The sequence below is a fragment of the Momordica charantia genome (assembly GCF_013281855.1).
Source record: "Momordica charantia cultivar OHB3-1 chromosome 6 unlocalized genomic scaffold, Mcharantia_2.0 BLBB01000006.1, whole genome shotgun sequence".
NCBI classification, from domain to species: domain Eukaryota; kingdom Viridiplantae; phylum Streptophyta; class Magnoliopsida; order Cucurbitales; family Cucurbitaceae; genus Momordica; species Momordica charantia.
This window is the reverse complement of record NW_028275164.1, coordinates 21,757,817-21,829,905: the sequence shown is the minus strand read 5'-3', so window position 1 is coordinate 21,829,905 and position 72,089 is coordinate 21,757,817. Positions and strand designations below refer to the sequence as shown.

The 72,089-nt window shown below is 37.4% G+C and overlaps 2 protein-coding genes and 1 long non-coding RNA gene across 3 annotated transcripts in view; 1 reads left to right on the top strand and 2 right to left on the bottom strand.

Annotated features, from left to right (window-relative positions):
• The window catches only part of LOC111022534 (putative serine/threonine-protein kinase At1g54610), a 14,437-nt gene extending 9,819 nt beyond the window's left edge, over positions 1 to 4,618 (bottom strand). The window contains exons 1-5 of the mRNA XM_022299699.2: positions 4,224 to 4,618; positions 3,683 to 4,116; positions 3,032 to 3,316; positions 2,604 to 2,921; positions 108 to 335 (exon numbers count right to left, since the gene is read on the bottom strand). Coding sequence (XP_022155391.1) covers positions 108 to 335; positions 2,604 to 2,921; positions 3,032 to 3,316; positions 3,683 to 4,048 — 1,197 coding nt within the window. The 5' untranslated portion in view covers positions 4,049 to 4,116; positions 4,224 to 4,618. The remainder of the gene's footprint in view (positions 1 to 107; positions 336 to 2,603; positions 2,922 to 3,031; positions 3,317 to 3,682; positions 4,117 to 4,223) is intronic.
• A 31,277-nt stretch (positions 4,619 to 35,895) lies between these two features.
• Positions 35,896 to 38,427, bottom strand: LOC111022546 (pentatricopeptide repeat-containing protein At2g03380, mitochondrial). The gene has a single exon (XM_022299709.2). It carries the CDS (start codon positions 38,255 to 38,257, stop codon positions 36,050 to 36,052), a length of 2,208 nt encoding a protein of 735 aa, XP_022155401.2. The 5' UTR covers positions 38,258 to 38,427; the 3' UTR covers positions 35,896 to 36,049.
• A 9,559-nt stretch (positions 38,428 to 47,986) lies between these two features.
• LOC148210940 (uncharacterized) lies at positions 47,987 to 65,390 on the top strand. The gene is made up of 3 exons (XR_015791758.1): positions 47,987 to 48,760; positions 48,904 to 49,038; positions 64,898 to 65,390. It is a non-coding gene; the product is annotated as an uncharacterized LOC148210940 (long non-coding RNA).
• Positions 65,391 to 72,089: the final 6,699 nt, after the last annotated feature.

Here is a 72,089-nt window from a genome sequence, read left to right as displayed (position 1 = left end):
AGAAAAATGAAAGAAGTGAAAGTCAAAACCAAGATGTATTCTGATAATTAATTGAGAAGTTCGTATCTTGTTAAAAAAAATAATAAAATAAAAAAAATTTAGCTGACCTCGCTATTTAATACATCTGTTGCCGTCTTTCGTTCTACTGGATCAATTGCAAGAAGCGTTTCTATAAGGGGTAGTGACGATGGCGGGAAATCTTTAAATGTCTCCCTTATACATCTTTTATAAGGATCTCTGGGCTTAAATAAGGTTGCATTTGGCAGTTTTGCTCTTTTCCAATATTCATCTGAAGGGGAACCACAAAGCTTATATATCTTGTGCAGTTGCTCTACCTGGGGTGGGCAAAAAGGAAATTAGCAGGCACAGCATGTGTAAGCAATATCTTATGTGTAACAGTAAACAGCAGAGGATGCTAGAAAGGTTTAGTTAAGCAAAGAAGAGAACAACCTATACTACAGTCTACAGGGTTCTTGAACCATTTCGAAACATTTAACTATGATGAAAATAGGTGATAAAAGTTCCATATTTGAAACATTTCATCTAAAAATTAAAATGCTAGTATAGTTAGTAGCCAAAGCTACGGATGCATGTATATGTCAACAAAATTCAACACTGTAAAGAAAAACACCTATAGTTGTAAAATTTGCAACTGAGACACTGAAAAGCTCGCACATATATAAAGGGACCTTATCAGTAAACCAAAGCCAATATGATGCTAGTAACAGTATCATATACCTTAAAAGAAAGCTACAAGCACAAAAAGAAGAAATCCTATCACCAAATCAAAGCCGATGATGATATTAATGGTATCATGCCATACACGATAAAGCAAGCTACAACAACTTTACCCAAAAAATACAAAGTAAAAATGAAGACTGGAGATAAAATGCCACATGAAAGGTATATTATTCATATTTTGCCCAATAGTAAATCGTGCTTTCCCATGAGATTCACACGGTGATGGCACTGACTCAACATCTTAGATTAATTGCAATATTGTAGGGTCACTGAGAGTCACAATTGCACTAAAGATAGTTATAACAATGGGTATGATTAATGAGTTATGGAAATCAACACATGCTTGCAACTCTTGGAAGTGAATGAAAATACTTTATCCAACTAGTTGCTACAGAGGTAGTAATTTAGTTGGGTTTCATCCTTTAGAAAAGCAGTAGTGTAAAAAGAATATTTCAATAAGTCATATCTTGACATTCAGACTGTGGCACTTCATTCTTTAGTTTCCGATTTATGCTAGTTTTGAACTTTTCAAACATTCATTTATCTAAAATTAACAGTGTGGAAGATGGGCTTCCATCATTACTCCTTTTCATGTACATGCTTGAACTTCATTACAATTACTTCAATTTGCATGGTGTCTCCCAAGAGGGTGGAAGATGGACTTTTAGAATTGATCTGAATTTTCAGGTTCGTGGTCAAGGAATAAAGCCAAAGTACTATGGATCAATGCGTGTAGGCCTCATTTTTGGCTCATTTTGGAAATAGAGGAATTCCATAGCCTTCTCAGATAAATTCGATTCTTTTCATAACTTTTGCAGTCGTGTACAATATACAGCCTCCAATTGGAGTGCTATTCACAAATATTTTTTGTAATACTCCCTCTTTTATTAGCAACTTATACTAGAGGCCTTTTGTTTGACTTATCCTCTTAGGCTGAATTTATACATATCTCTGTTTCTTTAATATATAAATTAGGGTGTTTGTCAAAAGAGAGTTGCTTAGATACTCTAGTCTTGTGATTCTTGAAATTTAGATAAAGCAAGATTGAGCTGCTAACATATTTTTATTTCGTGATTCTTGTAGTTTAGAGTGTCACAACAACAAAGAGATCATTGCATGATGCATCCTAAGAAAAAAACCATCAGACGACCAGGATGGAGTTTGTTTGAGGTCCGTAATAAGGACTGTGGAGCTATGTTGGAGGAAATACTTTTGTTCCCTCCTTTCCGTGAAAAAGGAGTTTTTAGTGGCAGGCCTGTTTCTTTGCTATCTTGTGGGGGATTTGGATTGAGAGAAGTAATAGAATCTTTAGATGGTGGAGAGAGATGGAGAGCCTATTTGGGATGTCATTAGATTTAATGACTTTTTATGGGGTCCATTTCAAAATTGTTTTGTAATTATCAGTTAGACTTTATTCTTTTGGATTGGAGACCCTCTATTTAGATAGAGTTCTTCCTTGCAGGCTAGTTTTATTTTCATTTGCCTGAATGAAAAGCTCGGTTTCTTATAAAAAAAAAAATATATATATATATATATATTATTCTTTACTACAAACACAAATTAATTACTAATACTTTCATTAATTTAAAACTACATAGTTCTAATTGCAATACAAAATATGGAACCTAGGTATCCTGAAAGTTATAAGATAAAACAAGAACATAATGAAATTCTTTGTACGTCCATGAAAAATAGAGCTTAGATATAGAAATTCTAGCCAATGAAGATTAGAACTCGAACATGTTACTATTCAGGAAATATCCACATGAATGCCAAACCAAATGTACTAGCAAATTTACTACACTTATTACATGCTGAAAATGTAGCACAACATGTGAAGCTAGACAAAGGTAAGCAATTACCTCTGTGCGGCCAGGCATAATAGGTCTCCCAGCTAATAACTCAGCCAATATACAGCCAGCACTCCAGAGGTCTACACCAACTCCATAATCAGTTGCTCCAAGAAGAAGTTCAGGAGGTCGATACCATAAGGTAACTACCCGACTAGTCATAGGGTGCTTGTGATTTGGATCAAAGAAAGAAGCCAACCCAAAGTCAGCAATCTTAAGCACTCCTCCACTATCAATGAGAAGATTAGATCCTTTAATGTCACGGTGAAGCACCCGACGGTTGTGACAGTGTTCCAGTCCAGATAGCAGTTGTTGCATGAAACATTTTACCTAAAATTGGCATGTGTTCACCATTCACCAAAAGTATTATTGTCCTGCTTATAACTTTTTGAAACAACTACATCGATGCTCAATTTGGATAAATGTAACTATAAGCTAACCTGAGATTCTGTAAATTTTATTGATGGATTTGCAGCAAGACCAGCTAGATCATGCTCCATGTACTCAAAAACCAGGTATAAACTACAAGACATCCGTGATGTAACCAACCCCTCCAACTTCACAACATTTTGATGATTTAATCTCCTAAGGATGAGAATCTCTCTAGCCATAAATTTAACACTTTCAGGTTCCAGATTGTCAAATCGAACCTTCTTCAGTGCAACAATTTTACCTGTAAGTATATCTTTAGCTTTATACACATTGCTATACGTTCCTTGTCCAATCTAACACCAAAAAAATTTACGTTAGAAGCATGTAATTAGAGGAGGAAAAACAAAAGAACAAAAGCAAGAATGCACTACGGGAGGAGTAGAAATCAGCCAACGCTGAGTTATGTAAGTGCATTCCACATGAAGTTGACCAAATTGCGATATAGATTCTACACTTACTTTCATTTCATCACACCAGGCCAAGTTGTACCTATTAAGAGTTTAATATAATAAAAGTAATCTCAATAGAAATAACATTTCAATTTTCATCCATTGAATAACAAAAGCTCCTACTATTCATCACGACACATGAAGATCCTATTTTAGAACAGTAAAATTCAAACTGCAACTGCACCTAATGTTACTTAATGGATAGCCCACCTTATCAATCTTTTCAAATGTATCAGCCTTTCGAGGAATCCAACCATTGAGAGCCTCCCCACAAACGGTCGTGAGCCAAGATGGCCACCCGGCAGCAACTTGCTCTCCCTGGGAATGGTTTGGCAAGTTACTCGGCCTCGGAACCTTCCTTGACTTTCTCCGCTCCCTGCGTGAGCGATCCTGCCCCCCATCAGCCTGCTGCTCCTCCTCCTTACTTTCCTCTACATTAGCATTTACATGCTCTACTTCTTTTTCCTGAACACCGTCGACCCGGACATGAGACTCGGTAATTTGATTCCTCTTCCCCTTATCTACAGGGGCCTCTACACTTCTTGAAGTTGCCTCACGGCTAATGAAACACCCCATTTCTCAATTCTAAACGTCATCTCCCACCATAGCAACCAATAGAAGCACTTCAATCACCGATTTTCTCACTACAAATCCAGCAAAATAGTAGGCATAAATTGCTAAGCAAATCAACAAATTGGAAAAAAAAAAAAAAAAAACCCAAAAGAAAGCGGCGTAAGATGATAGAGAATACCGAGTACAAGGAAGCAAGAAAATCCCATCAAAGAAAACGACCGATTGAAAGCAGAAGTAGGCAATTCAGAGCTCAAACGACGGGGAATTGGGGAGAATAGACTGGGGAGGGAGAACTGATCTGGAGGCAAAGAGCAGCCATGAGAGTGAAAGAGAGAGAAAATATGGGAATTAGGCGCAAATCTGAGTGGAGGTGGAGGAGAGAGAGTGGGAGAGAGAAAACTTGGAATTTTGGAGTGATGAATTAATCTGGGCTTTCTGTGGGTTCTTCAGTGCCTGTATGTCTGCGAGAAAGTGGAAAGAGCCAATGGGAATAGGGAAGATCTGCTTGGTGTTCAGAAAGTCAGCTTGAAATCCAAATCTGGAATTTCTCTCTCTACACCAAAATTGAGCTTGTTTAGATCCTTAATCCCTAAAATGGTGGGTATTGATTAATCTTAGCTGGTTTGGTATGCAATTATGATTCACTATAAATTTGTCACCATGAACTTAGCTCGATGCTTAATGTACCTCACTTATCTTCTTAGAAGTTCGTTCTCATCCTCACATTTCTTATACTAAAAAAATCTAATAAACTCATTATATTTTCAAGGTTTTAAATGTCGAGTTCTTAATTTAAAGAATGTCAATGTCGATCCATATTTTTGAAAAAGTTATAAAATTAAAAAATTCGTGAAAATTATTTAAATACGTTGCAATTAAGTATTTCTCCATTTATAAATAAATTTAAAATAATTAATATAAATATTATTGTTGTGAAATTGGAGGCAAGAGTAGGCACTTGAAGCAAACTAATAATAAAAAAAATAATATCGAAATAAAATAGTGAGAAAATATAGAAGTAGAATTATATTGCTCTTGAATTTTCTTCAATCCTATTACATATTTGATACTCCTTATGTACTGCCACACATTGGCTTTTATAGTCAATTTGGACTTGTACAACAAGCCGTGGTACTTACCAAACTTAAATTCTTGGGGAAGAAACTCTTGAGCTCGGGGAAGAAGTTTGGTTTGGTTTGATGAGTAAGAATGGGCATCTAAACTTAATATTATAATATATAATACTTCCCTTAGATGCCTATTATATGCTATATGTCTCGTTAAAACCTTACTACGAAAAAATCTAATGGGAAAAATCCTAGTGAAGGAAAAAGAGTACATATTTCATATAATTTTAATAAACCCAAAAGCATTACAATATATTTGCTCCCCCTAATGGAAAAACATTACTTAAGATCTCTGAGTCGCCGCATTCCAATGTCGTGCACCAATTTTTCAAATGTTGCAGTAGGTGAAACCTTTGTAAACGAGTCTGCCAGGTTATCTCTGGAGCAAATTTGATTTATGGTGATGTCATCATTTTCTTCCAAATCATGAGTACAGAAAAGTTTAGGTCAAATATGCTTTATTTTATCCCTTTAATATATCCTTCTTTGATTTGAGCTATACATGCTGTGTTGTGTTCGTATAGTATTGTTGAAAGATTTTTAGAAGACAAGCCACACGTTCCACGAATGTTCTGAGTCATTGATCTTAACGATACACATTCTCGACTAGCCTCATGAATTGCAAGAATTTCAGCACGATTTGGAGAGGTGGCTGTTATGGTATGTTTCACTAATCGTCATGATATAGCAGTTTCTCCACATGTGAATAAATAACCTGTTTGAGATCTAGCTTTGTGTGTGTCAGATAAATATCCAGCAACTGCATAACCAACTAGATCACAATTTGATTTGTTAGAATAAAACAAGCTCATATCAATTGTTCCTCGAAGATAACAGAATATATGCTTAATTCAATTCCAATGTCTTATTGTTGGTGAAGAACTATATCTAGCTAATAAGTTTACTAAAAATGCTATATCTGATCTTGTATTATTAACAAGATACATAAGTGCACCAATTGCAATAAAATATGGTACTTCAGGACCAACAATTTCTTCATTATCTTCTCGATGTTGAAATATCTCCTTCTTCACATCAAGTAAACGAACTTCCATCGGAATGTTCAATGGATGTGATTTGTCCAAATAAAACTTTCTTAAAACTTTTCCAGTATAGATTGATTAATGAACAAATATCTCATCTACTAAATGCTCAATTTGCAAGCCAAGGCAAAATTTTGTTTTTCTGTGATCTTTCATCTCAAATTCTTTCTTAAGATATTCTATTGCCTTTGAAAGTTCTTCATGACTTCCAATTATATTCAAGTCATCAACATATACAGTTATAATAGGAAATCCTGACTGTGATTTCTTTATAAAAACACAATGACAAATTTGATTATTTGATATCGTCCATCTTTCAACAAATACCCACTCAGACAATTGTACCACATTCATCCTAATTCTTTTAATCCATATAATGATCTTTGTAACTTTATTGAATACAGTTCTCTAGAACTTTGATTATACGTTTCAAGTACCTTAAATCCTTTAGGGAATTTCATATAAATATCATTATCAAGATATCCATATAAATATGTTGTTACTAATCCATAAGATACATGTCCAAATTTTCATACACAGTCAGACCAATTAAATATCTTAGTGTAATTGCATCCACCACTGGAGAATGTGTCTTCTCATAATCAATATCAGGTCTTTACGAGAAACCTTGTGTAATCAGTTTTGCCTTATATCTTGTGACCTTATTGTTTTCATTTCTTTTTCTTACAAATACCCATTTATATCCTACAGGCTAAATGCCTCCTGGTGTTCGGACTACTGGTCCAAAGACTTGACGTTTTGAAAGTGGGTTTAATTCTACCTAGATTGCTTCTTTTAACTTAAGCCAATCTTTTCTTTGTCGACATTCTTCGACAGGTTTTGGTTCAAAATCCTCATTTTCATATACAATGTCAAGAGTAACATTATAAGCAAAATGTTGTTAATAACTACATTAGCTCGGTTCCATATTTTTCCTGTAATGACATAGTTTATTGAGATCTTATTATTATCCTCAGATACTTTGATCTTTCTCAATATCTTTATGAGTATTCATGTTTAGGATTTTTTCTGGAATATCCACATATGTATCATTCTCAATTAAGTCATTTCGATTATTGACTACTTTTCTTTCTTTAGAATTTTTATCTTTGGAACTCATTGGTCTACCACACTTTTGGCGTGTCGCAGACTCATTAGTTATAACAACTTGCTGTGTTGGGATATCAATTTTCGATGGAGCATTTGCAGTTGGTATATATGACTTGGTCACTTTCTTAGCATCTATAAATGCATCCGGTAATTGATTTGCTATATTTTGCAAATGAATTTTCTTCTAAACTTCAAGTTCACATTGATCTGTATGGGGATCTAAATGAGACAATAATGATACATTCCATGTAATTTCTTTTTCCAACTTCTTAATTCCTCCCCCCTAGTGTTGGAAAGTTTGTCTCATTAAAATGACAATCAGCAAATTGTGCAGTAAATACATCACCTGTCAAGGATCCAAGATATTTAATAATTGATGGGGAATCAAATTCAACGTATATTCCTAGCCTCCTCTGAGGACGTTGTGGTGGAGCAATTGGAGCATATATTGCACATCCAAAAATTCTCAGATGAGAAATATCTGGCTCTTGGCCATAAGCTAATTGTAACGAGGAATATTTATGATAGGTTGTTGGCCTAATGCATGCAAGAAATAACATAAACCTATACAGATGTAGGAAGCTTTGCTCTCATAAGTAATGGTCTAGCAATTCACTGCAATCGCTTTATAAATGATTTTGCTAAACCATTTTGTGTATGAATATGAGTCACAGGATGGTCAACACTTATATCAATTGCCATGCAATAATTATTAAATGATTGGACTGTAAATTCACCAGTTTTATCAAGACGAATGCTTTTAATTTTATAATTAGGGAACTATGCTCTTAACTTAATTATCTAAGCAAGCAATCTTGCAAATGCAAGATTTCAACTTGATAATAAGTACACATGTGACCATCTACTAGATGCGTCAATTAACACCATAAAATATCTAAATAGTTTACTTGATGGATTAATAGGTCCACATATATCACGCTGAATTCTTTCTAAAAATGCAGGTGATTCAGTCCCCCACTTTAACCAGTGATGGTCTAATGATTAATTTGCCTTCAGAGCAAGCAACACATGATAATTCATTAGATTGAAGAATCTGAAGAATCTTCTAGTTCTTCATGGATATCCATGTAAATTCTCAATAATTCTTTAAATCATTATAGATCTAGGATGACCCAACCGGTCATGTCAAATAATAAATATATCTGGATTCATGAACGTCGGGTTCATTGTTGCATGTGTTTCAATTACTCGTATATAAGTATAATATAATCTAGAAGATAAATCAGACAGCTTTTCCAATTTACGTTTCTCATGTGAGACATTAGATATCATATAGAGATATTATATATTATTCTTGTTATCAGTCTTAATATGATAACCATTGTGACGTATATCTTTAAAACTCAGTAGATTTCTCTTTGATTTACTAGAGAACAATGCATTTCAATTGCAAATTTGTTCCTCTAGGCAAAATAATATTTGCTTTTCCAAAACTTTCAATCAAGCTCGCAGAACCTGATATTGTATTGATTTTTGCTTCCAGCATTATCAATTTGGAAAAAATATTTTCTACTTTTCAATATTGTGTGCGTAGTTGTACTATCTGCTAGACATATATCTTCATTGCTCATTTTTTAGTCATCCAACATATGAAACTGTACATGGTTCTTCATTAAACAAAATAATTACGATAAGAAAATGAAAAAAAAAAAAAACTTGAAATACACAAAATTTGACACATAAACTAGAATATTACATTTAGTTGTAGAAAAATGAAGCAATGATGGTGAATTGATAACCAAATTATAGAAAGAAAATCAAAGTTTTAAATTATTTCAATTCGTCCTACGCCACAATTCTTGGCACAATTGTTCCTTTAAAATACCCTCAAACATATGGAAAAATTATTGCTCTCATCCTACATGTTCCACCATACCGGATGAATAAACTCATTTAGCTGTCTATCCTAATCCAACGGTAAATAAACAACAATTAGTAAACATGAGCAATGAGTTGAAATGGGACATTCTCTCATTCTCGATATGAATAATTCTCGGTGCAATCACAATATGCTCTTGCTCTCAGAAATATAACGATTTCTCTCTCGATAAAAACTCAATACCAGCATCGATACTTTTCTCGATATTGACATGGTAAGTGATATTGTGGCGCACTACACCTTCACTTATATTACCACCCTCAGAAAAATAGGACAAAAACAAAAACAACATACATCCCTAATGTTAAATATTTATATTGTTGGATGTTATGCTAGAACGACCATTGAATGTAATGATGTCATACTACGTAATTAATCAAAGTCGAGTTGTATGAAGATAGACACAACACATTATTGGACGAGAAAAAATACTTTAATTGCTACACCAACCACGCCTGGGGGATGTTCAAACTTTCTTTACCTTCAAAAAGATTAGAGACTCGTGCAAGCACACACAGTCACAAGTAATACTCGGAAGTAATCCACAGTCGAATCCTCAAGGACTTGTTGCTTTTCAAAATCAAGTAATGTCGTGAAATTGTTCAAATATGCAATTGTGATTTATGACGAAAAATGTGATAAAATGTTGTTGTTTGGGGTTTTAACTATCAAGCAATTTAGTAAAACTCAACATCTTTGCTTTCTACCTAGTTTTGATGTAAAACATGGAACATACACGATGTTGGGAAAATGCACCAGGCGCAATCCTAGCTTTTCTTGGGAAACTGAGTTCTACTCTTTCACTACCGCTTTTGGTTACTGCAGAGGCTAAGGTAACCTACTATCATATGTCTATCTGTGATTATAATCCTAGAGAATAATTATCAACTCATATGGCCTATGTCTAGGACCATATTTTATGCGCTTATGTCTAAGTCACATCCCATATTGGTTTCCTATTATTTTACCTAACTCACCCTTATCAGGGTTGGGCTTTAGTGTATAAATCAAGTTCCCGCTGGCCAAATGGAAAAAAGACGTAAAGAGAAATTTTTAGAAACCAACCCAAAAAGTGCTAGGCGCAATTGTGGGCAAATCCCGAGCGTGTTGAAAATCAAATCATTTTGACTAAGACATTCCACAAAGAGGTTGATAACTAATTTAGAACATTTTTAAAGGAAAGAAAATGCACGAAAACATAAAGGAAGTATTTTTCATTGAATTTAAACGAATAAACGAGCTGTACAATGAGTTTTAGCTTGATCCTCTTCTATCTCGAGTGTGACGGGAGTGTAAACTCGCTAAAGAACTTAAGAAGAACAAAATAAATGCAGAACAAAAGATAGAACTTGAATTAAAAGCAATACGGTAAGCAAAAGTATGAAACTACAAGGAAATAACAACTAAAATATAAATCTAAAGCCTAAGAACGAGTTCTTCAACAAAGGAGAAAGTAAATGAAGCTGAAAACGAGCTTGGAATGGATGATTTGCTGCTGGAGGGATGACTATCTTATATAAGCCCTTGAAGTTGTTGAACTTCCCACCATTTTAGGTGGACATCAGTTGAGATACACCTAACAACTTCAATTTGACTTAGACTCACGATTATACTTTGATTCAAATACATGGAAAATGTCCTCCTTGCCCCTCATTAATCAAAACGCACGTTTTGCCCAAGTTGTCCTCCAAAATTGCACCAGACGCAATTCCTGCAAAACAGAAAACTGTTATTTTCTTTCAACTTTGACTGCATTTTTCTCATAATTTTCCCAAAGTACCATAGTTTGACTTTTATGCAGAAATGTTCTATGCATGTTCTACTTTAAGAATATGTAATTTTTTTTTTTGATAAATAATGATGGAAAAAGGGTCAGAATCATGATCAAACAAAGCTACCGACACATGTTTCTGGAGTAAAAAGTCAACCCTAATAGGGGAGAGATTAAATAGGATACCAAAGTTTCTTGCAATGAATGAATAAATGAGTGAGTGAATTTGCATTATGAGAAAGAAGGGTTGTGTTGATTTTACTATATTAGTTTATTGCCTGTAAGTATAATTATTCCTTATTATTTATTGGTTTAAATTGATTTGATTAATTGGGAATAGTCGGCTTGGAAGGAAGAAATAATAATTAGTTGTCAAGGATGAAGTCTAGTCAATTGGTGAGAAGTTATTATTTGCAATTGACATACACATGCTCGTTCTTTTGCTTTCACTAATAGAAGTATGTCACTCTATGACACTGTACATTTACATGAAACAAAAAACCAAAAAAATAGACGAATGCCAAGAACAAGACTACTAAAAAATATTTTTATTTTTCATTAGCCCATAGTTAGCTGATAAATTGCTTCCTATATAATGTGATTTTACAAGTTACCAAAAATTTAGAATATTTACAAGCAAAAATACCACAATCATTGCTATTGGTATGCTTATTGTCACTTGATGGACGAAAGATAGGCCATGAAATCTTCTTAAGATCATTTGGTCTTGACTAATAAACTCCGGACGTATATAAGAGAGATGGTATGGTGTGACTAGACGAATTCAGTAATTATTTGAAAATAAAGCGCCAGTGCATGATTAAAATTGGTTTCAACAAGAAAAATAAGGTCATATCCACAGAGATTGTCATTATCACTTCAAAATACACTCAAGAATACCAAAGTACAAAACTATAGCAATAATTATGATTTAACTAAAAGTAACGACTAACAAATCTGCAAATAAAAATAACTAGAAATAAAATGCTGAAAATGAACGATAGAAGGACAAACTGTGCGTTCGCAAGGAAATGTAGTAGTAAGAGGGGAACGGGGAAGGTTTGTTGTTCTTTTGCTCTCAACACCCAATGCTCTAGTATTGACGTCACGCCGTAGCTCAAACCAACGTGGTTTCCTTCTGAAAAACCTAGATTATGATTTCCACAACTTTAGTTGTTGAATTAATCAGTAAGAATAGTTTCTAAGTAATGTCAGGTGAACTTATTCCTAGGCATTCTCACTCTAACTAAAACTGTAGATCAAACATCAAATAAAGTGAAACATGTATCTCATACATTATTCAATCATACAAAAGCAAGTAATTCAAGAATGGTGGCCAACGTTCCAGAAAATAAGAAAGACAATACAAACTCTATTTGATAGCAAGAACATCAATACTATAGCATCAAATGTTAATGGTAAAAGAGAACAACCTCCCCCAAAATGGGTTTAGCTATTAATGGATGTGAAAAACAAAATAATAAAGGAATAATTACAGCTCATTTCAATAAAGTTCAGAGCACAACGAGATATAATCATTTAGCTTCTTCTAAAAACCAATGAGTTTCCCGTTGTCTTCATATGTCACCTTAAAAAAATTCGGGTACTCTTCTCCCTTTTTAATGATTTCGTGGTCTTTTCCACCCTTGGGATTGATTCCCCTTGGGGATTGATGATGTGGCCTCCTTCATCTTGACGCTTTTATAGCTCCCCTAAAAATTAGGGTAAAAATTGCTAAAACGCGCAAGGTATGGACAACAGTAAAAATTCAGTGGAAAATGAGTTATTGCTACTGTGTCTGTGAAATCAATGCTCCAGCATCGCATGTCCTAGCACAGCTACCCAACTTAGCTGCTCTACTCATGATGTTCCAACAATACCTACACGAAAGATAGAAAACAGCCAAAACTAAGCAAAATCTTTTAAGTTCATCATAAAACATACCTCAACAGATGATTTATCATATTTCTTATTTTACTCCTAAGTTAGCACACCATTATGGCTTCGACCTCACAAATATGCTCAATTAAGCCTAAATCTTTATTCAAATAACTCTCTTTTGAGGAGTTATCATTCATCGATTATTTGGTCAATGAGGATGAATGATGGTAAAGGGTCTTACACCAAGATCTCACCTAAATTCATATGGATGGCCATGAGAACGCAATGTTCTATGAGGTAAAATACGTCGTACATGTAATCAACTTCAACCCATGTAGGTTTGCCTTCTTCACCAAGATCTCACCTAAATTCATATGGATGGCCATGAGAACGCAATGTTCTATGAGGTAAAATACGTCGTACATGTAATCAACTTCAACCCATGTAGGTTTGCCTTCTTCTGCCAACCCTACCATGCAATCAATTAACTCATTTTGTGTTTCCCATGCCGTTAAGGTTTCACTGAGAATCTTAGACTTAATTTTGTTATATATATTGTGACAACGATTTTAATGCAGCTTTATATAGATGTGCATATTACTATGAAAACATAGTGACACAGAGGTAGAGAAGTTGATGTGTGAGGGTGGGGGAGAGGATCATTTGTTAATGTACCAATTGATAGGAGTCTATAACAATAAATTTGTGAATGCACAAGTACGGACGTCTGCCTAACTTCTTCATAAGGAAGAACATAACCGCATTAGTTATCTACCATAATCATACATATTACGTAAGATAGTGCAATTGCAATAGAAGTTCAAAGCTTGAATAATAGGTAATATAGATGGTAGAACTTACATTGTCATTGACTTGTGTTGTAATGTCCAGCAGGGTGCGAAAAAATTTCCACAATAACCCCTGAAATTATAACTATAGAATCCCAAAATAAAACTAAAATAACTCTCTTAATTAAGGAGAGTTATAAGACTCTGATCACCTAACTCATTCTTCTTGAGTTTCTATACTCTAATTAACTTTGTTTGTTTCCTACATTGATGGCAAATTTTGTTTAGTTTATTACTAATCTTTCTAAAGCATTAGCAAACCGCTCAACAAACAAATTCATATATCTATGTAAAATTTTGAACATATAAAAGAGCATTAAGTGCGGGCGATTCATGAATTCTACACAAGAATTCGTAAATATCTTTGTCTTACAAATATGATCTTTGACTAAACATTCAAGGTCTTATTCAACTCTCATCTTTCGATCTCAGATTAAATCTAAAATCATGAAATTGGTGATCAAGCAACTACACATTGCATTAAGTTTAGAATGTTAACTCAACAACAAAAAAGTAGTAAATAAAAATTACATAAAATAAAAAAGTTCATAATTTCAGCTACATCGTACCCTATAAATGAAATTTAACACAAAGCTAAACTAAAATCTAAAAAGCACTCATCAAAACCATAAAAAAAAAGAATAAAAGAAGAGGATGCTCCCTTTAGAGAATGTGTCTTTAGTTGCAGCCTTCATGAATCTTTTCCTTCTCCTCCTAAAAATATAAAAATATGATCTAAAATATGATTTTATAGACCTGGATATCGCCATAATGCCTATGTGTTAAAACCGGCTGTGTTTTGAAATCATCGCTTCAGATTTAGAGCGTCTATATGTGTCGGTTTTGGGAACCATGATCACGCCTTTATTGTTCTCGAACGGTACCTCTTTGTAGATCTTCGAACTTAGTCACTTGGAGGTCAAATTTGTCCTCAAAGTACAAAATCCTAAGCCTCACACTGAAAACATCTTTCATTTATTCTTTCTTCATACTTTAGTCCAATAATGAGGTCAAACTTCTTTCGATAGAACGAGACCCTATTCTCATATAGATTTACATTAATCACGTTTGTCTCCTGTACTTAACATCCCTTAGTATTAGATGGTATATCAATGACACATTAAATATTAGATGCACGCATCTAGGATGTGGCCAAAACATGTTTTCTTAAACATAATAAGTTGACGAATGGTGAGCTTCTTCCTAATAAACTAGTTACTATATTTCCTATGTTGGACAAAAAAGTTCTCTGCACAGAGTAGTACTTAGAGGGAAATCTTTGGTACCATTTCCATGTTAGTAGCTTGGTAGTAAGAATAAAAACAAAAAATAAGTGAAACATAATGTGAAAAGAACTACAACTAAAGGTATTTAGAAGTGTTCTGTCATGTACTAAAAAGGAAAAAAAACGATGTGTTCTGTCCTATTTACCAGGTACAATCTCGCTTGGTATTCAACCTAAGGAAAAATATAGTGAACAAAAGTAGTAAGAAAACTCTTGGTATTTAGACTGAGTTTCCAACAAGTTTCAAATTTGGTGTTTTTTCCTATTTCTCGAGCACTATCCCGCCAAAGATTTAGCCTAGGAAATAAGACAGTCAGCAAAACATGTGGTCATGGTATTTGGACAGAGTTTCCAACAAGTTTCCAATTTGGTATTTAATCTTATTTCTTGGGAATGATCATGCCTGGGATTTAGAGTAGGAAATAAGATAGTGGCTCAAAACTTTAGGTGAATACCCATCGAGTTTCCCACGCGTCTAGTCATTATATTATTCCTCGGTGGAATTGTGCCTTAGAAATTAGCCAGAGTATCAAATTGGAAACTCGATCCAAACTCCACAAGTTTTACCCTAACATTGAAACCCTAGACAAGAACTCACTCATGATTTCACCTAATTGAGGCGTTTTATAGGGTGCTATTAACTAAGTCCCAAGTATCACAATTTGGATAGAGTCTCCCAATAAACTAGCTCATCCACTATTAGGGAGTTGGTACCAAATTACGCACTGATAGATTGATTATCCACATTGGCCAAACGAAAAAATGGGGTTTGATAGATAAAAAATGTAGATCTTACATGTTTAAGTTATCATGATTTATGTACATATCTACCCTCGTTAGTGAATACTTACTAGGTATTTTTAATACTCAAACTTTTTCCCAAAACTTTTTTTAAGGAAATTGATAGAATGTACAAGGCATATGATGAGACTATTTGTTGGGCATGTCATGGGATCAATGACACCATGGTTTGTTTGGAAAATTTATGAGAGGATCTGAAAATTTGTATGCTAACGAGATTTATTTAGTTTTCTGAAAACTTGTTTTTCTTAACTTTTTGCCAATGTCACCCTAACACATGAAATTACATTCTTGACCAAAATTTTCTCTCTATCATTCTTTCACTCATGTCTCTCACTCTCGTTCACATCTCTCCCTCTCCCTTTCGTTCATGTCATCTCCCATCGCCTCTTACTTCTGCACTAGAGTCCAAGTCATGTCGCTGCCAACGAATCATACGACCAACCACCACCGATTAAGAGACGTCGAAGATGCTCTCACTCACGTCATCTCTCCGTCCCTTCGATAAAAAGATGTAGGTCTTACATGTTTAAGTTATCATGATTTATGTACTTATCTGCCCTCGTTAGTGAATAATTACTAAGTATTTTTAATACTCAAACTTTTTCCCAAAACTTTTTTTAAAGGAAATGGATAGAATGTACAAGGCGTATGATGAGACTGTTTGTTGGGCGTATCATGAGATCAATGGCAGCATGGTTTGTTTGGAAATTTTATGAGAGGATCTGAAAATTTGTATGCTAACGAGATTTACTAGTTTTTTGAAAACTTATTTTTCTTAACTTTTTGCTGATGTCACCCTAACAAATGAAATTACATTCCTGACCAAAATTTTCTCTCTCTCCTTCTTTCACTCATGTCTCTCATTCTCGTTCACATCTCTCCCTCTCCCTTTCGCTCATGCCATCTCCCATTGCCTCTTACTTCTGCACTAGAGTCCAAGTCATGTCACTGCCGACGAATCACACGACCAACCACCACCGACTAGGAGAATGCTGAAGATGCTCTCACTCATGTCATTTCTCCGTCTCATTTAGTCTCAACTCTCCCTCTCGCTCATTCTCTACTCTCACTCGCCCTCATTCACACTCTCGCTCAACCTCAATTTCACTTTTGTTCTTGATATTGATTGAAAGTCGAGCTCAAAGCTACTTTAGAGGACAACGAAGTTTATGAATAAAGGAAGAGTGATAATAAGCACAATATTAGGTATTTGTTAGTTCAAAAATTTATGTAATAATGATCCTAACTTCTTCAAAATGAAATATGACTAAAAAAAAGTTGTTCAATCGTAATTCTAACTTCTTCAACAATAGAGGATGCAACTTGAAAGAAAATCTTTTAGAGACGATCAATGGTAGCAATGACTAAATATCCGAAGACGATGATGACCAATGAGAAAGACAGTGACAATGACAATCAAAATTAGCGTTTTCGGTTGAAGCACTAAAACAATTTGAGGCTTCAGTGATAAAACGAGGCAACGAAAAATGATATCGTCACATTTACTAGTGATAAAATTGTTTTTGTTGCCTGTTTTGGATGGAAAGACTTCGATTTAGAAGTTTCAACACCAAAACGGCATCGTTTTTTTCATCGCTAGCCCCTTTACAATCCCTAACCCTAAATTTTTTTCCATTCTTCTTCTTCCTCTTTGATTTAGTTCTTCCTCTCTTCGATTTACCGCCATCCCTTCCCCACCCCGTTGCCCTCTCCACCGCCCAGGTCGTCTTTGTTGTCCTCCTTCCCCATTTTTCTTTTTCCTCTTCGATTTACACATTACTCCCCTCTTTGATTTACCACTACCCCTTCTCCTCCTCTATCACCTCGTATCCTCTTCCACCGCCCAGGTTGTCTTCACCATCCTCTACCGCCCAACGTCTCCGTGGACCTTCACCGCCCATGCCACCCAGGTCAGACTTATTATTTTCGTAAACTTATGCAATTTGATTTTGTGAAGAGAGAAAATTATGCCGGTGATTGAGAATACATTACTTCACTCTCTGATCTGGTTTCTTGCGAGTCCCTTCCCTATGTGTACAGTAACTGCTAGGAGTGTTTTAATATTTAGTTTTTTATACAATACTCTAAACAATTCATTGTATACATAGAATAGCTACTGATCAAGTAGTAGAAGATGTTAATAAAACAGAGTTGAATTGGAGAAAAGATAAAAGAACAATCCTAAATTCATAGTAAGCATTTTACTGAATAGGATACACATTATACCCATGTCTAAGAAGAGAAAATTGATATTAGAATACATCTGGAAATATATTAGAATTATGTAATAGTAATAATAATTTTGGAGTAAATTGATATTAGAATACTACTGGAAATATCATGGTCAAATGATTTTCCCAACGTCTCTGCCGCCCAACTTCATTCTTTTTTTACTTTCATTATTTACACAATTTTTGTAAATGAAAATTCATTGTAATCAATTTTATATGAAATAAGCATATATTTTCATGTCATTACTCATACTAGGGCTAAAGGATCCAAGAAAGAAGATAAATATTTACTTACAACCATTGATGGATGAGTTGAAGGAGTTGCGGATTATCGACTTTGAGACGTATGATGCCTGTAGTGGTCAGAACTTTAGACTCTGTGTAGCTTTGATGTGGACAATCAGTGACTTTCCTGCATATGACAATTTGTCGGGATGAAGTATGAAAGAATATAAGGCATGTCCAGTTTATAATGAAGACATTACATTTAACCCATTGCATAGTAAAATATGCTATATTGGACATTGTCGATTATTGCATAAAAATCATCATTGGCATAAAAGTAAACAATACAATGGAAAAGCAGAACATAAACTTGCACCACGTCATTTTTCTAGATTTGATGTCCTTCACCAATTAGAATCCATTGAGTTTCCACCACTTGGAGAAACTCATCTTACAATGGAAAAAGAAATGCTTGCATGATAAAATAAATTGGGTGAAGAAAAACATCTTTTTTGAGTTACCATATTGGTTGAATCTTAAGATTCGACACAAACTGGATATTATACATATCGAAAAAATATTTGTGATAATGTCATGGGTACATTGTTAAACATCGAAAAGAAAACAAATGACACTGATAAAGCACGTAGAGATTTAATGAGGTTGAATATTCGTAAAGAGCTGCAGCTTCAATAAGTCAAGAATAAATGGGCAAAACTATTGGGTGTGTTGCCCTAAACTCGTAGTTTGTAATTATGTAAACACAAATTTATATTCAATAAAGTTGTGGTTTCATATTCAATTAATTTGTTGTTGAGTTTACAACATAGCATTGTCTAAATCCAATAAACTAAACATTCAAGATTATTATCATGTAACTGGGACAGTATATATATATTGGGTATATATTTGATATATCCTCGATATACAAGTGGATAATATTCCGGGCGAATAACCTAAAAGGTCTATAGTATATGGATAAGGCTGGGTACCTTATCCTGACAACACTATGGATATGACCTGTTATGTAAATGTTACAGAAAACTCGATCCAGGTCGTTCGTGTGGAGACATGCGAGTGGAGGTATCCTATACAATGAGTTTGTATAAGACCAAACCGCGAAATAGTCAATCTTTAGATATAACACCATTAACTAACAAATTGCTATTTCATAGGATGACCAGACAACTGATTCTCAATCTTGAGTGAGTTATGGACTCCTACTTGTGAGGGCTCGTCCTTTGATCTGTATGGGTGAGAGTGGCCCAAGTCTCTGATTCAACATTCCTACCATTTTGGGGACGAGACCGAGTAGGGAGCTAGAAACATAACTTCACAAAATGGAATTCACTCCTTTCGATTTTCGGGGAGTAGATGTGTGTTCTCTTAAATGCTGAATTTGAGACTTGAACAAGAGGCCCCATCCTCTCACTGGCCCGAGAGGGACTTCCAGTTATTGGTCAGATCATAACCAGGTTGTTCATTAGAGGAGTAGTGATATTTAAGGAGTAAGATGTAACTCAGAGGTAAAACGATAATTTGACCCAGCTTGAGTTACGAGCACTCGTGAAGGATTGACTTACCATTAATGGTCTTATATCCATGGACACGAAAATATTCTGCAGTGAGAAGAGTGCAGCTGCAGGTTTTTAGTGAAATGACTCGTAGTTAACGAATGTTGATTAACTCGGTTAATGAGTTTGAACGATTAATCTCGTATCATTGGAGCTTCTGATCTATAGGTCAATTAGGTCCCCTTGCTAGCTCACAACGAGTAAAAACGAGGATAAAGAATTATGAAATAATTTGAAATATTCCAATTTGATAAGAGAATGTATATATATATTTATACACTATAATATATGGTTAATTCTAAATTGAAAATATATATTATGAGAGAAGTTATTTGAATGAGATTTAAATAAAAGTCAATATGAATAGGATTCATATTATAACTATAGGTTAAAAAATAATGTGCATAAGATGTACATTACAACTATAGGTTATATGAGAGAAATGCTTTAGAATATGATTCTATTTTGGAAATAAATAATTAAATGTTATTTATTTATTTAATTAATTATTAATTATATTAATAATTAATTAATTAATACATATTAATTATTAATATAATTAATATTATTTAATATTAATATTAAACACACTCCTCTGCTTAATTGCAGGGGACTGGGGGTTTTCTTAAGTCCCCACGTCATCTTGGATTTATGCATATTTGTCCTCCAGAATACAGATGAAAATTTTCCCCCTGTATGTTCCCATCAATGATTCTCTTAAGTTCAAGCTCTCTCAATCCCCTCTTGGTTTCAAAATTCGTTGCTCCCACAAGCAAAGATTCTCGTTCCCAGAGGATAGCGGGAAGACCGGTGGTGGTGTTCGTTGTTGAATTAACCGGAGAAAAGTTCTTCAAAGGTAAAGGAAAAACTTTCCCTTGTATTTTTCCTCTTTTCCTTTTGTGGATTTTGTTCCTCAAAATTCAAGAACAAGATCGTCATTTCCGCTGCGGGATTTATGTCCCTTCAATTGGTATTAGAACGGCGTTTATGTTCTGAATATTTTTGGATAAAAATAACTGTTCTTGGTGGGTATTTCTGCATTTTCGTTATGTGGGTTTTTCAGGTTGGATGTTTTCGGATTTTGGCATTTAGATAGCATCATTCTTCTTAATTTGATCATGTAAGGGCCTATTGTTTTTGGCATTATGTTTCTGTATCGAGTCTGTAAGTCTGAGTCGCTCGAAAGCTATTCGTGGCATCAGATTGGACGGGATTTTGTAAAAAACAACAAAGAAGACAAAGTAGGCAGTAGACAGCGCCATGACACTTTGCAGCAGCGCCATAGTGTTGCGGAAGAATAGCAGACAACACCGTGGCACTGCAGGTATTGCTTTTTGTTACAGCAACGTTGCAGCACTGTCCCGGGTGTTTTCGACTTACTGGTTCGCAGTTCAAGGGCTATTTCGGGCAGTTTTTCAATTTTCCTTTATTTTTTTTTTGCTTTCTTAGGATACCAAAATTCGGTCCAACTTTGCTATTTAATTATTTTATGCATTTTGAATGTATATGCATAATGTATGCCATATAGTTTCAAAATCCATCATAGGATACATGCATCATATGTATATTTGATATATAGTATGTATGTACGATCGTGCATCATATAGTTCTAAATGTTATAATGTATAGGTGCTTATTTTATTTTCATAATTAATTAATATAAGTGTTGTATTAATTAGATGAAAATAAGGTTGCATTGAGCATATCATTACTTTAGTTAATCTAATTGTTATATTAATGTATGCTTGAAATGCATTATTATAGTTTTAATTTCTTGAATTTTATAAGAGTTATAAAATTTTGGTAGATAGAAATTAAAATCTATAATAAAAAATTTCATGCAAACATAGGATCTAAGTTAATTTATTTTAAATAGGTTTAAAATTAATTAGACCTTAGGTTATATCTTGTAATATAGTCTTTTATTTTGTTTTAACTAGGTTTAAAATGAAATAATAAAAGACTAAATATAAAATATTGCCTATAAGGCAACTTTGTCTAAGAAAGGTTTTATCTAAGTTGAGGTATTTAAGCTGACCGTAAGGAAACACCTTTACCTGGGAATCGACATGGGGGTTGAATTAGTCAATATTTTATATGCATGCAATAATGTTGTTAGTTTGTTAAAACGTTTGATAAACTAAAACGTTAATGTACAACATCCAATATAACTTTATATTGGGCCGACTAAAAATTCACTTAGTTAATTTCACTTAGCCGAGATTTACCTAAGTAATATATCCTAGTCTTAGAATACTAAGTCGGAGAAAAAGAGAATGTGTAATATACCCTGTATATTTTTGATGTACAAAGTATATATGACATATTTCTTTTTCCTCACGTTTCTCCTTAATGTTCACACTGTGAGTTCCATGCTCGGCCTCGTGTCGCCCTGGACGTGGCCTCCCAACGAAAGGTGTTTGCATGGTTCAATATCGAGGTGAATGGAGATAATATTCATAGTAGGTGGGAGAAGGACGTGTGACAACACAATCCTATGGTCTCCACCATTGGTTTGCACTGTGAGATTTCATACATGACCTGCGTGTCGTCTTGGAGCGACCATCCCTATGGATGGTCCATTTTGTGGAATCAAAACTAAGGCAAATTCGAGAAATGGATAAAGGTCTCTTATGTTTTGCTCCAATATTTTCCTTTCCTAGGGTGAGATTCTTGGAGCGGACCTCTGAGGTTTGAAAATGGTGGGTCGCACTTACTGGAAGTTGTTGAGCTAGTTAGCAATTTCCTGACCAAATAAATGATGACCAAAGACTATAGGAATAAGAATTATTCTGGTGTAAAATTTAGTTGCAAACGTCTCAATTCAGTGAAAGAGTAGTGTCTGCCCTACGGTGACTGTTGCTCTAAATCATTGAAGTGTCGTTGCAAAACAATTTTGTTAGGGTGTTTAATTACTTTGCTAAAATTTGATTAGGTTTAAAGGATAATGCATGAAACTAATATATGTTTGTTTTTATTTTCACCATGTCTACTTCTATAATTGCACTCTTAGCCGCTGAAAAACTTAACGGCGAGAACTACAAACAGTGGAAATCGAACCTAAACACTATCCTAGTGATAGATGATCTTAGGTTCGTCTTGCAAGAGGATTGTCCTCAAGCTCCTACGCCTAATGCCACTGTGGCGGTGTGCAACATCTATGACCGTGAAGGGATTGAATCCCAAGCGGAAGCTGTTGATCGCTTGTGATTCAACTCGGTTTAAAACGATACAATACTGGTTTTAAAAAAACAGAACAATTCTATTTAAAAAGGAGGTTAAGCCTTACGGGAGGAAGAAAACTGTAACGACCCAGAATTTTTCCGCACACCTCTAGGTCACATTAACTACCCAACTAATCAAATTTAACCTCGGTTACATCCTGCCAACTTCCTATGCACATAAACTTATAAAATCAAGTTCCAATCCTCATCAAATTAACGATAAACCAATCTCATGGAATAACATTCAACAACATTCGTGAACCACTTCACGAGGCAAGTTTATTATTCAATTTATATGAATCTAAACAAATGGAATAAAACTCAAATAGGCACCTAACCCGAAGCAAAACTAACAACAAGGAAAAATCTCTCAATTATTCAAATGTAAATAAACCGTTTATTGGCCACAGCATAAGGCCCTAACCCATGAATTAAACTAAACAGGAAAACTAAGCAGCCTATGGTCCTCGCTCGTCAGGTCTCCTCCGTCCCATCACCATGGTCACCCACGAGTCCTTCACCTGAAACAATCATTGTAGAGGGGGGTGAGTATATAAAATATACTCCGTAAGTAGCCCTCACCAAGCACACACAAACATCATGCCCATAACCATAAAGGAAACATACATCGTCATGCTCTATCATTACAGTATGTGAACAGCCATAGACATGCTCTACTAATACATTATACATTCATCCATAAACATGCTCTATAAGACTCGATGCTAACCACAATCATATAAAAACAATTATCGTCCACCTGGCTCCCTAACACCTCAAATACAACTATGTTCACCTCAGTTATTCGAGCTCTTCGAAACCATTCCTTTTGGTAGTGTCGGCCCCTGACCATTTATACCCAGAGCCCCGACACTAGTGCATCGACCCTCGACCATTTATACCCGAGGCCTCGATGTTTTACAACCTATTGGCCCTTGACCATTTATACCTAAGGCCCCAATAGTTCTCCTTTCGAAAGACTCCTCGCATTGACCCCCGACCATTTATACCTGAGGCCTCGACACTCATCTTTATCCAATATTGGCGTATCGACCCCCGACCATTTATACCCGAGGCCTCGATACCCAATTAGTGACGTATCAGCCCCCGACCATTTATACCCGAGGCCCTGACACTCACCCATTCACTTCATAATTTGCAAAACTCCACATATCGTTTCTAGCCTCCAACCAAGATTCCAGTACTAACTTCCTAATAACACCAACCACCACAACGCCCATCAACAACACCATCACTAGTATGATTTCAATGCATCTCACAGCTCACCAACATATTTCAGCATGCTTCCACAACATAAACATCATTCTAATAGCACAACAATAAACCAAACATGCTTTCACAACATACCAAATCTTAACAACAGCGCCCCAGTGAGTTTAGTCATAACAGAGCATAGTCAACAAATTGCAAACGATTGGAGCCCAACACAATTCATCCAACCACTTAAAATTCCAACGTTCATATTCAATAAGCACTACTAGATATAATAAAAACTCATGAGACACGCCAAACACTTCATACGAATTTAGACAACAAACATTTCCAAAATAAATTCACTTTAACGAACATTCCCTACAAGCATACATCATTCTACAACAGATCTCAGCAGTTCAACAATACAAAATTCCCACTATTAACACCGACGAACATTCAACACTAACCAGGCATACAAAACTACATAAACAAGAGTTACTCTGCACAACCACGTATCAGAACCAATATTAAGCATCATAAACAGTACATCGGCAACCAAATAACAAACTTCAACGCACGCACCCGCCCCCGTGCTACTTACCACCAAATGTCCTAAAGCTCCTAAGCTTGTCAAACACTTCCTAAAAGGAAAAGTACGATTCGAGGTTAGTAGCCAATTGGAAACATTTAAATAATATTGAACCCAAATTTAGGTGAGTTGTTACCTACTAACTCACACCAAAACCTCTTGGGTTAGAAGTGGGTCGACGCTGAGGATGTTCTGGCTCCAAACTTCGACTTCGAATGGCCTTAGGCTTGCTGAACCGATGTCAAAAATTGATGGGTAACATAGATTTGGGTCCGATTGAAGGTGGATCAATGCTGACCCAATGCCGTAAGGAGTGGGTATCAAGAATCAAGCTTCGGTTATGTGAGGGTAATTGTCTAACGTTGCCGGAGGGGCTGGGTAGCACCAAACTGAGGAAGGAAAACGTCAAGAAACTTGCTGGGCGTTCACAGATCTGGGCGCGGGGTCACCGGAGGAATGACGTCGGACCTGGGCTATTGCCGCTGCTGTCCGGTTCTGCTCGGAACGCGTCGCTGTCGTGGAGAAGGCCCGCCGGGGGTTGCGCACGTCGCCGGAGGATGTTCTCGTAGCAGCAGATCGTCGGGACCGCCGTGGAGCTGGGCGTCGTGTACCGCCGCGAGCTGCTGCAGGAGGACGCCGGCGTGGAGATGCTGCTGCTGTTGTGCCGCTTCGCCGGGGAAGAAGGGCCGCCGGCTGGGATGCTCCAAGAAGAAGAAGAAGAAGTTTGGGTGGGGGGGGGGGGGGGCTGTTGGCTAGGGCTAGGAATGGGGAAGAAGAAAAGGGAGAAAAGAAGAAGGAGAAAATGTTAGGGTTTCCCTTTTGTTTTGTTTTAAAACAATTTTCCCTCAATGAAAGCCCAATCATCCAAGCCCAATGAAGAAGGAGTCCATTCCCTCAAAACAAGACCCAACATACCAAGTTCGGTAAATAATAATTTAATTGAATTTTTTTTAGAGCCCGATAAATATAGATAAATTCAATTAACATCCACTTTGAAATTTAAAAAAAAAAATCTCCCGATTTGAGACTAACTAACCTGAGGGACTCGGGGCGTTACAAAAACGACTTACATTTGAAGACCGTTGACAACCTTTCTTCCTCGAGCACGAAATTTGTTTCGGCACGGACAAGCGTTCCCGAATGCACGAACCCAAAAGTTGGACACTACCACTACGTTACCTTACTATGTCTCAAGGATCAAGAACTGGATGGTGGGATAATTTCTTGGAGAATGAGACGTACAAAGAAAAACAAAACTGATATTGTGAGCAAGTTTTTGTGTTCTATGCAAAAAATCTCCAAATTGGAACAACCAACCAAAACCACAAAGACACAGTGGTTTTAACGTATGAGGGAAGAGAGAGACTGAGAATAACTTCCCACTCTCCACCTCACCACTTCCCAACAAAAATGTCAGGAAGTGGTGAATGTTATTTAACATAATTAACACACGCACACACATATATATATTTAATTTAATAAATAAATTAACCGATTAATTAAATTAAAACTATTTCAATTTAATTATTAATTAATTAATTAATTAAATAAAATTAATTTAATTAAATCATATTTAATTAAACCAATAAATATTTGAATCATATTCAAATATACATTTTCCTCGTAATCTATAGTTTCAATATGAATCTTATTCACATTATTCTCTCATAATACATAGTTTTATAATGTATCATCATACATTATATTAAATTGTGTTAAACAAAATTAACTCAAATTCCCTTTAATTAAATTTGAACAATTCAAATTCCTCTATAGAATTAATGTTCTTAATCACTCTTTACGAGCTAGCAAGAGGGCATAATGTACCTATAGATCAGAAGCTCCAACGTTACGAAATTAATTGGTCAAACTCATTAACCACCTTAAGCAACACACGTTAACTATAGGTTACTCCACTAAAAACCTGCAGCTGAACTCTTCTCACTATAGAGTATTTCTGTAACGACCCAGAATTTCCCACACACTTCTAGGTCATGTTAACTACCCAACTAATTAAACTTAACCCCAAATACATCCTGCCAACTCCCTATGCAAACAAATATATAAAATCAAGATTCAATTCTCATCAATTTAACGATAAATCAATCCCATAGAATATCATTCAACAACAATCGTGGACCACCTCACGAGACAAGTTTATTATTCAAACTAGGCGAAACTCAATGAATAGAATAAAACTAAAATAGGCACCTATCCCAAAATGAAACTAACAACAAGGCAAATCTCTCAATTATTCAAATACGAACAATTCGTTTATTGGCCATAACATAAGGCCTTAACCAATGACTTAAACTAAACAGGAGTAACTAAGCAGCTTATGGTCCTTGCTCGTCATGTCTCCTTCGTCCCATCACCATGGTCGCCCTCGAGTCCTTCACCTGAAACAATCATTGTAGAGGGGGGGAGGGTGAGTATATAAAATATACTCCGTAAGTAGCCCTCACCAACACACACACACATCATGCTCAATTATATCATGAAACAATCGTAGTCATGCCTTTCAACACATTATGCATTCAAACATAAACACATTCCATGAAAATTTAGTGACAACCACAACCAGTAAACACATTAACAACCAACCTCTAGTCTCCCTAACACCACAAGTACCTCCACAATTATCTCAGCTATCCCAACCTTCCACAGTTATCCCCTTCGAATAGAATCAGCCCCTGACCATTTATACCCAGAGCCCCGACACTTCTGCATCGGCCCTCGACCATTTATACCCGAGGCCCCGATATCTTCACCGTCTATTGGCCCTCGACCATTTATACCCAAGACCCCAATAGTCTTCCTTCCAAAGGACTCCTCGTATCGACCCTCGACCATTTATACCCGAGGCCTCGATACTCCATTAGTGACGTATCAGCCCCCGACCATTTATACCCGAGGCCTGACACTCACTCATTCATTTCCTCCAAGAATCCAACTCTCACCAGAGTCTTACTGTATACTTTCTTAAGCCACTACCCCTGCATCTTTCAACACACAACTACAATTCAGCATGCTTCCACAATTTTAACAACTTTCTAATAGCGAGATAATAAACCCATCATGCTTAATATCCAACATCATTATTTAACAAGCATTACTAAGTATAATAACTCACAACACACGCCGAACAATTCATGCTTATCCAGGCAACCAACATTACCACAGCAATACTCAACAGTTTAGCAAAGCAGAAATCTCACCATTTTCATCGACAAACATCCAACACAACTCCAAGTATATCGACCGACACAACGAGAATTATTTAGCACAATGACATAACAAAATTAGCATAAAACGCTACAAAATCAGCACGTTAGAGACCATTTGGCATCCATTAACGCACTCACACGCCTCTTGTCTACTTACTCACAACCGTGCCCTTAAGTGTTGCGTCGACTTCACACCTAAGCACACCAAAACAGAAAATACAGCATATTACGTACCCTATTTAGCCTACGAAATCAACTCCAAAAGGGTTCGAATGACGCATTACCACCAAAACCGACTTCGTATGGATGTGGGTCACCTAGATCTAGCTCGCCAAGGTGTGGGTAGCCTAAATCGAGCTTCGAACGAATGTGGGTCACCGCCAAACGTCCAAGACACTGCTGTAACGTACAAATCCCGCCGCTGGAGTTGTTGTTCGCGGATCGTAGCAGCAGGTCGCCACCGGTTCGCCGCTGTATAACCTGTTCGCCGTGCGCCGCCGCGAAGAGGAGCGGCGCCGGTTCGTTGCAGACCGCCGGGGGACGCGCCGCCGCTGCTGCAGATCATCAGGACGTCGGGGTCGCGCCGCCGCCGCTGCTGCTACAGATTGGTCGCCGGCCGCCGCTCGTGGGTGTCTTTGTCCGCCGCTGCTACGGGTTTAAAGCACGTCGAAGTTTGTTGTTGTTCCGTTCGGAGTGGGCTAGCAGCACCGGTGCTGCGTCGAGGCGTCGGATGAGATGCCGGAAAACGAGAGGAGGGGCGGCGAGATTGGGAATGAAGAAGAAATCGGGGGGGGGGGGGCGGCTAAGGTAGAAGTAAGAAGAAGAAAGAAGGAACTTGGGCTAGGGTTTTTTCCTTTTTGTTTTCTTTCTTTTTCCCTTTGTTTTAAAACCAAATTAACCCAATAGAGGCCCAACAAGTCCAAGCCCAAAAGATAAGAAATCTACCCCCTCTTAAACAAGACCCACCACACGGGGTCTGGTAAATATTAATTTAATTGGATTGTAGAGGCCGATAAATATAGATAAATTTAATTAACAATCACTTTACAATTAAATGAAAAATCTCCTGATTCGAGACTAACTAACCTGAGGGACTCGAGGCGTTACAATTTCTGTGTCCACGGATATCGACCATTAACGACAAGTCAATTATTCAGGAGTGTTCGTAACTATAGATGGGTCAAGTTACCCTTTTACCCCTCAGTTACATATTATACCTTAAGTATCATTAATCCTCTAATGAACAACTCGGTTATGGTTCGACCAATAATCGGAAGTCCCTCTAGAGATAGTGAGAGGGTGGGCCATTTGTTCAAGTCCCAAAGTTAGAACTAAAGGGAACACTCATCTACTCCCCAAAAGTCAGGGAGGAGTGAATGTCATCTTGTGTAGTTATGTTCCAAGCTCCCCACTCGGTCTCGTCCCCAAAATGGTGGGAATATTGAGTCGGCAACTCAGGCCACTCTCACCCATACATATCAATGAACGAGCCCTCACGGGCAGGAGTCCATAACTCACTCAAGATTGAGAATGAGTTGCCTAGTTATCCTATGAAATAGCAATCTGTTAGTCAACGACGTTACATCTAAAGATTGGCTATTTCGTGGTCTAGTCTTGTACAAACTCATTGTATAGGATACCCCCACTCGCATGTCTTCACACGAACGACCTGGATCGAGTCTTCTGTAACATTTACAAAGTGGGTCGTATCCATAGTGTTGCCAGGACAAGGTACCCATCCTTATCCATATACCACAAACTCTTCAGGTTATTCCTAGGACATTATCGACTTGTATATCGATGGTATATCAAATATATACCCAGAGTATATACTGTCTCGATTACATGACAATAACCTTGGATGTTTAGTTTCTTGGTTTAGATAATTGCAATGAATTCAACAACAAATTGACTGAATAAAACTTTATTGAATATAAATTTATTTTTATATGAATACAAACTACGAGTTTAGGGCAACACACCCAATAAACTCCCACTTGAACTAAACTCAAGTAGGGTGTATATAATCATAAATCAAAGGGAAAATACAATAAACTAAGGCATACACTATACCCGTTACACTTCTCCCACTTGCCCTAGACTAATCGTACAATGCTTGTAGACCTAGACTTTCTAGATGGCCCTCAAACACTTCATCCGTGAGAGCCTTCGTAAAAGGATTAGCAATGTTGTGCTCCGAAGCAATCTTGAAGCGATCTTTGTGACGATCACATCCCCTCATTGCACTGTCTCCCGTATTAGGTGGTACTTCCTTTCTATATGCTTGCCCTTCTTGTGGCTTCGAGGTTCTTTAGAATTTGTCATAGCACTACTGTTATCACAGCGACTTCCAAATCGATCAAGAACTTCCTAAGCCAAACCGCTTTTTTTGCTACTTCTCAAGCTGCAACATACTCAACCTCCATCGTGGAGTCTGCTATGCATTCTTGTTTGATGCTTTGCCAAACTATCGCTCCTCCGTTAAAAGTGAATACTAACCCTGACGTAGATTTCCTTGAATCTTTTCTGTTTGGAAGTCAGAGTCAGTGTATCCTGTAAGAATCAAATTCTTATAGTCATACACGAGCTTATAGTCCCTCGTTCTCCTAAGATACTTGAGGATTCCCTTAACAGCAGTCCAGTGATCATATCTTGGGTTGGATTAATACCTACTGATCATTTTTACTGCGTAGTAAATGTCAGGCCTAGTGCACAACATAGCGTACATCAGGCTGCCCACTGCTGAAGCATAGGGTATGCGTCTCATATCCTCAACTTCTTGGGGTGTCTTAGGACATTGTTCCTCAGACAGATGAATTCCATGCCTGAAAGGCAATAAGCCTTTCTTGGAATTCTACATTGAATATCGAACAAGTATCTTATCGATATAAGTTGCTTGAGACAGAGCTAGCGTTTTGTTCTTGCGATCTCTTAGAATTTGGATGCTAAAGACATACTGAGTTTCCCCCAAATCTTTCATTTGAAATTCAGTAGCTAGCCACTTCTTTATGTCAGTGAGTTATCCTACATCATTCCCAATGAGTAGGGTATCATCCACATACAATACTAAGAAGGCTATTGTGTTGTCGACGATTTTCTTGTATACACAAGGCTCATCAACGTCTTGGTCAAAACCATAAGATTTGATCGCAGTATCAAACCTTATGTTCCAAGATCGAGATGCTTGTTTCAATCCCTATATGAACCGTTTAAGCTTGCAAACCTTTTGCTCTTGACCTTGAGCTATGAACCCCTCGGGCTAAGACATATAAATACTTTCTTCAAGATTGCCATTCAGAAAGGCAGTTGACATCCATTCGCCAAATCTCATAGTCATAATATGTGGCAAAGGACAAAAGTACTCTTATAGACTTAATCATAGCCACATGGGAAAAGGTTTCTTCATAGTTCACCCCTTCCCTTTATGTGTAGCCTTTCACCACAAGTCTCATATTTTAGGTCTGTACATTTCCTTCGACATCTCGTTTTCTCTTGTAGATCCATTTGTACCCCTATGGGTCTTACCCCGTCAGGTTGGCCTACAAGTTCCCAAACAGAATTGAAGTACATAGGCTCCATTTCCAGGCCCATGGCTTTAACACATTTGTCATTGTCCATATCTTCCATTTGCACCCCTATGGGTCTTACCCTGTCAGGTTGGCCTACAAGTTCCCAAACAGAATTGAAGTACATAGGCTCCATTTCCAGGTCCATGGCTTTAACACATTTGTCATTGTCCACATCTTCCATTGCCTGCTTGTAGGTCAATGAATCCTCGATGCCGTCATCAAGTATGACAATTTGGGTTTTAACTAAACCCACGTAGCGGTTAGGTTGTGACACAATTCTCCCACTACGTCGAGGCACCCTCAATTCTTGAGGTGGATGTGACTGACGTGATGTACTGGCTTCATCAACAATTCTTGTCGAAATGTCTACTTGATCGACAACTCTTGTTAACGTATTTGTAGCCTCTTCAGAAATCTCATTTATCACTACCTTACTTCATGGTTTATGATCTCGAACGTGGTCTTCTTCCAAGAAGGTGGCGTTTGTCAATACAAACACTATGTTATCTTGAGGATCGAAGAAGAGACCACCTTTCGTCTCTTTAGGGTAACCTACGAATAAGCATACTTTTGAACGAGGTTCCAATTTCTTTGGGTTAGTCACGAGCACATGTGCTGGACATCCCCAAATACGGAAGTGGCGTAAATTAGCTTTTCGACCCTTCCATAGTTCAAAGGGTGTTTCAGAAACACTCTTCGAGGGAACTACGTCTAAAATATAAACCGCAATCTCCACTACGTAACCCCAAAACAAGTTAGGCAACTGAGCATAGTTCATCATTGAGCGAACCATATCTAATAGGGTTCAGTTTCTCCTTTCTGATACACTGTTCTGTTGTGGTGTACCAAGGGCTGAGAGTTGGGACGTGATTCCATGTTCTATCATATAGTCCTAGAATCTCAAGTCCATATACTCTCCACCCCGATCAGATCGAAGTGTTTTAATGGTTTTACCTAATTGATTTTCAACTTCGGTCTTGTACTCTTTGAACTTTTTGAGGGTTTCGGACTTGTGTTGCATCAGGTATAGATAATCGTACCTTGAGTAATCATCTATAAAAGAGATGAAATATTCATACCCTCATTGAGCTTTAACATTCATCAGACCACATCTAAATGTATAAGTTCTAAGGGCTCTTTGGTTCTATAGCTTTTTCCAGTAAAAGGTCTTTTAGTCATCTTGCCTTCAAGAAAGACACAAGGTGGTAAAGAGTTGTCTTCTAACTCGCTTAGAAGACGATTTTAACCAACCTTCCAATCCTATTGAGATTAATGTGACCTAATCTTAAGTGCCAAAGATAGGTATTTTCTTTATGAGAAACTTTTTGCCTTTTATTTTGAGTTTTAGAATTTTTAAACAACTCGGTATTTAAAGCTGCTTTACTTATGGTTGGTCATAGCACATACAAGTTGTTTTCAAGCTTAGCAGAAAAAATCTTTACAGCATTTCTAGAAATGAATGCTTCATTTAATTGAAAGGAAATGGAATAAAAATGTTCTAACAAATAAGAAATTGAAATTAAGTTCCTTTTGATTTTTGGAACTATGTACACATTATCTAATAATATATACAAATTCTTGTTCATAGACAACTTAAGCTCCCATAGGCCAGACATTAGCTATGCAGTAGGTATGGTGAGTAGGTATCAATCCAACCCAGGATATGATCACTGGACTACTGTTAAGGAAATCCTCAAGTATCTTAGGAGAACAAAGGACTACAAGCTCGTGTATGACTCTAAGGATTTGATCCTTACAAGATACACTGACTCTGACTTCCAAACAGACAAGGATTCAAGGAAATCCACGTCGGGGCCAGTGTTCACTCTTAACGTTGGCAAAGCATCAAACAATGATGCATCGCAAACTCCACCATGGAGGTTGAGTATGTTGCCACTTGTGAAGTAGCAAAAGAAGTGGTTTGGCTTAGGAAGTTATTGATCGATTTGGAAGTCGTTCCAAATATGAACTTTCCCATCACACTTAATTGTGATAATAATGGTGCTATGATAAATTCTAAAGAACCTCGAAGCCATAAGAGAGGCAAGCACATAGAAAGGAAGTACCACCTAATACGGGAGATAGTGCAATGAGGGGATGTAATCGTCACAAAGATCACTTCCGCGCACAACATTGCTGGTCATTTTACGAAGGCTCTCACGACTAAAGTGTTTGAGGGCCATCTAGAGAGTCTAGGTCTACGAACATTGTACGATTAGTCTAGGGCAAGTGGGAGAAATGTAATGGGTATAGTATATGCCCTAGTTTATTGTATTTTCCCTTTGCTTTATGATTATGTACACCCCACTCGAGTTTAGTTCAAGTGGGAGTTTGTTGGGTGTATTGCCCTAAACTCGCAGTTTGTATTTATGTAAAAACAAATTTATATTCAATTAATTTGTTGTTGAATTCATAACATTGCATTGTCTAAATCCAATAAACTAAACATCCAAGGTTATGATCATGTTAACCGGGATAGTATATATACTAGGTATATATTTGATATACCCTCGATATACAAGTGGATAATGTCGTGGGAATAACCTAAAAGGTCTATTGTATATGGATAAGGTTGGGTACCTTATACTGGCAACACTATGGATACGACCCACATTGTAAATGATCCAGGTCGTTCGTGTAGAACATGCGAGTAGAGGTATCCTATACAATGAGTTTGTATAAGACCGGACCGTGAAATAGCCAATCTTTAGATGTAACATTGTTGACTCACAGATTGATATTTCATAGGATGACCAAGCAGCTCATTCTCAATTCTGAGTGAGTTATGGACTCTTGCCCGTAAGGACTCGTTTTTTGATCTGAATGGGTGGAGTGGCCCGAGTCACCGACTCAACATTCCCACCATTTTGGGGACGAGACCGAGCGGGGAGTTGGGAACATAACTACACAAGATGACATTCACTCCTCCCCGACTTTAGGGGAGTAGATGAGTGTTCCCTTTAGTGCTGAGTCCGGGACTTGAACAAGGGTTCTGACCCTCTCATTGGCCCGAGAGGGACTTCCGATTATTGGTCGGGCCATAACCGGGTTCTTCATTAGAAGATCAACGGTACTTAAGATACAAGATGTAACACAGGGGTAAAATGATAATTTGACCTATCTATGGTTACGAACACTCATGAAGGATTGACTTGCCGTTAAAGGTTGATATCCGTGGACACATAAATATTCTATAGTGAGAAGAGTTGAGTTGTGGGTTTTTAATGGAGTAACCCATAATTAATGTATGTTGATTAAGGTGGTTAATGAGTTCAACCAATTAATCTCGTTCTTCTAATCTATAGGTCGATTAGGTCCCCTTGCTAGCTCGTAAAGGATAATTAAGAACATTAAGTCTTAGAAGGAATTTGAATTGTTCAAATTTAATTAAAGGGAATTTGAGTTCATTGTGTATGACACAATTTAATATAATATATGATGATACATTATAACACTTTATATTATGAGAGAATAATATGAATTGGATTCATATTAAAACTATAGGTTGAAAAGTTAATGTGAATTGGATTCATATTAAATACTATAGGTTATGAGGGATATGTATATTTGAATATGGTTCAAATATTATTTAATTTAATCAAATGAGATCTAATTAAATTATGTTTAATTAATTAAGATTTTATTAATTATTAATTAAATATAATTCATTAAATTAAAATAGTTTTAATTTAATTAATCATAATTAAATAAATTGTTAAACTAAACAACTCACCACTCCTCGACTTCCCTGTGGTTTGGTTGTTCAATTTTCCCTATATAACATATCTCTCTCTCACAATCTCAAGTATTTTCTCGGTACGCTTTATTTTCCAAGGAGGATCCCACAATTCGGTTCTTGTTGATAGAGTCATAGCAAGGAAACTACGTGTTAGTGTCAATCATTTGGTTCATGCGTTTGGGTTCGTTTGTTCGTGCCAAAACAAATTACGTGCTTGAGGAAGAAATGTTGTCAACGGTTTTCAAACGTAAGTCCTTCTCTTGCTGCCAAGAGGCTTAACCTCATTTTTAATAGAAATGTTCTATTTTTGAAAACCAATAATGTGTAATTTCTAAACCGAGACGAATCACAAGTGTTCAACCGCTTCCGCTGGAGATTCCATCCCATCAAAATTGACACCTTAATTCATATTAAGTGTTAGTTTAGTTATTCTCATCATCCTTAATGTTATTCTTTGATTAATATGGAACGCTATCGTGCCCAGTTGATTAATTAATAAAATTTAATTTTGATGCTTAGTCTAAATTAATTACATTAAGAGAATTAAAACATATGACTGTTTCGAGTGAGTAGACTAAGTTCTTGAATCAAGAAACTAATTTTGTGTAAAACCTACGATCAAACCCAACGTAAGGTATATCCCTATCGATAAGGCCTCTCATTCATGCACTCTAGACTTACTTCAATTGAGGTATATCCCGTAATCTTTTTGAGCTCCTGCTCGAGCATGAGTCCTCTAACATACTTTACTGAATCCCATTGCCTTGCTTCGGCATATATATTCGACAGGGTAATGTAGATGCTGGAATTTTTAGAATCCAAGGAGAGTAATCTGTCAGCAATTTTTACACCCAATTCAATGTCCTTGTGCATCAGACATCCATTCAGCAGAGTTTCAAGTATACCACTGGTTGGAATGAATGGCATCTGATTGATCAATGCGTCAGCTTGCCGAAGACGTCCTGCTCGACTCAAAAGATCAACAAAACAAGCGTAAAGCTTATCAGTAGGCGTTATGTTATGATCTTTCTTCATACTGCTAAACAAAGAGACTCCTTCTTCCACCAGGCCTGAATGGCTACAAGCAAATAGCAGGGAAACAAAAGTGCTCTCATTTGGCTGAAGTCCCTCTCGTTCCATTTCACGGTAGACGCACAGTGCTTTATGTCCAAGACCGTGAGTTCCATAGCCCGAAATCATTGAGTTATATAAAATCACATCCTTGGGTGTAAAAAAACCATACTTGAATACCTTCTCAGCTGAGTCTATTTTGCTGCACTTTGCATACATATCAATGAGGGCTGTCGTAGCGATAGCATCAGAAGAAAAACCGAAACGAATCAAGATAGCATGCACACTTCTCCCTTTATTTAATGAGCCGAGGAGCGTGCAGCAGTGCATTAAACTAATTAAGGTAAGAGCATTGAAACTAACCTTCTCGTTTTGCATCTGATTAAATAACCTCAGGGCATCTCTAGCATGCCCATTCTGTGTCAATCCCACAAGCATGGCAGTCCATGATATCACATTCTTACTTTTCATTCTCTGGAAAAATGAAAATGCATATGCCAAGGATCCACATTTAGCATAAAGATCAACAATTGCGGTAGACAAAATCAAATTCAAATCAAGTCCACTTCGATAGACGCAACCGTGGAGAATCTTCCCGCCATCCAAATCCACTGCATGAGAACAAACCTGGAGGAGGCTAACAATGGTAGCTGAATCAAAACCTCCATCACTTGTAACCAACATCCGAAAGAGATTTAATGCTTCGAGAGGCAAACCATTTTGAACGTAACCCGAAATCATAGCATTCCAAGACACCAAATTTCTCAAGGGCATGGAATTGAAAATCCATCGAGCAGTTTTGATGTCACCCGTTTTACAATACATATCAATCAATGAGGTAAGCACCCTTGTATCACTACTCATTCCAAATCCAAGAATGTAGCCATGAATACATTTTCCAAACTCTACATTTCCTGTCTCCCCACAGGCTTGAATCAGGCTTGTCATGGTCACAGCAGTAGGTTCAATTCCGCTAAAAAGCATATCAAGAAACACACTAAAACCTTCACTATACAAGCCTTCCTTCATGAACCCACCAATCATCACATTCCAGCAGACAACATCTTTTCCAAGCATTTGATGAAAAAACTTTTGTGCACCCTTAATATCACCAGTTTTCACTAAAAAATTCAAAATTGAACTTCCTAAAAACTTACCTCGATCCCACCCCATATACACAGCTAATCTAATCACTTCCATCCCCATTTCATAATCCAGTAAGAACGTGCACGCCTTAAGAGCAAAATTACAAGTATAACTATCAAACTCCAAATCACACCGACCCATAATCTTAAATAACTCGATACTCTCAACATAATGCTCATTTTGCAGATACCCATTAACCATGGCATTGCAGAGGACAGTTTTTGGATGAGGAAAATTATCAAACACCTTGCGTGCATGCTCCAAACTACCCAAACGCGAGTACACCGCAACGAGTTTTGAAGCCAAAAAATGGTCGCTGGATAGGGCGTTAGTGATAATAAGCTGGGCGTGTATGGATTTGACACACAAAATGTTGTGGGGAAATTCTTGGAGAAGTGAGAAAAATAGTTGAATACTGGGTTGGGGGAAGCGGAATATGGCATTTTTTATGGAGGAAGAAGAGGTGTGTGAAACGAAGCTTCTATGAGGCGAATGATGGAAGCGAAGGAAAGGCGACATTAAAAGAAAGAAGAGGGAGGAGAGAGGAAGAAAGGCATAGCCATAGGATAAGAAACTCTTGAATCTGTGAAGTATTGAGCCAGGATTTTGGGTAATTGCCAAACGTAGGCACATTGAGTTGTGGTATAGATCTTATTTCCTGTCTTCACGCCTCTCGACATCCAGCCTCTTTCATTGGTGGCGTTTCAGCAAACGCAGAACTCGACGATGCAAATAACCATCAAACTCGACCGGCAGTGACTTGCACATTCCACACCTTGCGAAATAAAATGCCTTTGGCCCGATGGTTTCCCCTTTGTAAGTTATTGTGCCCCACAACCACGTCCTGTTTTATTTTTATTTTTTAAATTTATTTTTATTGTTTTTGTTTTTAAAAAATATATATATATATTTACTGTTTTTTTTTCCTAAATATATTTTTATTCATTTTTGCTATCTAAGTATATTTTTATTGATGAGAGTTAAAACAAATCACTAAAATTGGGTTTCAGTTCTGTTGTTAGTAACATATGGGCCTAATTTCTAATTTTGTTAATGGGCCTAGTACAAATACATTTTCCTATAAATAACCCATGACTTATATTGTGAATGATGATGAATTCAAGATAATACCAGCAGAATTCATTCCAATTCTTGATATTTTGAAATTGTATCTGTAATGTCTAACGACAAATTGTAGAAGATAGACAATGACAGATTCCATGGAGGCAAATTCTGAAATTACTGCAACACAAGGCACTCAAGTAGTGAACCCATGCAGCAAGATTACGACGGTGAAGTTGAGTGATGATAACTTCTTTGTTGTGGAAATTTCAAATATTGGCTGCAATAGACAAAAACGGGCTTGAAGCATTCATTGATGAGGATTCTGAAATCCCACCACAGTTCATCAGAAACACAGGAAATACTGAAGAAACAAGGTCAGTAAACACTGCTTATACTCTCTGGAAGAGACAAGATCGACTCATCATGTCATGGATTCTTGGCGCCATGACTGAAGACATTCTTGTCGATTTGCTTCACTGCACAACATCAAAAGAAATATGACAGAGTCTTCATCAAATGTGGATGAAGACTCTGCCATATTTTATGTGGTAACTACTGCTATATTTTAATATATGTGGATGATATAGTGATTACGGGTAGTTCTTTGGCTGAAACTCAACAACTTATCAATCTACTACACAACAAGTTTGCCTTAAAGGATCTCGGTACACTCAACTATTTCTTAGGCATCCAAGTGTCCTATCATACAGCTACAAGCATTTTTCTATCTCAAGCTAAGTATATCACCGATCTATTAAAAAGAGCTAAGATGCATGAAGCTAATGCCATTGCTGCACCTATGATCAGTGGCTCCATTGTTGCTGCCCGACAAGGTGATCCTTTAGCAGACCCATATCTATATAGAAGCATCGTTGGGGCGCTACAGTATGTTACACTTACAAGGCCCGAAATCTCTTATGCTGTAAACAAAATCTGTCTGTTCATGCATGCACCTACCATGATTCACTGGCAGTTAGTTAAACGAATCCTAAGGTACCTTAAAGGGACATTTGATCATGGATTACTTCTCACAAAACCTACTACATTAACTCTACAAGGATACTTAGACGCAGATTGGGCTTCCGACCCTGATGACTGAAAATCAACAACATCCGAATTTTGCATTTACTTAGGTAATAATCCTATATCATGGGGATCTAAGAAACAAGCAATAATTTCACGTTCAAGCATAGAAGCAAAATACCGTGCTCTTGCCCTCGCTGCCTCAGAGTTGATCTGGTTGAAAACATTGTTCTCGGAGTTGAGGATTCTGATCCCTAATCCACCAATTCTCTGGTGTGATAATCTTAGCTCAATCCATCTTAGTGCCAATCCGGTTCTCCATTCACGAACGAAGCACATAGAAATTTATATCTACTTCATTCGAGATCTTGTGATTTCTGGCAAAATTCGTGTACAACATCTCCCCTCTCTTGCGCAAATCGCTGACGCCCTCACAAAGCCTTTATCATTGGCACAATTTCAGATTCTGAAAAATCAAGCTCAATGTGAGTATCACTAAAATTGAGTTTCAGTTCTGTTGTTAGTAACATATGGGCTTAATTTTGTTAATGGGTCTAGTACAAATACATTTTCCTATAAATAACTCATGGCTTATATTGTAAATGATGATGAATTCAAGATAATACAAGCAAAATTCATTCCAATTCTTGATATTTTGAAAATGAGTCTCAAACTTTAACTTATTTTGATTTGTTTAATATATTTTTATCGTATCTCAACGCTAACCTATTTTACTTTTTTAAATGTATTTTTTTAGTTGAAATAAATAATTTTAATTTTGATGTCTAATTAAGTTTTTTTTACAAGATATGTCTAACTAAGTTTATATTATGGAACATATTTCTTTTAATAAATTAAATATATCGTTAAATAACTCTAAAAATCTTACGAAATTAAGCAGAAAAACAAAAAAAAAACCAACTCTAGGGTTATTACTATTATTATTATTATTTAGTCTAAACCCTATCAATTATTTCATACCAAAATATAATTTCTAACTCATTTGACGCAAGATAATATATTTTCAACCATTTTTCAAATGAAAACCTATCGAATGACAGAATTTCTTTTGCAACACACGTGAAAATTACAACACCTATACATGCAGGGTAGGTTTGGGGGTGTTGTGATGCTTGAGATTGTAAAGTCTGTATTTGAGGTGTAATGTGTAGGATGAGATTGGGTAGCTTGTGTTTGGTGTGCACCACTATGTAGGCTTGGTTTGAGTTATTTTATTTATTTTTATTTCTTTTTGAACTATCAACCTTGTCAAATAAGTGATTTGGAGGATAGTTAATTATTGGTATTTAACAAAGAGGTATAAATACCTGTCTTTTTTTTTTATCACTTGTCTTTAATGAGAAATTACTTCAGTCATTCGTGATCACTACCTTCATTCTCATCAGGCAAAAGACTATTATTTCAAAAACCAAAAATATTATCAGAATCCTAAGTTAAACGACTCAAAGCTCAAAATCATGACAACTTCATCTTTAGAAAGACATTCGGATTTAGTTTCAACAAATCAGAATTCACTGTTGATTAATCTGGGAAACAAGATCTCGAAGGTCGAATTGAGCGATGAAAATTTTTGCTTTAGAGATTACAAGTTATCACACCTCTGCAAGGTCATGGTTTGAAAAATTCATCGATCCAGAACTAGAAATTCCACCAGAATTTGTTAGATCATAAGGAGAATCATTCTCTACTTCAACTCATAATCAATAATTTCTTAACTGGAAGAGCCAAGATAAATTGATCACTTCATGGCTTGGATCCACGGTTGAAAAAATCTTATCACAGATGCTCGAATGTGAAACAGGCAGCGAGGTGTGGAAAATTCTATGTTGGAATTTTCAATAATGTGGGATCACACATGTATTAATTTAGTGTGTTCTTGCTATTATGTGTAAGATATGGTTTAATGGAGTAATTATAAAACGACCATGGTTAAAATGTATAGATACCATAAAATTATTTCCAAATTGATGAGGGGCCAAATTGGAAATATTCAAACCTTGTAACCGACCAGTGATTTTTGGTCGAGGGGTTATGATCCCCAAGTCAGTATCATCATTACGTCAGTTTCTCTCTCATCCCTTCAAGAGAACCTGCTTCTTCATCTACGAATTTACAAATTAGAAACAGAGGAGAATCGTGATTCATCTAGACATGGAAGATCAAACCTGTCAATATAATCGACATTCAATTATGGACAAGGTACGCTTCCGCTTCTTTCATATTAATTCTCTTGAACTGAAATGGAAATTCGATCTATGGCTTTTAAGTTTTGGGTTTTAATTTTTCTCAACAAGTGGTATCAGAGCCCTCTCATTGTTAATTCTTAAGAATTATGTTGAAATTGGTTACAAACTAGGGCTGTTTTTTATCTTCCCTCATGAAAATTTTCTCCGTTTTAGAATATTCGGTTCCCATCTTTATCTTTTGTGTCTTCTGTGTTTAAATTTGATGTTCCATTACTTAAGCAATCTTGATGTGGAATTGAAATTACTATACTTCATTTACTGTTGATGCAGAAATTTGGCCTTCGGGATTCCGCCAAATTAACACCCATCTTCTAGAATAAAAGGGATCAACGAGACCTGCAAAACAGAAGAGCACTAAAGACTGGTGTGGCTTTGGCCACACGGGCTATGATACTTAAGTCAGAATCGAAGTAATCAATTATGGAGAGTATGGTGTTTTGACGTACTTTTAAGGTTTGGTTTACCTTCCTATTTATGGAAGGCGGATCCTAATCCCTTTAGGAATTACAGAAGTCGAATCCTGATACATCTAGGAAACCTAGATATCTAATTCGGTGCGTTTCGTTATGGGCCTGTCGTTGGCTCAAGAGTCGGGATGCGATTAGTTCGGGCTAGAATGCACTACGGTCGGATTGGACCATTAGAGTTCTCTAGGAAGGTTAATATTTGGCAGGAATTGCAGACATTTTTTGTGGTGATAAATGTGTGACGATTATAAAGCTTTTGGGCATGTGAATAATGAATCGATCCAAAGGTAGGTTTGTTATTTGACGTGCATTGATTGTCAATATTTGATCACTACGCCAAGATTATCATTTACTGTCCAAAGACTTGATGTGGATGTTGTTTTAGGTATCTTGTGGAGGGATTAACCATTATTTTGAATTTTATGATTATTATGACTATTGTTCAATATTAATAATTACTAATGTAAGCATTATTGTATATTTAACTTTGTTTTCTTATTAGCTGATAATGCTACAATTTCTGCTATTCTCAACAATATTCATATTCTTAATGGTTCAAACTTCAAAGATTGGAAAGAAAATATGGTTGCATTTTTAGGCTGCATGCATATAGACCTCTCATTTAGGATAGAGCAACATTCTCCTCCTTCAACTGAGAGTTATCTTAATGATAGGAGTCTCTTTGAGCAGCGGGACCGCTCAAACTGCTTAAGTCTATTGATCATAAAGCGCGGTATTCCAGATGCATCTAAGGGTTCGTTATTCGAAGGAATAACAAATGCCAAAGATTTCCTAGCTGAAATAGAAAAAATATTTTGCTAAAAACTATAAGGTTGAAACAAGCATGCTTTTGCAAAGCTTGATTTCAATGAAATATAAGGGAAAATGAAATGTTAGGGAGCATATTATGGAAAAGTTTTATCTTGGATCAAAACTAAAGATACTTAAAGTTGAGCTCCCTGATGAGTCGCTTGTGCACTTAATTTTGATCTCTCTACTTACATAGCTTGACCATGGTCAATTATTATTGTCAAAATGGTGAATGGACTCTAAATGAGCTCATTCACTATTGTGTGGAAGAGGAAGAGAGATTACTGCAGCTATGATAGACGGTGCTCATTTGGCAAGCATCACCAAGGACAAAGGAAACAAAATTCTACCGTTTCTAAACTTCTAGGGACATGTAAAGAAGATTTGTAACAAGTTTCATGCCTAGAGTGTGAAGAAAAGGTAGACCTCTTATTTGGTTTGTTCTTCAGTAAATCCAACTTCAGTACCTTGAAACACATGATTGTGAGATTTTGGTGCAACTACACACATAAGTGTTTCTATGCAGGATTTCCTAAGTTACCGAAAGCCAACTGATACTGAAATAAACATCTTTGTTGGTAGTGACAAGTGGGTAACAATAGAGGCCATAGGCATTTCCGGCTGTTTTTATTTGAATTTTTAAAGATACCTTTTGTTGTACTATCTGTAGACAAACTTTGGTTTGTGTTTTCTATGTTTGTATATACTGTTATTAAATATTTTGATAACAGTTCTTTGTTTAGTATCTGAATTCAAATATTGTTGGCATGGTTTTCTTGATGCTTTTGCAAAAAAGAATAGACCAAAATAAAGTGTTCGGTAACCTAAAGGATATAATTTTTATGATCCCTCGCTTCAGAAATTTTTTGAGAACTGCAGCAGTTTTCAAATATTGAGTTTGGGGGAGAAATAGGGGTAGAAACACTGTCCTTTGTAAGGATGAATTAGTATCTATTCCCATCATTGCTTTTTGCAGTGTGCAAATTTCTATATTTGTCACTATAAATTAAGCATATTAGGATTTTTAACTAGAAAATGTTGAACATATCCATACGAATGAGGTAGTTGGTCATCATGAGCAAACTCAGCAATCTCCAAAATTAATGTCCTTTGAGATGGTCCATTAGAGAAAGATCAGAAATATCCATTTTTGGATAATTTCATAAACTTTCTTTATGAACAAAGAGAATAATATGTGATTCTATATAAATGTCATCAAGTTATTATCTTGTTAGGTTTTGAGATAAAAATTGTTGATAATTGTGCATATGACAAGTTTTGTGGGAGTAAGTATAAAGGAGACTGAAGTAATTTGTTGACATCCTTGTCACTAAGAAAACAAATTTAGTCTCAGTTAATGCTTGAAAAGAATCTTGAAGTTGAGAAAATGGAAAAAAAGGTTCCTTGTTCATCTACAATACGGAATCAATGTAAGCTCAAGTATATGTATAATTGTGTACATTGTTTGAGATGTTAGGCAGGTACTTAATTAAACAGAAAGATATTCTGGTAAGAAGCCAAATGGAGGTTGTAAGGTATTTGTAGGGAACAAAAGATTATATGCTCACATGCAAGAGATAAGTTTAGTTTGAGATCATTTGGTATTCCGACTCTTATTTTATGGATGTCGTAATAGTGGTAGATCCACCTCAAGCTATATTGAATGATATCCCATTATTTAATCTAACTACAAGTTTTTTTTTGTCATGTCTGCAAATTAAAGGGTGTTAAAAGACCACTCAAATTTACTGTGACAGTAAATAAGCTAGATTCGATTAGCATTAGGAATTCATAAATTCTTAATTGTGAAGGAAATAGTGTATAGTAGACACAAATCTATAGAATATATTGAGACAAACTCTATAATAGCAGATCTGCTTGCAAAAAAATTACCGCCCAAGGTCTTTCATCTTTCATGAGCATATGACTCATATGGGTGTCATTGGACACGAGGAAATTATGTTCTACTGGGAGTTTGTATTGTTCTATGATTGATTTGGACATATGTATTATTATGTATTTTGGATTCTGATTAGAAGTATGGAAATTAAGTTGATTATACTTTGCCTCATTAGGTTAATGATTTTGATCTCACTAAAGTAAGGAAGGACCATATGGAAATAGGTATGTATAGATCACATTTTATATAATTTCCATACTATACATTCATAGTTTGATCTATGCCATTTAGTTATATTGGTATTTGTGACCAATAACGGGATTACTGATGTAGCTAATGGACCAGATTGTTTAAGTTTACTCTTTTTTCACAATAGCAATTTTGGAGCGCGTAAAGTCAAACACATTTTTTAGATTACATATGTGACCCGGTGGGAGATTGTTGAAATTTTCAATAATATGATGCTACAAATGTATTAATTTAATGTATTTTTGCTATTTAATTAGACCAAGAAAAATTATTTAATTATGTGTAAGATCTGGTTTAATGGAGTAATTATAAAACAATCATGGTTAAAATGTACAGATACCATAAAATTATTTCCAAATTGGTGAGGGGCCAAATTGGAAATATTCAAACCTTGTAACTGACCGGTGGTTTTTGGTCGGTTACATAGGGGTTATATATGATCCCCAAGTCACTAAAAATCGTGATTCATCTAAATTTGGAAGATTAAAGGTACGCTTCGGCTTCTTTGATATTAATTCTCTTGAATTGAATTGGGAATTTGATTTATGGGTTTTAAGTTTTGGGTTTTAATTTTCCCAACCTTCTAAACAACCTATTTTCTTCGAGAAACTTAGCTAGGGTTATGGAGTTGAACTTGAAACTGGAGAATTTGAAGAAAGGAAGTCTTACTTTAAAGGACTATTTCCTCAAGGTTAAGAATCTTACAGATTCATTAGCTGCGGCTGGAAAGCAACTCTCAAAGGAGGATCATATTATGCATTTCTTTGTTGGTTTAGGAACTGATTTTGACGTTACAATCTCAATAATTTTTGCACGAAAAGATATTCCAACACTACAAGAAGTCTATTCTCTGCTCTTGGCTCAAGAAGGACAGAGAGAGAAATAGTACGCATATAAATCCTGATGCCTTTTTACTTTTTGTAAATCTCACAACTCAAGATCAACAAAAGAGAGAAAATAGTTCGAATTCGACAGAAAATAAAAGCACCTGGAACAACAATAGAGGTAGAGGAAATAATTGATTCAATAACAACTAGAATCGAGGGCGAAATTGGAACAATAAGTCAAAAGTCCAATGTCAATTGTGTGGGAAATTTGGCCACGCAGAATCGCATTGCTATCAGAGATTTGATCGTTCCTTCCATGGCCCTAATGCTTCAGTCTCACAATTCTTTTTTCAATCCTCAACCTCGTGGGAATAGTCTTCCACAACATTTGCAGTAGAGTCATATGAATGCATTTATGGTCTTCATATTTGAACAATGACACAAATTGGTATCCCGAATCTGGTGCTTCAAATTATGTCATAAATGAGCTTGGGAATCTATCCATTGGAACTCACTATCTTGGCAGAAATAAAATGCAGGTAATGGTATGCATATAGATATTTTGCATACTGGCTCTTCTTTCCTTCAATCCACTTTACCTCATTCATCATAACAAATCTTTCTTCTTAAAAATCTTCTAATCTTATAACTGGTAGTCAATTTGCTAGAGATAATGTTGTTTTCTTTGAGTTTCACCTTTCCGATTGCTTTGTGAATGGATCTCCAAACTGGTCAAATTCTTCTCAAGGGCAATTTTGCTATGGAAATGGCTTCTTCCATCCCTATTTTTACTTTTGGTTAGACTGGTTTTCTCCGCTAGTCTCTCCATCTCAGGTCTTTCATACGTCCACCATTAACTCATCTACTAATAACTGTAATTTTTCTGTTGCTATTACTCATAATCCTTCTGTATTAGACATACTAACCGAAACGACGTCCTTTTGGCTATTCTTCGGCCAAAACGACGTTTGTTTTGAATTATGTTTTCTTCTCCCCCTCTTTCCCCCCACGTGGCAACAGACCCATTCCAGCCCTAAGTTTGTTCAAAATTTCATCATTTTCTCCTCCTACCACCTTCAAAGAGCCCCAATTTTGACCCCATAAAAGCCTCACTTCACGGAAAAAAGGTTGTCATATTCGAAAAAGCTTTATTCTACTACCCACTTGGCATAGAAGAGGTAAGTATGTGTTTACAACCCTCTTTTTTTAATATTTATGGTCTATTTTCTCTACTTTTCATGTATTTTTGTATCTATTTTGATCTTTATTGTGATTAAAGATTATTTTAGGTTTGATTTTGTTATATTTGATGGTTTTCATGTTTGATTTTGTTATATTTGGTGATCTTATGTTTGATTTTGTTATAATTCGTGGCTTTTATTTTCATCCTTACACGTGCCTCCTAATCTTCCAGCCATGCAAAATGGTAAGAATGAAAAATTAATTAAACACTGCTATAAAGGGCATGGTTAATTACAAAATTACTTTGCAAATGCAACAATAATAGAACAAATAGTTTAAAGAAAGTTTCGTTGAGTTTTTACTTATACATCTTATAAAATATTACTTGTTTATTAATTATTCATTTTAAGCAATCCTCATGGGAGCCACAGCCCAAGAAATAGCATAATTAGATTTAGTAATGTGTAATAGAAAATATATGTTTTATTGCGAGGGTGTGTGAAGTATTTATCATTGTTTCCTCCAATTTTTTCGTATTAAGTAATATCACTTTTATCTTTATAATATAAGTATTATAAGTTTATACCCATGATTAAATTTTATTGTATTCACAGAGAGGAAGATGAAACATTATGGAATTAACTTGAAGTACATAGCCCAAATATGTCACTGTTTTGACTTCTTCGAATCGTAGAAAAATAACAACTTTCATTTGTAGTCCACGTGGCAAAGTTTTTATTTATTTATTTTTTTAATGGAGCTTTTTATTAAGAAGAAGGAATAGCCACACGGGCAACAAAAGAGCAACTTTTCTCTTCAACAAGGCCTGCAAGCGAGGGAGGGAAGTGAGATGACCATGACATGGAGTCATATAGCTGAAGACCAAAATTTGCAAGAGAGTCGGCCAGTTTATTTTGATCTCGAGGGACATGCAAGAAGGAGCACAAGTGAAGGATGCTAGATATTGTCTTGATTTCATGAATCCAAGCTCGTTCTTCTCCCAAATACTTAGCATCATCGTTGATGAGAGAAATTGTTCAAAGAGCATCAGATTCAGCAATAAGTCGTAAACAACCCTGAGAAATGGCAAGCTTAATCCCCTTGAGAATGGCTAGAAGCTCTGCAAGAAGGACCAGATAAGCAAGTGGAACCCTCTTTGATCCTACGGCAACGGCCGAAATAGACAAATGACGGAGCATAAAACTCAGCCCCTTGGAGTGACGATTCGCACGATAGGTCGCATCCGTGTTGAGTTTGAACCAGTTCGTAGGGGGTGAAGACCATTGGGTGTCAATGCGCTACGTCGTGTTGGTTGTAGCCGAGCAATTTGGGGCATTTACAACGAGGTAATCCAATCAGCCTTTTGGTGTGAATATCAGAAACTTGGTTGTGTTAGTTAATTTGGTTTCTGTCGTTCCAAATTGGCCAAAAAACAATAGCTGTTGTCTCTCTCTCTGATTTACTAAGATTTGATTGCCATTTGTCCCAGATATCAGAGAAGGTCATATGCATGTGTCAAGGTGGAGCAAGGTAGAAGGAAGGACCCAAATATCTCGGGCCTGCGAGCAAAAGAAAAGAGAATGCATAACAGTTTCAAATTTGTCGTAGCAGCAAGGACAAAAAGGTGATAAATCCATAACTTTACCTTTTATATTGCACATAGTGAGAAGAAATCCATGTTTCCTCTCCCAAATAAATATATGAATTTTCAATGGAATTTTTAGCTACCATATATTTTGCCAATGTGAAAATCTGGTTGAAGAGCTGCTAGGTTCCCTGCTTAGTTAGAATGTTCATGTAGCTTGTATGCACTTTTCACACTAAAGAATCCTTTTTTATCAAGATGCCATCTCCACCAATTTGGAAGATTGCAGGATGTGAGAGGGATTGTTAGAATCACATTGATATCCTCGAGGTGTAGATGGTCTTGTAATCTATGAATGTCCTAAGTGCCTGAGGGAGGGATAAAATGAGAAACTTGGAGGTCTTCATGGCTTGGCAGAGAGAGGCTTGAAGGACCACGCTCGTGGAAGCTAAGGATCACTGAACACGCGGATAGAAGCCCAATTCCTAACTTGTTTACGACTTCCTTTAGCAAGTAGTTCACGCCTCCATAGGAGGCTCTTCCAAAAGTAGGAACATTTTAAGTGAGAGTAGATGAGAGAAGACTAGAGGAGAGACTTCCTTTAGCTATATCGAACTGCTCTCACTATCCTTAGCTTCTAAGCTCGTGCCCCGCTGCTCCTCATCGTCTGTAGAATTAGAGCTGTTCTCCAGCAGTGATGTCATGGTATAGTACGATACAGAGAATGCTGGGGCATCCGCCTTGGTTAGCTTCTTCAGGGCACCTTGAACTCCTCATCACGTGAGGTGATCTGTTGGGCTAGTGTAGCTACCGAAGATTTGAGCTCAGCAGAGATTTTGGTCTGATGGGCCATCATTTCATTGATGGCTCCAATCGGTATGACACTCCTCCTCGAGAGTTCATAACACATGAGCATGTCCAGTAGGGGCTTATCGATCAATCTCTTCTCTGTAAGAACTTCCTCGTCCTGAACAACTAGTGCGTTGCTCTTCATACATAACTTGGAGATGAGATTCAAAAAGAATAAGTGGCACATTCTTTTTGTAGTGCACTGGGCTATCTCCCGATGGATGAGTTGACCTATGTCGATGCTCCGGCCCTCCATCAGACATGCGAGCAGAAGGACCTTCTCCTTGGTCACTGAAGAATCATGTGTGGTGGGCATGATTCAGCTCTTCAAGAAGTAAAGCCAAGTGTTGGCTTCTGGCGTTAAGAAGTTTGAGGGTAGGGAACAAGCTCCATGAGGGGCAATGGACAGGGCAACGATGGTAAGCGTGTGGGCGAACTGCTTATTTGTCGAATGCTTCAGCATTCGATTAAAATCTGCTTACGGGTTGGAAGCCAAACGCAGGGCTTTGTTGATTTTGTTTGAGCTCCAATCAACTTCCACCTCTCTGGCCACTGTCATTCCGTGTCGGCATCGAGATTGCCTTAAAATTCTTTGACCAAGCGAGGGAGCAAAGGTCCTGGCGGTGCACAAAAGTAGGCCCATCCATTTTTGTCAATAGCTTCCTAGATGAAGGGGGCACAAGGTCCAGCTAAAAGTCTTTTTCAAAGATAAAGTCTCTCTTCCTCAGCTTTTCATACGCCTCTGTATCATCTGGAGAATGGAAGCCCTCAAAGGTGGCGTCCTAGGGAAGGACAACATTGGCCTTCTTCCTTCCTGGTGGAGCAGGTGAAGATTGTACCTACACAAATGAAAAAGAAGCTTGCTGTCTCCTCTTAGATGAGGAAATGGTCTTTACAGATTCAAGTTTTTGCTTCCCCTTGGAAGTAGAGAAGGGTGGAGTCGGTGCTTGCTTTGGCATCTTTGGAGTGGGGAAGGCTTGGACTTCTTTGGAGGAGGAGGGGCATTGGAGGCTAGGGTCGTAACAATTTACACGTACAAGAGGCGGGGCTAGAGGAAGATTGTGGTTCGTGAGGCTTTGGAGTGGATTTTGGAATCGATGGAGACATGGGCCGTGGACAGTGGTTGGGTTTATGGTGGAAGGGATAGGAGGTAGGGGAGTAGTGGAGGTGGCGAGTGGAGTGGTGGATTGTTGAGCGATCGGTGGTGGAAGGGTTATAGTGGTAGCTTCAGGGGTAGGGTTAGCGGGAGCGGAATTGGTGGTGGATAGCTGCTCAACATCAAACTTCAAAGTAGGGGGAGTTACACATAACGCACCAGGCTTAATCGAAGAAGGTTGCGGAGTCTTAGAGACCTCCGCAGCCATCGATTGCTCGTTAGCGTCTTTGAACTCCTCTGACAAACTCTCCAGAAAGGGGATCTCTATACGACCATTAACAGCAAATTAATCCTTCACGAGTGCTCGTAACTCTAGCTGGGTCAAATTACCGTTTTACTGATCTTTCACGAGTGAGTTACATCTTACTCCTTAAATACTACTGCTCCTCCAATGAACAACCTAATTATTGTCCGACCAATAGCCGGAAGTCCTCTCGGGCTAATGAGAGGGTGGGACCCCTTGTTCAAGTCCTGGAGTCAGTATGTAAGGAAACACTCATCTACTTCCCTAAAGTTGGGAATGAGTGAATTCCATCTTGCGTAGTTATGTTCCCAGCTCTCCACTCGGTCTCGTCCCTTAAATGATAGGATTATTGAGTCGAACCCGGGTCACTCACACCCGTACAAATCAAAGGACGATCCCTTATAAGCAGGAGTCCACAACTTGCTCATGATTAAGATCGAGTTACCTAGTCATCCAATGAGATAACAATCTATATTAATGGTGTTAGGGCCAATGATTAATTATTTCGCGGTCCGGTCTTATACAAACTCATTGTATAGGGTACCCCACTCGCATGTCTCTACATGAACGACCTAGATAAAGTCGTTTGTAACTATTACAAAACAGGCTATATCCATAGTGTTACCAGGATAAGGTACCCAACCTTATCCATGTACTATAGATCATTTATGTTATTATTGGAACATTATTCACTTGTATATCGAATATATACTGTATATATATTGTATATAAAAAATATACACTATATATTGAATATATACTGTATATCAAATATATACTATTTTAGTTACATTAAATAACCTTTGATTTTAGTTTATTGGAATACGAGTAATGCAAATAAATAATAAAATAACTTTTATTAATACAAAAAAAAAATGTTTACAAATTGCAAACTCACGAGATAAGGGCACTAAACCCAATATAATGGTAGATAGCAGGACTTTCCGAGCACCAATTTATATGGGGATGTGCCCAATAGCATCTTAAAAGCTATCCTGTAGGCCCAAACTGCTTCATCCAACTTCATGGCCCAACCCTTCCTGCTCGTATTTACTACCTTCTCCAAGATGCTCTTAATTTCCCGATTGGAGACTTTAGCTTGCCCATTAGACTGTGGTTAATATGCTGTAGCAATCCTGTGTTTAGCGTTATACTTGGTTAACAGCCCAACCACTACTCTATTCACAAAATGGGACCCTTCGTCGCTAATTATTGCCTTTGGTATACAAAATCAGGTGAAAATATTCTTGAGAAGAAATTTGGTTACCACCTTGGCGTCATTTGTTGGGCAAGATATGACTTCTATCCATTTGGACAGAGGCATAAGCATGAGTAAAATGAAGTTAGTGATATATATCTTTGAAGACACCTCTTCAATGTCCAACGCCACCAAAAAGTCTTCCTCACAATCCTCTGGATGTTAAGACTCGGTTTGTGGGAACCGTCTTATAATTTGAAAGGGAAACAGAGAGATCGATAGATAGGATTTCTCGTTGGAGTTTCAGAAACTCAACAACCAAAGACCGGGAAGGCCGAAAAAGAAATTGGGGGAACTTCCCTTTTATAGGGAAGGAGGAGTGAGGGGGAAGTCACCACTTCTCCACTCATTTCCCCACTTCTCACCATTAATGGTGGGCAGTGGGAAAACTTCCCCACTTTATACTATTGGGAGGTTTTTCCTCCCATTTTCCTTTTCCCTTTTTTCGTTTCTTTTCTTTTCCTTGCTTTTCTTTTATTTTAATTAAAATAATAATTAATTAAATTAATTACAAAAAAGAATTATTAATTAAATTAAATTAAATCTAATTCAATTTAACCAAATTAATATATCACATTAATTTAATTAAATTAAACTTAAACTAATCAACTATATTAGAATCAAATTCTAATATCCATCTCTCTCATAATTTTGAATCCAATTCAAAATTAACTTTCTATTATAATGTATCAATATTAATTGCATCTCATACAATTAACATTAATTTCCTTTAACTAATTTGAACAAATCAAATTCTTTTTAAGATGAAATGTTCTTAACTATCCTTTACGAGCTAGCAAAGGGACCTAATGAACCTACACATCGGAAGCTCCAACGATACGAGATTAATTGATTAAACTCATTAACCATATTAATCAACATTCATTAACTATCGGTCACTCCAGTAAAGACCTATAGTTGCACTCTTCTCACTGTAGAATATTTTGCGTCCATGGATTTTGACCATTAACGGTAAGTCAATCCTTCACGAGTGTTCGTAGCCACAGCTGGGTCAAATTATTGTTTTACTCCTGTGTTACATCTTGGATCTTAAGTACCGTTAATCCTCTAATGAACAACCCGGTTATGGACCTACCAATAATCGGAAGTCCTTCTCGGGCCATTGAGAGGGTGAGACCCCTTGTTTAAGTCCCGGAGTCAACACTTAAGAGAACACTCATCTACTTACCCTAAAATCAGGAATGAGTGAATTCCATCTTGTGTAGTTATGTTTCCATCTCTCCACTCGGTCTCGTCCCTAAAATGGTAGGAATATTGAGTTGGCGACTCGGGCCACTCTCACCCATACAAATCAAAGGACGAACCCTAACAGGCAGGAGTCCATAACTCACTCAGTATTGAGATCGAGTTACCTGGTCATCCTATTGAAATATTAATCTATTAGCTAACAGTGTTACAGCTAAAGATTATTTATTTGGCGGTCCGATCTTATACAAACTCATTGTATAGGATACCTCAACTCGCATGTCTCTACACGAATGACCTGGATCAAGTCATTTGTAACTATTACAAAGTGGGTCGTATCCATAGTGTTACCAGGACAAGGTACCCAACCTTATCTATATATGTATATCGAATATCGAATATCGAATATATACTGGAACATTATCCACCTGTATATCGAATATATACTGTATATCAAATATATACTGTATATCAAATATATATGCGACATATTAAATATATACTGTATATCCGTTATATACTGTTCCAGTTACATGACACAACCTCAGATGTTAGTTTATTGGATTTAGGTTAATGCAATTTTAAGAGAAACATCAATAACAACTTTATTGAATGAATATTTATTGTATGTTTACAAACTATGAGTTTAGGGCATAAAACTCAACAAACTCTCACTTGAACAAAACTCTAGTGAGGTGTGCAAAATCTAAAAGCAACAGTGGGTTGTACAATAAAGTACAAATACAATAAACTAAGTCATACACTACACCCTTCCTTTACAAGTCTCCCACTTGCCCTAGACTATATTGTACATATCTCGTAGGCTTAGACTTTCTAGATGGCCCTCGAACACTTTAGCCGTAAGAGCCTTTGTAAACGAATAAGCAATTTGCCACAGCACCACTGTTATCACAATAAAGTGTGATGGGCAAAGTCATGCTTGGAACAACTTCCAAATCAGTTAAGAACTTTCTAAGCCACACTGCTTCTTTTTCTACTTCACAAGTAGCAATATATTCAGCCTTCATTGTGAAGTCTGCAATGCATCTTTGTTTGATGCTCCACCATACTACAGCTCTTCCATTAAGAGTGAACACTGATCTTAAAGTGGATTTCCTTGAATCCTTATCACTTTGGAAGTCAGAGTCTGTGTATCCAAATGCTTAGTGCCATACACAAGTATATAGTTCCTCGTTCTCCTAAGATACTTGAGGATTCCCTTAACGGCAGTCCAGTGATCATATCCTGGAGTGGATTGATACCTACTAACAATCCCTACTGCATAGCAAATGTTAGGCCTAGTACACAATATAACATACATCAGGTTGCCTACTGCTGAAGCATAGGGATTGCATCTCATATCTCAACTTCTTAAGGTGTCTTAGGACATTGTTCCTTAGACAGAGAGATTCCATGTCTGAATGGTAGTAAACATTTCTTGGAATTCTGCATCGAATATCTGACAAACATTTGTCGATATAAGTTGCCTGAGATAGGGCTAGCGTTTTGTTCTTTCGATTCCTTATGATTTGAATCCTGAGAACAGACTGAGCGTCTCCCAAATCTTTCATTTGAAATCCAGTTGCTAGCCACTTCTTAATGTCAGTTAGGAAACCTACATCATTCCCAATGAGTAGGATATCATCCACATACAACACCAAGAAAGCTAGTGTTGTTGATGATATTCTTGTATACACAAGGCTCATCAACATTCTGGTCAAAATAATAAGACTTGATTGCAGTATCAAATCTTATATTCCAAGATCGAGATGCTTGTTTTAATCCATAAATGGATCGTTTAAGCATGCAAAACTTTTGCTCTTGACCTTGCTTAATGAACCATTATGTCTGAGACATATACATACTATCTTCAAGATTGCCATTCAGAAAAGCAGTCTTGAAATTCATTTGCCAAATTTCATAGTCATAAAATGTGAAAATGAACAAGAGTATTCTTATAGACTTAAGCATGACAATTGGGGAGAATGTTTCCTCATAGTCCACCCCTTCCCTTTGGGTTTAACCCTTTGCCACGAGTCTAGCCTTAAAAGTCTGTACCTTTCCTTCGGTGTCTCATTTTCTCTTGTAGATTCACTTACAACCTATAGGTTTGACCCCATCAAGTTGACCTACAAGGTCCCAGACAGAATTGAAGTACACAGACTCCATTTCAAGTCCATAACTTTGACCCATTTGTTCTTATCAACATCTTCCATTGCCTTTTTGTATGTCAATGGATCCTCAACGCCATCATTAGGTATGATGACTTGGATTTCTGTTAAACCCACGTAACGATTAGGTTATGACACAATCCTCCCACTACGTCGAGACACTCTCAACTCTTGAGATGGATGTGACTGACGTGATGTACTAGCACCATCAACAACTCTTGTTGAAGTGCTAGCTTTATCAACAACTCTTGTTGATGTATTTCTAGCTTCATCGAAAATATCATTTAACACAACATTTCTTCATGGTTTAGATCTATAATGTGGTATTCTTCCAAGAATGTAGCGTTTGTCGATACAAACACTTTTTTTTCTTGTGGATCGAAAAAGAGTCCACCTCTCGTTTCCTTGGGGTAACCTACGAATTCAACGAGATTCCAATTTCTTCGAGTTTATCACTAATACATGTGTTGGACATCCCCAAATTCTGAAGTGACGTAAACTAGATTTACGTCCTCTCCATAGTTCAAAAGGTGTTTCAGAAACACTTTTTTATGGAACTGTGTTCAAAATGTATACTACAGTCTCTATTGCATAACCCCAAAACGAGGCAGGCAATTGAACATAGCTCATCATAGATCGAACCATGTCTAACAGGGTTCTATTTCTCCTTTTCGATACACCGTTCAGTTGAGGTATACCAGGTAATGAGAGTTGGGATGTAATTCCATGTTCTATCATATAGTCCTGGAATCTTAAGTTTATATACTCTCCACCCCGATCAGATCGAAGTGTCTTTATCGTCTTGCCTAATTAGTTCTCAACTTCAGTCTTGTACTCCTTAAACTTTTCAAAGGCTTCAGACTTATGTTGCATTAGGTAGAGATATCCATACCTTGAATAATCATCTATGAAAGAGAGGAAATACTCATACCCTCCCCTGGCTTTATCATTCATCGGACCACAGAGGTCTGAATGTACCAGCTCCAAGGGTTTTTTGGCTTTGTAACCTTTTCCAATAAAAGGTTTTTTAGTCATCTTGCCTTCAAGACAAGATTCACATGGAGGTAAGGAGTCATCTTCTAACTCGCTTAACAGTCCACTCTTAACCAATCTCCCAATCCTATTGAGATTTATGTGACCTAATCTTAAGTGCAAAAGATAGGTATTTTCTTTTGGAAAAGTTATTTGCCTTTTGTGTTGAGTTTTAGCATTTTTAAACAACTTCGTATTTAAAATTGTTGTAGTTATGGTTGGTCTTAACACATATAAGTTGTTTTTGAGTTTTGCAGAACAAATGCTAACACCATTTCGTGAAATGAACACTTCATTTAATGAAAAGGAAATAGCATAACATTGTTCCAGTAGACAAGAAATTGAAATTAAGTTCCTTTTTATTTTGGGAACTACATACACATTATCTAATAATATATATGTATTCTTGTCTAAAAATAACTTTAGTTCTCCCACTGCGACTGTTGAGACGAAATCTCCCGTTCCGACTTTGAGAGTCATCTCCCTAACATCAAGCTGCCTCTAGGAACTAATTCCCTAAAAGAAGAACAAACATGGTTAGTAGTCCCTGAATCCAGTATCCAGGCAGAATCATCATTCTCCACTAATCAAGTTTCAAGAAAAAGTAAATCATATTTACCTTCTTTGGCTTTCTTCTTTTCGGCCAAGTATTTCAAGCAGTTTCTTTTCCAGTGCCCATCCACGTTGCAGTGGAAACATTTTCCTTTGTCTGCAACTTTGGCCTTGTCCTTCTTGGTAGCAGCAGTATTAGTAGGGTCAGCTTTCACCCCCTTACCACTATTCTTCTTCTTCTTGAAAGTACATATTTGGTTTCGAAGGTCGAACCTCGATGGAATCATTTTGAGGTGACAATGTTTGCCTCCCCTTCCCGTCCCTTATTTTTCATAAGAGACTAAAAAATATGTAGCTCATTTAAGAGCGTAGTAAGGTTGTACTCTATCTTGTTCATCACATTATTTCTGCAAAACTGTAGAAACTCTCGGAAGAGATTCCAAGATAAAGCTGACCTGGCTCTTCTCGTCTACGACAGCGCCATTCACTTCAGCCACATTAAATTGTACCATCAGATTGAGAACATGTTCTAGCACTAATGTTCCCTTTTTCATGCGGAAATTGTAAATAAACTTGAGGGCATCGTGCCGGGCTTGAATGGACGGTTGTCCAAACATGTCCCGTGATGAGTCCATGATCTCCCTTGCGGTGACTGTTGTGCTTTCTAGCAATGGGTAAATTATAACGCAAGTATACACTAATTCTGTCAATTGTAGTAAAATCAAGGTCATCTCCACAAGGAATCATGCATATAGAAAATGGTTAATTGCTTCAAGCTACCCAAAGAAAATAATAAAAGAAAATGAAGTTGGTTTATCAATGTTGCTAGTAACTTTTCCAGAATGCTTCCACCGAAGGATTGAACACAAGGAGAGTTTAAATCTACTTTTATGGATTCAGGGAGAGGAAATCCACCTATTGATTTTAAGCGTCAGCTACTGAAGAAAAACACATGAAACTTTTAGAACCCAGACCCTCACTGCTCTCTTCCAAGTTACCCAGCAAATGTTCTAACCCAACTCCCGTCGTGGTTACAACAAGCATGAAACCAATCTATAGGCACCGCAGAGTGAACCCTATTCCTAGGTACTCACTACTCTGTTTCAGAAAGAACACATAAACTACGACTAACAACAGCGATTCGACACATAAGAGCTTTCCTAAGCTTCCTATGAGCTTGCACACTAAACCTGTTGGCCAAACATGTTTAGAACGATGGAAAAATAAAATTCACTGCTATTAAATAAGAGTTCAAATGCATGCAACAGTAGCTCAACGTCTATTACAACAAGTTTCAACTCTTCCTCGAAGGAGGGGGATTAGTTCATGATGAAATAGATATAAGAAAATGCAAAGGTGGAAGATGACTTCATTTCAGAAGGCATAAAGAGAAAACCCAGAAGCTTTCCCGGATGAACAGTGAAGATCTCGAGCCAAATCAGTGTCTCTCTCTCTCCCGTCGTCAATGGAGACCCCACGTCTTTCTTCAGAGAATTTTTCCCTAAAAACGATGCCTCCTGTTAGGTCCACTCTCCTCTCTCCCTCCTTTTCGGCTGGGGTCGCTTTTTCTTTTTGTATCGGGCCTTTAGCTTAGGGCACCAAAGAACCTCACGTGGATGCTGTCTGGACAATGTATGAACACTGTACGGATACGGTAACAGTGCGGGTGAAATCAAATTACTGCTCAAACCTCTGCTCTATAGCTTCCAAAGCACTAGCCTGCTTTTGACTTCAACCAGTTGCCCTTAGCCTTCAGCAGCACCAATCTATTCCACTAATGCTTCACCTACTCGGAATGCACCAAACTTTGCTTTCTGCACTAAACATCCACAATTTAGCATTCACTCAAAAATTTAATGAATCTACAAGAGTCTATGCATCGAGGTTCCCTCTGGAATTTCTCACATTGTTGTGGCTTAATTAGCTTGTATCTCACATTCTTGGCACACAATTACCCTTAGCTTGGCCCATAATTCACTCTCTATTTGAGAGCTATTAGTGACGATGCTCTCATGCTTCTTGGCCAACATATTAGATATGCTTGCCAAGATCTAGATATTGGCCTTGTCATTGGCCTTGATCCATCTGTCATAAGCATCCCGACTAGCTCGGTCTGTATTAGGCGTGGGAGCCTGAGGACACTCCTCAGTTAAGACGAACCTAAGATCATCTACCACGAGTATCGTGTTAAGGTTCGTTTTCCATTGTATGTAATTCTCGCCGTTAAGTTTTTCGGCGCCAAGCAGTGCAATAACGGAAGTAAACATGCTAAAATACAAACCAATCTATATTAGACACTTGCACTACCCATTAAAACTTAATCAATTTTAGCAAAAAGTAATAATGCACCCTATAATCAAGATTATTTTTGCAACGATGCTTCAGTGATTTAGAGCAACAACTACCGTGGGGCAGTCAACTATTCCGTCACTAAATTGAGACATTCTCAACTAAATATTACACCAGAATAACTCTTATTCTTATAATAGTTAGTCACAGTTTGTTTGGTCAAGAAGTTATTAACTAACTTAACAACTTCTCGTAAGTGTGACTCGCCATTTTCAGACCCTAGAGGTCCGTCCCAATAAGCCTACCACCGTAGGGAAAGATAAATATTGGTCCAAAACCTAAGAGACCTTATTCATTTATAGAGTTTGCCCTGATTTTGATTTCATACAACGGACCCTCCATGGGGGTGGTCGCTCTAAGACGACACGCAAACCATGTATGAAACCTCACGTTGCAAACCAATGGAAGAGACCATAGGATGTGTTGTCACATGTCATTCTCCCACTTACTATAAATACTTTCTCCATTCACCTTAGTATTGAACCATGTAAATACCTTCCATAGGGAGGCCGCGCCCAGAGCGACACGAGGCCGAGCATGGAACTCACGGTGTGAACTTATACGGAGAACGTGAGGGAAATAATGTATATATATATACCACATATATTCATATACTTGGTATATTTTATATATACACCTAATCCTCTCACTTAGTATTTTACAACTAGGATTTATTACTTAGGTAAAATCCGGCTAACTGAAATTATTTAAGTTTATTAGTTTGCCCAATATAACTTTTATATTGGATTTGTTTAACAATTAATATTTTAGTTCATTAAACACTTTAACAAACTAACTACATTATTGCATGCTATAAGATATTGACTAATTCAACCCCCAGGTCGATTCCCATGTAGAGGTGTTCCCTTACGGTCAACTTAAGTAACTCAACCTAGACAGAACCTTCCTTAGACAGGGTTTCCTTATAGGCAGTATTTTATATTAACCTTTTATTTTTTCGTTTTAAACCTATTTAAAACCAAAAAAATAAAAAGTATATAACCTGAGGCATAATTAATTTCAAACCCCTTTAAAATTAATTATTAATGACCTAGGGTTTGCATGCAACTCTTGATTATATACTTTAATTTCTATTCACCAAACTTATAACACTTATAAATTTATAGAAATTAAAACTATATTCATGCATCGATGACATACATAAATATAACGTTTATATTTACTAAAGTAATGTCATGCTCAATGCAACTTTATTTTCATATAATTAATACAACACTTATATTAACTAATTGTGAAAATAAAACATGTTATCATACATTATAACTATTTTATACATATGATACATGAAAATGCTTGACCTATGGTGAGATTTTAAACTATATGGCATACTTTATGCAACATATATAACTAATTAAGTATACATTCAAAATGCATAATAATTAAATAGCAAAATATACCGGTTTTTGGCTTCCTATAAGAAATGAAACAAAAAAAAATTATTTTTTTAAAACTCGGTGCCTAGGCGCTGCCCCTACCGTTGCACACCAGAGCTCTCGCGTTTCTGCAGCTATGGTAGTGCCTAGGCTCTGTCCACCCGGTTCCTCCGATTTTCTTCACTTCTCTGGTACTATTTCACAACAATTCCGTGCCACAAACGACACCAACTAAGAAACTCAATTTACAGGATTAAACGCCCAAAACAACTGGCTTTTACATTGATAGAATCAACGGAAACAACATACATCAAATGCATAGAAACACCCACCATTTTTTTCCTTGTTATTCAAAACAAGATCGAAAGTAGAGCCTAGGCTCAGATACCACTTGAAGGGATCGGATCCCGCAGCAAAAGCGTACAAACGTGTGTGCTTCGATCTTGTTTTAGAGTTACAACGAAGAAAAAAGCATAAGCATGAGTAAAAGGAAGTTAGTGATATATACCTTTGAAGACACCTCTTCAATGTAGACATCAACTCCACCAAAAAGTCTTCCTCGCTATCCTCTGGATGTTAAGATTCGGTTTGTGGGAACCGTCTTATAATTTGAAAGGGAAACAAAGAGATCGAAAGAAAATTTCTCGTTGGAGTTTTGGAAACTCAACAACCAATGACCGGGAGAGCCGAAAATAAATTGGGGAAACTTCCTATTTATATGGAAGGAGGAGTGAGGTGAAGTCACCACTTTCCCACTCATTTCCCCACTTCCCACCATTAATGGTGGGGAGTGGGAAAACCTCCCATGGTGGAAAGTGGGAGGTTTTTCCTCCCAATTTCCTTTTTCGTTTTCTCTTTTCTCCTTTTTTTCTTTTATTTTAATTAAAACAGTTTTAATTAAAATAATAATTAATTAAATCTAATTTAATTTATTACAATTAAATCTAATTTAATTTAACCAAATTAATATATCACATTAATTTAATTAAATTAAACTTAAATTAATCAGCTATATTAGAATCAAATTTATAATTTTGAATCCAATTCAAAATTAACTTTATATTATAATGTATCAACATACATTATATTAATTGCATCTCATACAATTAACCTTAATTCCCATTAACTAATTTGAACAATTCAAATTCATTTCAAGACCAAATGTTCTTAACTATCCTTTACGAGCTAGCAAGGAGACCTAATGGACCTATAGATTGGAAGCTTCAACGACACAAGATTAATTGATTAAACTCATTAACCATATTAATCAACATTCGTTAACTGTCGGTCACTCCACTAAAGACCTACAGTTGCACTCTTTTCACTGTAGAATATTTTGCGTCCATGGATTTTGACCATTAACGGTAAGTCAATCCTTCACGAGTGTTCGTAACCACAGCTGGATGAAATTACAGTTTTACTCCTGTGTTACATCTTGGACCTTAAGTACCACTGATCCTCTAATGAACAACCCGGTTATAGTCCTACCAATCCTTTATGGTCAAGTCCCGGAGTCAGCACTTAAGAGATTACTCATCTACTTACCCTAAAGTCGAGAATGAGTGAATTCCATCTTGTGTTGTTATGTTTCCAGCTCCCCACTTGATCTCGTCCCCAAGATGGTAGGAATATTGAGTCGGTGACTCGTACCACTCTCACCAATACAAATCAAAGGACGAGCCCTAACAGACAGGAGTCCATAACTCACTCAGGATTGAGATCGAGTTACATGGTCATCCTATTGAAATATTAATCTATTAGCTAACGGTGTTATAGCTAAAGATTATTTATTTGGCGGTTCGATCTTATACAAACTCATTGTATATGATACCCCCACTAGCATGTCTCCATACGAATCACCAAGATCAAGTCATTTGTAACTATTACAAAGTAGGTCGTATCCATACTGTTACTAGGATAAGGTACCCAACATTATCCATATACTATAGACCCTTTAGGTTACTACTGGAACATTATCCACTCTTATATCGAATATATACTGTATATATATACACTGTATATTAAATATATACTGTATATTTGTTATATATTGTTCTAGTTACATGACATAACCTCTGATGTTAGTTTATTAGATTTGGGTTAATGCAATTCTAAGAGAAACATCAATAACAACTTCATTGTATGAGTATTTGTTTTATGTTTACAAACCACGAGTTTAAGACATAAAACCCAATAGCTCCAACATGACTTCAGAGCTTAACATTGTGATTAGTGTTTCATCCAATACTTTCAAGATCGAGCACTCTTCAGCATCTATAGGGTATTTCATCGAATCATACACATAAAATTTTATTTCCTGATCTTGCACCCTCATGGTAACCTCTCTTTTGTGCACTTCCACTAACGCTCTTCTAGTGGCTAGAAATGGTCTTCTGAAGATGATTGCCACATCTTTATATGCATCAAAATCAAGTATAATAAATTCAGCAGGAAATATGAACTTATATACTTGTACCAATACATCTTTGATTTTGCCTTCCGAATACGCAATAGAGCGATAAGCTAACTGTAGAGTGACAGTCATAGGCTCACTTCTCTCATGCCCAACCACTTGTACACTGACAAGGGCATTAAGTTGATGCTTACTCTCAAGTCACATAGAGCTTAACCTATCTTCTGACCTCCAATGGATACTGGCATTGTGAAGCTCCCTGGGTCTTTCATTTTCTCGGGTATCTTGCTGGTCAAGATTGTACTGCATTCCTTGGTTAAGCATACCGTCTCGAATTCACCCAGCCCACTCTTCATTTTTAGAATATCCTTCAGGAACCACACGAATCTAGGCATTTCTTCTAATGCTTCAACCAATGAAATGTTGATATGCAGTTGCTTAAGTACCTCAAGGAATCTCTTGAAATGCCCATCTTGGTTTTACTTCTAGAGTCTTTTTAGATAAGGTGGCATAGGAACATAGTTTGCTGGAGCAGCCGCTTGCTCTGGTTACTTCAGATTTCTAGATGCTTTAGGCATGGATGCCCTAGCAATGTCTGTTCTGGGGGCACCTCACCCTCTTCTTTTTCCACACTTAACTCTTGACCTTCTGACTCGATGGTCTCTGTTCCGTTGTTCTTTTTTTCTCCTGTCTGCTCTACACTATGCTTTGGAGTTACACCCGCCGACTCATCTTTCTGTGTAGCTTCACCTTCTTCTTCGGAGATCTCTGTTAATATTGTTCCTTCACTTTCAACTTATTCTCGATGATGCGCTGGAGGTAGGGCTCTGACGCTACTAATGTTAAAGCTTTACATTGCTCCTTTCCATCTCTTTTAGGCTACTCTATGTCACTAGGGAGCATTCCTCTTGTGCTACTCTTTAGTTCTGTCACTAGTTGGCCAATTTGAATCTCCATGTTCTTCAATGATGCCGTCAGACTCTACAAAATGCAGCTTGGCTCTAAATGTTCAAACATCTCTTCGAAAGTCATCGCTTTTGGTTGCTTTGAAATTGCCTGTTGGTTTTGCCTTGAGAATCCAGGTGGGTACTTGATAACTCTCCAAAAGAGAGGTATTCTAGAGTTTATTTGGGTGATTTTATACAAAAATATGTCAAAGTGTGTCAGTTTTAGCTCTTAAACATCATGAAAAATCTTATAAACCGAACTTCGAACTAAAGTCCTAGGTCTTGAATGCTTTAGCTAAAAAGTGCGCTAAATTCTCTTATTTCTAGCTTAAATGCACAGGTTTGGAAAAAGAAGACAATGCATGAAGAGAGTGCTGAGTCTAGAGAAGAGTGGATGAAGGATTAGCAAGACAGAGTAGATGAAGGCTGGAGCGACGCGACGTGGGAGCATGGAATTACTACACAGTAACAGCCCAGACATGGGAATTTACCATGTCCGTACAAACTTCAGCTGGGTGCCCTAAAAACAGGACCCGATATAAAAGGGAAATGTTGCCCCAACTGACACACACAGATCTCAATACAGACACGATTTTTAGAGCTCAAATGACAAGGAGGAGGAATTTCTCCATTTTTGAGGCAGAAAGCTGACGGCAGAGGGGGATATTTGATTGTTGCATCGAGCTATCATCTTCTTCCTCAATTTTTTACTATTTCCTAGAAATGGGTTGTCTTTTTCCTTTACCCATTGTATTTTCTTTTTTCTCTATGAGCTAAACCCCATTTCGGGGGAGATTTACATGTTGTAACTGAAGAAAAACTAAACCTCTAGCTGTTTCATTTGTTTTTAAATAGAGCAGTTTCTATTTCTTAAATCTTACTTGAGATTGCTGGTCACTTTACTCTGTATGCTAGCTTCTGTATTGACCCGGGAAGGCTTATGGACTGCCGACTTACTATATTTGTGATTAGCACTTTTCTATAGTAATCTGTGGATGATCAGGAATGGGGTCCCCTAATCATGCCTATAACTTATTTTTATTGCTTGGAAACTTAGCAACGAGAGTTATGGGTATCCATGTTTGGGTGTCTCGGGAGGGAACCAAGTCGAGTTGGGCACTAATGAATGTTTGTAAGCTAGAGGGTAGGTTGAGAAGTCGGTGAAAGCATGTTAAGTCTCCCTCACTTTTCCATATCTGTTAACCCCCATTTTCGTTATTCTATGTTGTAACCTCTTTGTGTTATCAGCTTTGTGAAGTATATTTGATACTGAGATCATTTACCGCTTGTTTATTATATTTCGTTTAGTTACAACTCAAACACCGATATTTTATTGTTTTTACATTTTGGTATCTGCGAATATAGTTTAATGTAATCCAAAGTCCCGGTGGATTCAACCTCGTTTCGTGCTACAATCGGAGGTTTCGAGTATACTTGCACGTGTTGTCAACACGGTGTGGACACAATAGTACTACACTTTCTGATGATATGTTGAAGCATTGCTAGTTCCAGCATTCTGTCCTGTCTGGTTGCCGCCCCAACTGAAATTCGGATGGTTCTTCCAACTCGGGTTATAAGTATTTCCATATACATTATTTTTGTTTTACTGTGGCTTTTTCAAATAAAACATTGAAGTAGGATTGCCTAGGCAATTCTCAAATTGGTGCTCTCCTTCACAATATGGGCATGACATGCTATGCATAACATTCACTTTTGCATTGGAAGCTCCAGCATCTCTTGAAGTTATATTCTTCATTTACATGCTATGAAAATCTTCCATCATATCGTCCTCTACTAAGCCCTTAGATGTCGTTGATGAAGTAGTCTTGGACTTGAACAATTGGTGCTTATTGGGCAAAATTCTTTCCAAAATATCAAAGGCTTCAACATAAGGCTTTGACAATAGTGCTCCGTTCGCTGAGGCATCTATTACTAACTTCGTATCCTCATTCAAACCTTTATAATATGTTTCAATCGAAATGCAACGTGGTAAACCATGACGTGGACATTTCTAGAGCAGTCCTGTAAATCTTCCCCAAGACTCACTGAAAGATTCTCTTGGGAGTTGTTGAAAATTGTTTATCTTGCTCCAAAGCTCCGCATTCTTTGATGGTGGGAAGTATTTCATCATAAACTTTTCAACTAAGTCGTTCCATGAAGTGATAGACACGACAGGTAAGGAATCCAACAATGTTCCGACAGTATTCCTTAGAGAATGAGGGAATAACTTCAGTCGCATTGCTTCCTTGCTTATTCCTTCTCCCTTAAATGAGTTTGCCACTTACATGAAATACCGTAGGTGTCTATGAGGATCTTCTGATGCAAGTCTATGGAAAGACCCTACGGTCTAGAGCATCTGAAACATTGTAGGCTTTAGCTTGGATCTATCGGCTTCAATAATGGGGTCTACAATCACTTGATTGAAGTCGTAGAATGCTAGGGCCGCATAAGCTCTGATTTCCTCCTCGATGTCATTTATGAGCAGTTTAACGTTCAAATGAGGTACTGGCGCAACTTGGCCAGCTCCAACCCCTAGTATCCTCTCTACTTCCAATTCAGGCGGATTTGGTGCCTTCGGATTCATTTCACCCCATTCTCTACGATGTTCTCTCTGTTCAGCGCTTCTTCTAAAAGTACGCTCAATTTTTTAGTTAAACTAAAATTCAAACGTAGGGAAATCGTTCATTCACTGTCCAAATCAACCGGAAGAAAGGTGAGAGAGCTCGTTAAGCACTGTATTCGAAAATGCTAAAATCAAAATATGAAAACTCAATCCCCAGCAACGTTGGCAAAAACTTGTTCGATTCCTCACAACTAAGAGAAAATTAGTGTAAGTATATACTAAATAATCGATTGTAGTAAAACAAGGTCGTTTCCACAGGGATTGCTCTTATACATCGACTTAACAATTCATAATACAAAAAAGTAAAATAAAAAGAGTTTGAATGAAGTATTGTGAATGCAATGAAAATAAATTGTAAATAGTAGAAGAAAATAGCTACATATTTATTTCAGTACGATGCTGGTGCATCTAGAGAACAGCCAGATTATGACGAAGAAATAGGTTGAATGTAAATCGAGGGGGATTTGTTCAGATGTTTTCACCCCTTTTAATTATTCTCTAGCAAACCAAGAATATTGAATACCCAAATAGACGTGGTTCTCTCCCGAGATATCCAAACATGCTTAAACCCAACTCCTGTTGTAATGAAAGCAAGCAATAAAAGTCGTTATAGGCACAATAGGACTAGTCTTATCCCTGAGTACTCACCATCCTACTTCAAAGAGAGGAATCTATAGCTAATTTAAGCAATCACGCTAAATAAGGATTCTCCCGAGCCTCAAGTAAGCTAACACACTTATAGTGTTAGCCAAACAAATCAGTGAGATGGACGAATAAAAACACTTCAATTAAACCAGTATTCAAGGCTACTTAAGCACAATCAACAAAAAGCTACAACAAGCTCATCCTCCCTGAAGGTGGGGTTTAGTCCATAACAAAAAAAGAAAGAAAAGAAAAGAAAAGAAAAGTAAACGGTTGGTGAAACAAAAATAGGTTCCATCAGGAAAGTAAACAGCAAGGAAATGGAGATTTCTTCAGCAGCACGATGGTGACGCCAAGGAAAATTGGCCACACCTTCAGCTCCTTCTTCGATAGAAGATGATGACAAGATGGGGAATATTCTCTGAAATGAATGTTCTCTTTTGTTATGTGTGTTGTCCCCCCTTTTTGTGGCTAGGGTATATTTTCCTTTTATATCGGGCCCTTAAAACTAGGGCAGCACCTGGAAGCTGTATGGACACGGTGAAAACTGATGTGATGAGTTACTGTACAGCGATATGTGCTAGGTATCCGGATGACCTTAAGCTCCAACATATATGCTCTATTTCGACACGCTCTAGCAGAACCCTCAGCAGACTTGGTGGCACTCAGCTTCTCCATTCTAAATTCTACAATCCTTGTTCAAAACATCAAGGATTAAGCGTAATTCATTCAAATTGAGGAAATTAAGAATTGTAATAGCTTAGGACCCTAGCTAGTTGATTTCTACTACTTTCCATGATATTTTAACGACCCTCACATTTTTGCACACATATAACCCAAATTTATACCACAAAACATACTATTTTAGAGAGTTATCAATATTCTCGAAAGGCTAGGAATCGTCCTAGTCGGAGCTCTAGTCGGAGCTCCTCTACTCGAAAAAGTACCTTGGAACATTAGGTCTCTAGAGGTTTACTCACGGCCGAATGGTTACCACGTATTCAATTCAGACTCGAGGGTAGCCTAGGAACTTTGAGTTTTCTCAGAAGGCTACGAATCGTTAGAGTGGGACTCGGAAAAGCGCCTTGGAACATAAGATCTCCAGAGGTTTGCTCGCGGTCGAGTGGTTGTCATGTAAGCAATTCGAACTCGGGGGCAGTTTTGGAACTTTGAGTATTACTTAAAGGTTAGGAATCGTTCGAGTGGGAGCCTTCGCCGGAGCTCCTCTACTCGAGAAAGCACCTTGGAACATCAGGCCTCCAGAAGTCTGCTCGCAACCGAGTGGTTGCCACGAAAGCAATCCAGACTCAGGGGCAGCCTTGGAACTTTGAGTATTCCAAGGGCAGATAGTGGCGCAGCACTACGTAGCGTCTCCATATGGTGCAGTGTACTAATTGCCTCTTTTGGATGTGCTGGGATTCAGTCTCGGTTTGCGTGGGCAGTAATCGCCACTTTGGTATCTGTTTTGTCATTAAGTCGCGTACGTCTCGAGACAAATCTTTTTTGCAGTTCGGTGTGTCGCTTTGACTTGTGTGGGAGGTGGAGCAACCCAGTTTTTTCGAAGCAACACTTGGACGGCTGATGCAACAGCTGGTGCTTGTCTCCTTTTCCTTTAAATCGGAGACTTGCGCCACATTTCATTGCCATCCATCTCTTGCTCCATCTTCCATTTTTCTTTTTCAAAAAAAGAAAGAATGAATGTCTGGTGCTTCCAATTACGGCCCCATTCGCATTGATACTCCCTATGATGCGGGCCCTGCCTCTACTGAGGGGCACCCCTCTGATGAAAGGGAGGACTACTGGTATCCAAATGTTGGATAGATTTCAGAGGAAGAATACTTCGAAGAAAAGAAGGAGTTGTAGGAAGAGGGAGAAGAGGAGGAGGCTGGACCTGAAGGGGAGGTAGACATGGTGGTGAGGCTCGTCATTGAATCCTCAACGATGAGGATTTGACGAACCTTGCTATACCAGGCCTTGGAATCCTCCAACCCTTACCTCACTAAGCGAAGAGGAGCTCGTTGCACGAATCCCCATGTTGGAGGGAGAGCTCCGTCAAGCAAGGTAAGAGCAGAAAGAGGCAGAAATGAGTCGCCAGTTTGTAGTGGCGATAGCTCGGGAGGTCCTCATCGGAATGGAGGAGATTGAGAAGACCTATCAAGCCTACTTTTGCCGAGTGAAGCGCATGGAGAGGAAGCTTGACGACCAATGGCCTAGGGCTTAGTTATTTATTTTCTCCTTTAACTTTTCCTGTATTTCTTGGTGGCTTCGTGAGCTTTTCTCTATGTAATCAGGGAGCTTTTAGTCCCCCTTATGTGAATGAAATTTTGCTTTCTTTTGTGTCATCTTTACTTCATTTTGCACTCTTTGCATGTCTATTGTTCTTCGATGCGAATCCTAGTTTGAATCCCAAGGCAACTTTGAGTACACAATGAGTGATTTGAACCTGGTGTGGTGCTTGGTGTGGCTATAAAATGAGCCAAGGAGTCGTTTCCTCTTTTTCCTATCTTCTTTTCGTAGCTCTCCGTGATCAATTCCTCGTTTCTACAGCATGATGGTTTTCCCAAGCCAACAGAACCTCAAGGATCGTTGTCCTCTTCTAAGTTGGTCTTTCTATCTTGACTAGCGGCTTGCTGATCTGGCACGCGTGCGTGCGGTCGCTAAGAGACGTGCCCGCCCCGTGAAGAGATTTTTCAAGCAGATGGAGTTTGCTCTCCGGTAATTGGGACAACGTATTTCGGAGTTGGAGGAGATGATGGACCTTTAGTAATATGAAGGCACTCTCGGCGGGATTTCGCTCGCTTGATGTTTTTCCCCCCCTTTTTTTGTAACCAATACTGGTTGCCGTGGTCATATCACCATGCCTAGCATTTGTACCCGTTTCAACTTTTGTTGAATAAAATAGAATTCTTTTTGTTTCGCAATTCGTCTGTTCTTTTTCCAGTAGTTTATGCATCGGTGCGACAGCTTACGCACCGTCGCAGTGGTCGGTGCGTACTGGCAACGCGGGTGGCGCGTGTGGGGTGCACTTTATTGGGTTACACCCCTTCAGGTTCCTCCCACGCAAACGTTTCAGCCGTCATAGGACGCGTGTCTAGTGGCCTCATAATGCTTTAGGGTTGTCGTCGCTTCGTTTCTTGCAACCGTAGTTAAGGCTGGGAATTAATGTCGTAACTACGGCTATTCTCCTCCCTCAAAGGTAGGTAGAGTTTTGCCTAAAAAAGGATGTGCCCTTTTTCCTCCGTTCATTACTCTTGAAGATAGGGAGGAGGAGGAAACGCCTTTTTTCCGATGATGTTCTACGTGACAGCAATGGTTTTCCCCTCGTAGGATGAGAATGTCGTCAAGGTCACGCGACTACGGTGCGTGTTGACCGATATGAAGAGTTTCACCCACAACCAAGCAGACTAGGCAAATTATTTCTATAAAGCTGATGTCACTCTCGACATAGAGAAAGCCGAGTTGGAGACTGAGATTGAAAACCTCCGTTCTCGTAATGAGGCTCTTTGAGATCACGTTTCGACCTTGGAGCATGCCTTGGTCATCAGCGTGGGGAGTCACGAGTGCTCCTCAACTGGTTGTCGCAAAAACATCAGGCGTCGTCGATCTACTCGGAAGGCATATGCTCGGAAAGAGACAGTCATCCAGGCAGGCGACAGCTCGTACGCGTCTGGCTGTCCCAAGTGCTCGGCTACCATTAAGGGAAGATAGCACAAGAACCGTTGTAATTTTGTGTAACCCATCCGTTTATGTACTAATGAAAATACTGTTTGCCATTTCCCCCTTTTTTATTCTTTTTATGTTTAACGAAATGGTGCTAGCTTTGATTTGCTTTGCTCGACCTAGGTTCTAAGGAGTTGTGATTATACAGATTTCCACCCCTGCTTAGGTCGTGTCCTATTCTTGGGGTGGGTAGGGCACTACGTCTAACGGTACCACACAAACTCAAAATGATAGCAAAGAGAGAATTTTCCATTTCATTTAATCATAAAAAGATATATACATAGTAAATGGCTCACATTTCTTCTAGGGGTAGTACACGCGGAGATGCTTAGCATTCCAGCGATGTCGGAAGGGCTTGCCGTGTAGATCTTCTCGTGTGTAGGTCCTTGGTTGGATGACGCTGGTTACTCGGTAGAGACCCCCAGTTAGGGCCGAGTGCACCATCCGATCGGTCTTTTGTGCTTAGCATCACTATTCTGAGTACCAAAGTTCCGACTTTGACTTGCGCTGCTTTACTAAATTGTAATATCTGGT

What these genes read in the sequence shown, in the direction of transcription:
- LOC111022546 (XM_022299709.2), bottom strand. Translation starts at nt 38,257, where the DNA reads ATGTGCCTACGTTTGGCAATTACCCAAAATCCTGGCTCAATACTTCAC.